Here is a 67,392-nt window from a genome sequence, read left to right as displayed (position 1 = left end):
ATCAAATATCCACCTTTGTTGTTATTACATTTATTTACAATGCCCATTATTCTTAATATGAATATTTCTTTTAAAAAAAATTGTTGGAACTATAATAATTTTTACCAATATTCTACCAAAATTTAGGAAGTTCTAAATAGAAGCTAAAATTGATTCTTATAAGATAAGTTTGTTTACAAAAAATATTGGAATTATATATATATATATATATATATATATATATGAGTCTTTATAAAAAAATAAAATAAAATAAGAAATATTATAAATAGAACTAGTAGCAAATCTATATTACACTTTATTTTTTTTATAATAAATTCTTTGAATATATAATTCAAAGTTGGAAATTATTGAAATAATCCACATATCACTCAATTTATAATCATCTCATTAATTATATTATAAAAAACCAATAATTAACATATTTTTTAATTTTTTAAAATAAATAAAGAAAAATCTTTTATTGTCGTAGAACACCAAAAGATTACAACTGACCTAGTTGTATGAGTCTAGGGTAGGGGACTCACTTAATAGATCTTAGAACTAATGACTTAATATCATATATGCAACCATCTATGCCTTCAGGTGGCCAAAGACGCCTCCCTATTTGGATCATGGATCTATTGCCCATCCTTATTTCTTAGCTATAAAGGTTGGAAAACAAATTCTACTATTACATTGGATAATGCCTACCATAGATGACCTTTTACTATAGAAGCAAAAATTCCATGACAGCACCATTGCTTTTCAAATCAAAGTACAAGTTTTATATTGCTAGATAGTTTAAATTTATAGTGTTTACATATTATTGACCACTTAATCCAACTATAGTTAAGGATTCTAAGCCATACCATCTAAAGTAGTTTAGTTTAGTGCCCCCTAACATCATTAAAAATAAGGTCATTCCGTTCTTTCTATAATGTCTACATTGTAATGGTTCTAAGCTATAACCATATAAAGATGAATTGAATAAATTTTTAGAGGATCCTATCTGAAAAAAGCTCTTGATCCTAAGAAAGAAGTTGCCAAAGGCCTTGCATTGTTGTATTTTATGAAGTCTTGCTTGAGAATGCATCAAGCAATTGGGTATGGAAGGTAAAGTAAATTTGTAATAATAAGTCCTAACAACTCTAATAGAATCATATATAAATTATAATTAAAGCTTAATAAACATAATCAAATATTGATCAAGCCTAATTAAATTTTCAAATAAATTATAAAAAAAATACAAAGAAATCCTAACGAGCTTTTAAAGAAATTAAAAAGAAATAATAAAAAAAATCTTAAAGAAACCAAAAGAAATATAAAAGAAATAAAAAAATAATTCTTAAAAAAATTTAAAAGAAATAAAAAAGAAATAAAAAAGAAATCTAGAAGAATCTTAAAAAAACTTTAAGAAATTCTAAATCCTAAACCAAATCCTAATCAAATCTTAAATCCTAAACCAAACCCTAATCAATTCCTAAATCCTAAATCAAATCCTAGTTAATTCAAATCAATCCTAATATAGTTTAGAACCTCAATATCTATTGACTAAACCATTTATTTTACTTAAAAATTTATGAACCTCTCAACCTCTTATTTAACAATAAGCACAATAAATTTGAAGAGAATTCAACTTACAAAATGGAAGAGAAACGTCATAATCTACTTAGGTGTCAACTAACCTCTATTATTCACCTTAATATTGATCTTCCAACAATAATAATTTTTAATTAAACTCTTAACTTATTCTTAAATTTTGCATAAGTATTGAAAGTCAAGTCAACTATTAGTTTCAACAAAAATCACTTCAATCAAATTGGAAAATTGTTGAAAATCTTAGATAACCTTATTATACCTAAAAATCCAATTTCTAAGACCCTAATCCACTTAAACTTCAATAACCTCCAATCCAACCATCTAATTAAGCTCAAATTTACAACATATATTTGATACAACTATACTCACAACTCTACAAAATTTCACTTATAGATCTGCTATAAAACTTACAAAATTATCCAAATTGTAAACCTTATTTTATTTCACAAAATCTAGAGTCACCCAAAACAACCTTGACTTTGCAAAGTTTGTATAAAGTAATTAAAAACTTAAATCACTTGAAATCAAAGCTTTAAGAAATCTTATGAAGACTTCTCTCAAATCCCACTCTTTAATTTTCTAAAGAATTTCAGAATTGTTGTAGATATATGGTTTTGTGCCTTAGGGTCTGATTTCTATCCTAATTAGTAATTGGTCCTTTTGAGGTATCAATCCAACCTATCATAGGAATTTTTAAGCACGACCCTATCTTTATCTTTATCATAATATCAATCATATCAATTATTTATCTCATCAACTTTATTATTACTAATTTATGGCCTTTTTAAGATAGTAAAAGAGTTTCTACAACCTAAAAGGAAAATTTGATAGCTAGCTTTTATCTACTAGCTATTATGATAAGTAAATAATATAAGAGACTTTCATAAAGCCTTTCATAATTGTCTTAAGTTCTTATTGAATCGAGATGGTTGAATATTAATTAATTTTTTTTTTTTATATATATTTTCATCATATAGCCGAGTTACAACACGATAGTGCTCTTCTATTACAAACCAACAAGTTAATGATATGTACATTCTATTACCAAGCTTCTTGGACAAAAATGTATTTTTAAAATTGATGGAAGGCAGATTCTTCTACTTATAATAAACAAATTAGGCAACAAGTAGTCAATACACCCATTTTACACATTTATTGCTATAGCTTGGTGCCAAAGTAATCAAAGTAATTTTAATTCTTTGCTAGTATATTATTTCATCTAGATTCTTTTTTATATTAGATGATATAAGGACAAGAAGATGCCAAGCCATTTTTTCACAATTGGATAAGAAATAATGTGTTTATTTCAAAGTAATACTTGGCTCAGTTTTGTAGTGTATTATATAAAGAAGATAGAGCCATTTGGAGATAGCCATTGAATTTTTTTAGAATCCCAACATAGTTGTGCAACTTTGCAATAAAATATAAAAACATGATTTTATTTTTGTCTCTTTTAAGTTTATATCATTTGAACCTAATTGTAAAAACCTCACACCAAGTGGCTAAAGCCTGTAGATTCTTATTACAGCCATTGTGAAATAAGGAGAATAGAGAATCAGGGTGTGGCTGAAAAAATGAAGGAAATGTATAGTGGAGTTCCATAAGCCAATAATTATCTTTCTTGAATCTGCTAGAATACTACCAAAAGAAAGGTATCTTTTAATAAAAAGTCTTCCATCTATTTATTCCTACATATTAAGATAGATTCTTATAAAAGGACTAAGTGTCAGTGACTTATCAACCAGAGCATAGTAGCAACTCAAACTCTGATTTCTTCTACTTTGAATTTTAAGGATGAAGCAACTTTTTGTCTGAAGAGAAATTTGGAGTCAATCCTTATATCACTTGTACAAATTAATTTCTACTTTATGGAGTTATAATGCTCTAAGCTTCAAAAATCTATAACCAATGAGAGAGAAGGTTGGTGACCACTACAAGAATTCACTAAGAACCTCTTCAAAAACTTTAGAACTAACATATTGTACATCTTTAATAAAAAAATCTCTATGAAGATTGAGCCCATGTCTAAGCTTTGAATCCCTTTTTAACTTAGAAATGAAGAAGTATAAAGTATTCAAAACTAAAAATCTCTTCTCAAATTTGAATCTAAATTTGAGTCTAAATTAAGTCTAAATTTGAGAAGAGCATGAAGATTAAATGTACTAAATTTGTATTTTTTAAGGATCCATTTAACCATTAAAAAGACTAAAGCATCAATAAGATTAACTATATCAATGCTTCTCTTATTCCTAAGTTGACAACATTAGAACTAAAACATCTTTGTACAAGATTGTTGAAGGTTTTCAAACTATATGTAACTTTTGACTTTGAGTCTTGCTTTAAACAACCAAGCTTTAGTTCTTTTCTAAATTATAAGAAAAAAAGATGGAAGATAAAAAGATCTTATCAACTATTACTTTTTTTAGTAAAATTTATCTTAGTAATATTCTAATATTTTAATTTGCAATCAATTTGAGATGTTAGAAAGTCATCAACTTCTAAAGATGATAGATCATACCAAAAGAAGTGCTTAGAAGCTTATTCATATTTCCATGTGATATCGAAGTTGGTTGCCCAAAGAGGCCAAGGAAATTTAGCTTGCTAGTAATAATACAACTTGAGAAAATCAAACATAGGTTTAGAGCCACAACAGAACAATTTTAGAACTTGCACTAGGTTCTTTATAAGTTCTTTTTTTCTACTCAAAGTGAAAGAGGTGTCATCTATAAATTGAATAATAATTTTTTATTTTTCTTTGATTGAAAGAGAGATTATTTTAGCTAATCTTTCTTTTACTCTTTTTTTTTAACTATGCAGTTAAAAATCTCATCTACAATAAAGAATAAATAACAAGCTAATAGAAAAACTTGACACACTTCTCTTATAATGATAAAAAAATAAGATAAAAAACTATTTACTTTTATTCTTGTAGATACATCAATGAATAGTACTTTTATTATGGTCACAAATTGTTAGAAGAAGCCAAATTTTTTCAATGCTTAAAAAAAAAAAAACCAATCCACTATATCATAAGCCTTTAAAAAATCCAACTTGAAGAAGATAAGAGGTTGTTTTGAATGAGCTACCTATTCCATTTTCTCATAAGGATATTATCTAGGATAAATTTTATAGGTAGAAAGATTGATTAATTAAAAGAAATATTTTCTATAAAGATTGATTTGAGGTATATTTGAAATATCTTAACAGAAAGTTTATAAGTAATGTTAAAGAGGATAATAGGGCACCAATTTATCAAATGAATCTATATGCTACTTTTAAATAATAAAGATATGAAGCCACATGTATCTTTTGCTAAAAAGTGTTGATTCCTAACAGTTGTCTAAATCATCTCAAAATAGTTTATTTTGATGAGATTTCAAAAAAAATTATAAAATTCAATAATGATCTAATTTGGGCCCAATGCCTTATTCAAAGACATTTCTTAAATAATACTATTGATTTTTTTTATTGTAATAGGCTTACAAAAGGCCACAATTATACTAGAGAATAGCCTTGTACTTACATAGCCTAAGTTGGAGGTTGATGCTTAGGCAACCTCTATTAATGGAGCTGCTCCCAAATAGAGATTAGTGTAAAACTTGGCACACATTGTTTCTAATCTATTCTAGTCCATAATGCAAAATCTTACTATTGTTGGCTAAAGCTTTAATGGCTAAAGTTGTAGTCATTTCTTTACTTGTGTCAAACAACTCTTTCAAACTAACATCATCTACAACTTTTTACTTAATTCTATTTTTGATCCTATATCTTTTAACCTTTTGATTCTCAAATTTTTGCAATTTTTCTACCATAGTCTTGAGTCGTTCTTATATTGTAGCATTCAAAGAATCAGATTAGAGATCCTCAATGATTTGAATCATATGTGTATGCCAATAGGTTTATTTGCAATGAAACTATTATATTTTTTATATATAATAGCTATAATAGAATTTGATGGTTCTTCTCAACTTTCAAATAAAATTTTCACTAAAGAGCGCAAATCAAATCTAGGACATTCTAGCCTTAATAATTTTATCTTTTTTAAATTAAAAATTTATTTTTTAAAAAAAGATTGATAGATTAGTGAGACTAGTTGGATAGTGCAGCATATTGAGAAGTGGTCAAGATGCAAAGTCATTGCATTAACATGCTTCTTGATCAAACTATTACTTATATCATTGAATCTGTATATATATATATATATATATATAGAAATACAATTCAATCTCACTATAAATCATGTTCCACCTTGTCAATAATTGTCTCATAAAAAGCAGACTCAACTAGAGGATGAAAATACATCTTTGACTTAGATGGCATTCAAAAGTACAAAGAAGTTAGTCTTTTCTTCTTTTAGCAATAGTTTTTTATAAAAAAAGACTTATTTGTAAGCTTAATAACAAATTTTTAATGACCATATAAAATCTAATAATAATCATAAGATAAGAAGGCCTCTAATTTTTCACAAAAGGCATAGTAGGTAGCCAAGGAAGTTGATGCATAAAGATTGAATATAAATAAATTACCTTTGTGCATAGCTCTTAGCTAAATCTACATTGGCTGACTACATCAAAAGTGCCTTAAGTCAACTATCATGTATTTAAGGTTGGATGCTATCTATAAATACATCCTTCTTTTATTGGTCTTAGCATAAGTATATTTGCACCTACAATCTATGATTGCTTTCTTTCTATAGAATCTAGCTTATGGCCAAATTGCAACATTAAGACAAAATAACTTATCTTCTTAGAAATGATGCTCTTAAAGACAAAAAATATTGGACTCATATAAAAATGATTAGTAGTAATATTTAACAATGTATACTTTTGCAAGGTCATTTAAATCTTACATGTTTTAAATAAAAAAATTAATTCTTATTATATCAATAGAAGAGAAGAAAGAGTTATGTGCTCCATAGGCTTGCACTAACACTCCTATGCAGTGTTCTTTGCCCTTATAAGAATGCTTCTCTATGACGGCACTAAACTTCGTTATTTTTTATTGACACCTCATTTTCTATTCGATTAGACATTGTAATTATGGTATAAAGAATCCTTGATTGGTCTCTAAAATATTCATACCATTGAGCTAATGATAAAATTAAGTGTGAAGGTGCTCTAGGATTTTTTTTGTAGTTCTAATTCATGTTTGTGATATAGAAGCCCCATGATAAGGAGTGAGATTATCATTTGTATTGATATGGAGGATTACAAGAAATACAATTGACATATTTGCAAGGCTAGTTGAATATCAAAATAACCATTTGAAAGCTATTTTATTCAAATCAATGTTGAGTTGCTATACTAAATCCATTGTATTGATGGAAGCATCTACAAGAAGCTACCCTTATTGAGTAGGCAGAGGCATTAAAGATGCTACAAATTAGTTAGTATTGACCTAGAGGATTGAAAGAACATTATTCTTATCATCTTTTTTATCAAAAGTACTTAGTTGAATTAAAAAATATAGCATTTGATTATCTTATCCTTTAAGATAAAGAAGACATCATTTAGTAGAAGTAGAAGTATCCACGACCATATATATAAGGAGAAGGAATTTAAATCCAAGCTTTTATGTTTGACTCTTAAAAAGACTTTGGCATGAGTGTCAAGGATATTAAAAGATTTTCAAAGATACTAGGTATAGACATCCTTATAATCACATATTCTCCTATCATTGGGCATGAAGTTTTTATTTGTCATTATAGACAAGATTGATTTTTAGAACAATGCTTAGAATAAGGATTTCTTGCTTACATTCATTCTGTTGGTATTCATTGGCTCTGTTGGATATAGATGATTAAACATATAATAGAACATGGATATGATATGTATATTATTAGTATATAGAGATATGTAGGTAGAGTCATTTTTGGAATTTTTTTGGAATTGAAGTTAGGATGGTGGTTCATATGGGATCCACTATAGAATCTTCTAAAAAAACTTAAGATAGTTATTATGGTAGGATCCAATTTTAAAATATTTTAAAAGAGTGGTTATCTTGATAGAATCTACTATTAGGAATATTTTAGAAAATTCCAAGATAGTTGAATAAAGTATAAATAGAATTGGCTGAGGCCATTTGGGCATTTAGTCACATATGGCTTCAAACTCTTTCTCTTAGTAAAGTTTGGTTTTCTTGTTCCATTCTATTTGGTTCTATTTGGTTTTATTTGGTTCTATTTTCTTCTATTCAGTCATATCTTTTAAGTTCCATTTTGTTTAGTTACTTTCAATTTTTTTTTTAAATAATTGGTCTTAAGTTATGTCAAGATCTTTGTTGTTATAGATTTGATAAGATTTTACATCTTCGAGAATCTAATCCTGTTTCATTGGTATCAAAGCAAGTGTTAGTCTGTTCTTTGCTAGAATGTTGATAGATATTGTTTAGTTAGAAGTTAATTGTTGTGATAACATTGGATATTGTTTTTGGAGCTACAACAAGCTATCTTAAGAAGTCAATTGGAAGGAGAGAAGGCATTATAACAGCAAAGTTCAACAAGGAAATTGTAACTTGGGAGATATGGGGGAGCAATCTCAAATAGAGACTTAGGTATAATATGTCTTAGGCTAGATAGGTACTTTGTAAGGATGAATAGAAGCTTCTAAAATAAGAGAGTTAACATTTGCTAGTTTAAAATTGAACAAGCCTGATACATACCTAGAAACCTCAAAGAAAGAAGATATATGCCAATCGCTCTTCAACATAGGACAATACCTCTAATTATTTGGAACAAATATGAGCAAAGGAATTTTATACGCCTCCAAATATTTGAAAGGTGCAATAGTCATTTGGTGGATTAGGATTGCAAAGAGGGTTGATACTTTAGATTTTAGAAATTGTGGTATATGACCTATAGTACGCAATTCTATGCTAGTAGCCAATATTGTGGCATAACAACCAACACTAATGGAGATTAATGCTTTGCAAGGACCATTGACACTATAAAGATGACCAATATTGGTGAAAAAAAAAATTGTACTTTTACTATTGGAAGCTAAACCATGAGCTTAAAGACTATTCAAAATATCAAAGTTCAAGCACGAGTAAATCACAATGGATTCACAATCATTAGGACCACTAAGTTAATGAAGAAGTGAAGTAAGAAAACTAGGCTCCCTAGTAAAGGCACTAAGGGCCAGTGTTCGGTATAGTTATTATTTTTTAGAGACAAATGACATAGCTTTGGATAACTATTAGAAGAGCCGACTAATATGTCCAACGGGTTGACTAAGAGGACATCTATATTGAGTGCTTATAGATTACGGTTCTACAAAAAATTACATCTCAATTACAATTTCCAACTAGCTTGGAATTAAAAAAAAGGTGATCAAAAGAAGAAGTATATGCCTAGTAAATGATCAAGAAAATGTATTGATCAAGATAAGTGAAGAAAAAATCCTAACGATAAATGACACCTATGCCTTGAGAAAGAAGTTTAAATTAACAAAGCTAAGATATGATGTTATCTTTGGTATGCCATGGCTAGATGTAGAAAATAAAATCAAGGAGTCTAGGTTTGTTGGATGCAAATATCCTACCTTGATTCAATTGGAATTAGGATCAGAAGTTTTTGGGTGGTTGTTGTATACAAATTAAGTATTTGAAAGAAATCCTTGCTAAGATTCTAATCCAAAACTAATGAGGCCCCAACTTACGACATAATTAAATCAATCCATTTGGTTTAGATATGAGAAGGTTGCTTACCTCCGACAAAATAAGCTATGATTGCATGTTTTTGCAAATGAACTATTTCTTGTTTTATAACTTCTTGGTTAACTTGAACTAACAGTATAGTTGTGTACAAATGAAACCTTGTATTGCTGCACATATATCTTCTGACAGAGTCTTGCCAGCTATTGGGATGGTAGGATGAATCTTTGCATGCTTCTCCATATTCATTACAGCTGCAACCAATTTTGGTTCCATTGCTCTTATATTGCAGCAACTTTAAGCAAAGTTGAGTGAGGCCTCTGATTTAGTCAACTCTACCGAGGCATAGGCCAACTTTGCCTTGACAAAATCCACACAAGAAAGTAATCATGCCATTATGTGACAATAAATTGCATGTACACACATTAATCCTAATTCTAAAAATTACTTAATTCTAAATCATTGCCCTACTCTATCTTGTACCATAACCTTTGTAATATAGAGATTTGTGGTAAAAATGCACCATAAGTGCATACACAAGGCAGAATTGAACAAAAATCATACTTAGATGCAATAGACATGTGGTCTGCCACCAAGATTAGCAACCCAAACAAGCTGAGACCTTTGTAGCTTCATTGTATCCTCACCATAATTGACATATTTGGATTTGAACTTAAGAACATCCAAATATAATGACAATTTAAGTTAATCAATGCAACCATCAATTTGTTCAATTATTTATATAGTTCACCTACAGTACATTGTAGTTTTTCTGATTTCAGTTTTAAGAAAATAGAAATGTTAGCATCACTTTAAGATTATCCAAGCAGTGAAGAGACAATAGAATGTTCCACTATTGCTCAATGTACTTCTGGGACAATAATATCATATTTGATAACTTCCTTTCACATCTCTATTCCTACTCTTCAGTACTGTACACAAGCTTACCAGCACATGATATACACATTTTAATCATGAAGTCATGTCACTCTAGAAACTTCTCAGGTTGCTTAACATCTGTCTGTGTTTTAGTTTCACACATCTTCTTGAGAGTAACTGAGTATAATCTCCACCTTTTGAAAAACAACAGTCTAGAAAAAACCTTGTCACTAATAAATAGTCACCATACAAAGCATGAAGTCTTCACCATGCATCAATAACATGTTAATCCTGAAAAGATAATCCCATTTTAGCAGCAAGAGAAATAATGAGGAATTTTAACACATGATTTTGTGAACTACAGCAAGTCTGTTCAACAGAAGGACAAGATTTTGATGTGTTTATAATTTGTTAGTCTATTTGAACACAACATTTGGCTGTTATAATGAATTTAACAAATCATGAATAACATATACTTGCTTCTTCAATATAAAATTGTCATGTGTTTTTTCATGGCAAAGAAGGATCTAAGGTTTGTGGACACAAACTTTGCTAATATGCTTTGAAATGGTGATTCTGAAACCTCTACTGTATATTGGACCAGGTTGTTGAAAAAAAATAAAAAATAAAAAAAATAAAAAAAAATTGGACAAGACATATTGATAGACTGCAAAAAAAATCTTAAAATTCAATGAAAATAAATTTAAATATATAAAACAATCACACAGTTTTGAGTCAATCAGACATAGTTGAATGTAGTTCACACTGTCTAAATGAGAATTTTCCCATTTAGGAGGGTGATACACTACTCTTCTTTCTACACTAGAAAAAAAAAATATATATATGTATATATATATATAGTTCTCCCTGTTAATTAATATAATCTATTACAAAAAAAATAAAAAAAAATAAAAAATTAGAGGTTATTGATTATCAGATATGGTGCATTAAAGATATGATGGAAATTTTCCTTAATAGGGTCCTATAATCAAGGTTGTTGGCTTCCATTGTGATGACCATGTGACCTTGCCTCAGCCAATCATGTATGATTATTTACCTCTATTAATCAATAAAATTAAATGAAAATCAATAAATTATTAGCAATCAATGATTATTAGTTATGCACTGTAGAAAGAAATTATTGATCTAAATGCCTGGTGGTCCGCCCTTCGCACTACTGCTTTAGGTGGCCTCAAATATGAGTATGTTGAAAGTGATTTAGTTTTTTGAAATCGCAGCCAATATAGTCATATAATGTTTTTCGAAATTATTGGTGAAGATGAAGTTTCTGGTTGGGAGATATTTTCCCATTACAGAGACACAACAATGCTTTATGCACTGCAACCTTGCTTTGGTGGCGAAGCAAACACAGCTTGGCTTCTCTTTTGCAAGAGCTCCTGGCACGTCCAAGCGAAGAAGAAATGGTTGTGCGCTAGAGTTTTTCGAGCTTTATGGGCTAGAAATCTTCTCAGGATCTGCGGTAGGAAGAGAGCTTCACGGTGCCTTACTCGTGGGCCGAGTTGGGCAAGAGCTGCATCATTCCTGATTGGTCCTGTGCTCGTGTCACCTGCTTCACTCGCATCGAAGTTGATCCCCTTCAGAAACTGCTTAAGACCCCATTTTTCTAATCTCTCAACTCTTTCGGATTCATTTTGTTCTCTTAAGCTAATTCTAGATCTGGAGGTAGCAGGAAACGAATCGGACCTGGTGCTGTGGAGTCCATATTCTTGATAAACCCAGCTCTACATGAACGTGTCGGTATGCTGAAGAATGCTACTTCCGCTATTGAGCAACATTGGCGGGTGTAACTAAGAGTCCAACCCCGAGCCGACAGCATGCTATTCCACGAAAAATAGCTTATTTTTTCTGTTACCTCTTCTAGCCACTCTTCCCCGCGGTTTGTGTTGCTTCGTCCTTGCCACGTTCAAACCTCGGTTGCATCCAATGTTCCCTTGATGTGTAATTTGTTCTAACTTATAACATGGTCCCTATGCATTTATAATCATAGCAAATTTGATATTTAGGATTTTAGTCGGCGCAATGTAAAACGTTTTACACTGTGAGAATGCTCTACGCCTTTGCACTCCAAAAAAAACATAGCATGTTTGGAATCTGTGGAGACAACGAAGTCAAGGTTAACGTTCGCTTGATGCGGTTACAAGGGTCTCCTTCCAGTCACATGAGCAGCCCTTTCTCACACGCTGCAATTCATTCCTGCACTCCTCTCTGCAGCAAATTTGTCCGCAGACAGGGTACCTGCGACCTGTCTCTCTTTTCTGATACCAACTGCATCAGCGGACCGATGTCGCACAAAACGGCGAAAATCGCTCGATTCAAATGATTCTCAACATTCTGGATGCTAGCGTCCAAATTACATCTTTCAGGAGATCCTTGTTGGCACGATTACTGAGGGGCAGTTTCCCAACGGGGGTGACGTACTTGTCTGTGTCAATGCCCTTCCATGCGTGGTCGCATCCATCTCCGCAAACCTTAGAAGCCTCTGTCCGAATAATTCACAATCCGTAAAACTTCTGCACTGAATAGAATTTCCTGAACATACTGGGCAACCACCAGTGTTCGATTTTCTTCTGCTCCTAGCGGTTTCATCTCTGATTGTCTCGAGCATCGAGTGGCAAGGGCTGGTTGTCCGGAGTTCCATTGCTCACCCTCGCCAGATGTTTTGCGCTCTCTTGCTTCTCTTGCTTCGCAGTTGTCCTGGGACGTAGATAAGATTCGTGTCTGAAGCGCAACAACGACAATTGCTAGTGCTAGTGCAGGTTTCCTTGCCCAGCGCATCTCTTTTTCAACGGAGGCTGTTGTTCAAACCAGCTAGAATCGGCGTGGTGTTCTGCTGAGGATGTCGTCGGTCGCGCTGATTAAAGCGTGAATGCAAGTGTTGGAGGATTCCAGCGTGAAGTCATGGACGTGGTCTAAAGTGGTAAGGTGATAACAACTCTGCTTGGATGCTGGGCATGATGAGTAGCTACAGTGGAGTGCACATGGCGGTGAGGATTTGCAAGGAGGATTGATTTGTAGATTCACAGTATCATGTAGTGGGCTATGGAGAAGTTTCACTTGGGCCTTCATGGGGTTTCTTTTTTTTGGCTTCTAATTGGTCAAGGTTGTAGGCGATAGAGGGTGTCTGAGTTGTGATTGAAAGCTTTGGTGGTTGCGACAAGAAGCAGGGGTGGGTCGTTTTCATGTTGTGGGCTATGGAGTAACTGCACATATGACGATTCAAACCTTCATCTTTCTGGAAGAAAATTCTCATGTTTTAAAACTGGCTTGTGTAGAATTGCTCCTGCAAGAGGTATTCAAGCTTTTGCAGTGGCATGTTTTTGTCATCCATGAAGATTAGGATTTGAGAAAGTAATAAGTAGTCAAATGTTTTCTAGCTTGGTAGACGATTATGATTAACTAGGCAATGGATGGGATTAAGATTGATATACATGGAAAAATAAAACTATCAAAGGAGAATATGGGAAAAAGGTATTAGAAAACAAAAAATTAAAATGTAATCACGTTGAAATTATGCAACCATACTATATATTTATAAAATCAGAAAATTAGAAGCTGCAACTGCAATTTCGTAGGTTTCAGAAGCTAGAATTATGAGCTGGAAATTAGGGTTAACATTAGGGGTTTTAGAAGGTAGAATTCGATGATGGTAATGTTCATTGAAATCTTAGAATATTAACATCTGTTGAATAAAATTAAGTTTACTGAAGTAGAGTTAGATTCACAAGTGAATTGTGGATTTGACCTACTCATTAAGTATACACAAAGATGCATCAACTTTAAGATTTATTCTGTAATTGAATGTGAATTGTTATACTTTTTGAATATGAGTATTTTTTAAAAAGGTAAATGTTATACAATTTATAACAACTTTCTAATTACAGAACTTAAAGATATAATGTACATTTTACACATGTTAGATGTTATAATTTTTACTTGATTATATGGCTACCTGATTTTTGATAGATGTGATTATAGACGATGTAAATGTTATGACCCAAAGTATCAATATTGTTTTGTAATTACCAAAAAAGTTTAATTAGATCTTGTAATATTTAAAATGATGCTTAGTATAGCAATGGAAGTAAAAGAGTATTGTTGTTGTATACTACAGTTTAGAATGAGACAAGTTTGATATAATTATTTCACATAGATTGTTATAAATGAGTGTATTTTGTTACATTCTAGTTTGTCTTATATTTAAATGGATTTTTTATTTAATATATTTTTTTGTACTTATTATAGGTATTAAAATTACAATTATTTAAAAGATCATCTGTTTGAATCAATTGTGTGGCTTTGAGTTTTTATTATTGGTGTTTTAACTTTAAGAATATTACTTGAATAGGAATAAAGATTATGATAAGAAGCTTGAGGATAGTAAAATAAATAACAGTAAATAGATATAATTTCTTATGTTATATTTATTAAAATATTTAATTTCTATAGAAGTTTTTTGGATCCAATTATATCTATATACTTCAAAAATACAATAATAATTATGTTCAAAGTTGGCATTGGAACAAAAATGTTATAAGACATTAGAGATAATTTAAGATAATGCAATTTATACTTGAAGAAGCAAAGCGTTTCTTTTAAGACAAAAGAGATATTACATAAAAATCAATTTACAAATCCTTGTAAGAATCTTGATAAGATTATGGAGGTATTTCAATGCATATTCATTTATAGTAGTAATAATTTGAATATGGGATAGGTTGTCTCAATCTTCAAAATGTTATAATTGAAATGAAGATTTTCAAGAGATACTTGACTTTCTTCAAATTAATATTTAAATATAGAGTATATAGTATGATGATCTTTAAAAAAACTCTTAATACTTAGTAATACATTTGTAAGTATTACAACACATTATAAATGTCATTAGGTATTGGATTCTATAAAACTTATCAAATAAATTAATTACTTTTATTAGAACTTGTCTTTAAGAGGATAATATAACAAAGAATTATATTATTTACATAATTAAAAGCAAGTAAGAGTAGGTAGAATGAGGAAGAACATTTTATGTAGATAATATCTTCTTTAAAGTTTTTTTCATGTAGATAAGATCTTTAAATTCCTACAAATGTGTCATATGGCTATTGAAACTTATCCTAAAAGTTTTTTATTTTAAGAAATTGACTTGGAAGCAACTTACAACTTAATGCTTGAACCATAAGACTTGTAGTCCTTAAAAAAATATCTACAATGTCTTTTTAATAACTAGTATACATAGAAACAAGAATGAGGACACCTTCAATCTTATAAATAACTTTATTATGTTCTAATCTTAATTCAAGTCTCTATAGTCTTTCTATATTTAATAATAGCTATTCTAGTTCTTTTCTATCTTATTTCTAACTCTTCTTTCTTTACTTCATATCTTCTTTGATGATAAATAAGTATTTTATTTTTTTATACTTTTATCTAAATTTATATCCTAAACAATTGTATCTTCTTTATTATTCATATATGATTGTAAAGGTGGTTTTAAACTTTTTGCAATATAACCATATAAAATCATTCTATTAAAGATCATTATAGCTAAAAGGTCTAGTAAAATACCAAAGTAGTTCTTTACATCACATTCACTTTGGCCTTTTCTAAATCCAATATATACATATTTTAAATAATTTATTAGTTACATGAATTATTAGTTTGATTTTTATTAAAAGTTTTAAAATATCTTCTTTTAGTATTAAAATATATTTTAAATATGTATGTATATATATATATATATATATATATGTATTTATTTATTTTATAAATTACTATAAATTATACTTTTAACTACAAAAAAATTGAATTTAAAATACCATTAAAAGTATATTAGACATCAAAGAATTATATTACCATAGTTTTTTTTTAGAATAAAAAGCTTCTAAAATTCTTTAATAAAGTAATTTCAAATCTATTATTTTTAAAGATTTTAATAAGAAACGCAATTTAACTTTATATTTAGTATACAATAGATTATAGTGGTATTAGCAATACCATGTATATGTATATATATATATATATATATATATAATTTATAAACTTTGATATTAAATAATTACTATTAAGATAATTTTATAAAAATTGATATAAACATATAACACTTTTAAAATTATTTTATATATCATTAGAAGTTATTAAAAGTTAAAATAAAATGATAAAATGAAGTAGTTTATTTTTTATATAATTGTTGTATTGTTTTTTCTTTGGATGAAGAGAAATAATTTTTTTCATGTGAATTATAAGATTATATATATATATATATATATATATATATGTGTGTGTGTGTGTGTGTGTGTGTGTGTGTGTATATATATATATATATATAATTAGACTATTTTATATAAGGACTTTTTGGCAAAAAATCCTAATTTTTCTAAAATAAGATTCAAAAGTTGCCATACTATAGGGCCAAAATAGTATTCCTTCGTATTATTGGAAAGACACCTTATGATACAATCTACAGTTTCACTACTCATGTTGAGGTGTGTTCATCAAATTCACAATGGTGAAGAAGTTGTAAAGCCTATAGAAATCCTCTATAGGAACAAAATTCAACCTCATGTAAAACCTATGAGATGAGAACATAGATTAAGTTGTCTCAACATGTTGCTTGTTCTGTAAGATGCTAGGTTGTAAAGAGGTGAATCTTACAATGCATAAGTAGAAGCAAATAATGAATGTAAAAACTTTTACAATTTTTTTTCACACAATCAATATCATGGTGTACATGAAGTTGCAACATGTCAAGGCATAAGTAGAATACAACCCCTTTCTTAATACCTTGAAGAAGTAATTCTTCAATCAAGTAAATTTCAAAAACAACCTCACAACTCATTTTGACATCAAGAACACATTCATTTTTATAGTTAATTAGAATATAATAGACATGATTATTGATAATATGTTATTCAATGCCAATAATGAGGAATCAGCATCATTATGTAAATAGAGATTGTTGATTTTCAAGTTGTTTGAAGATGCAAACATTGACTAGGTTGAGCTTGATAGAGAGTAGGATCTAAATTGCAAAGCATATAAGGTGAAGATCAAATCTTTATGTCTATTCTATCTCATGATTGGCTTTGTCTTGTGTAGAGCTTCATTCCAAATGACAATACATCTCATAGATATCACCAAGACCATATCACACTTCAACTGCTTCAATGGATGTAATGAAAATTGAGTGGCTTCATTTAAGAATGTGATTTGTGTTCTAAGCTTATAAGATATTACAAAGCTCTTCCACATCCATTAGGCATTTTTACTCACTCTTGTTATCAACTCAAAGTAATGCACCTCATATTTTGACTTTTGAGTTTGATTTGAGAATCAATCTAAGCTACACAACCTCTACTTCTATGACATTCATCTTTTCAATTTTAAGACAATCAAAATAATTTTTATTGTAGATTTGAAACTTTAAGATATTGTTGCTTCAAAATGGAGGATACAACTTATTGGAATTAGAATGGATGGTGACCAGAGGATGACATGGCAACTTTCTAGCATTGTGATGAAGATGGTCAAGGTGATTGATGATGGGATTGTGATGGTGTAATGTATTGTACATCAACTTGACCTCATACTCTAAGCCAAGTATATCAAGTTGTATGATGACAAGTTTGTCAACATCTTGATGAGCATCATCTCTTATTTTTGTCAATGATTCAATGTCATTAGGACAATAGATTGTACATATCCAAAATTCAAAGACATGTGGTGATCGTCTATAAAAAAATTGCCCAATTATTTTGTGGCAAGGGCATGCGATGATATGCAAATATCTCATACAAAAGCAGCCTACATGTATTCCTTCCTCTTCTTAGTGGATGGTATTGCTTGCATTCAATAATGTTGCAAAAGTAATCTCCATCATCATGACACATTTGCAAGGACTCACTACCTTTTTAAATCAATGGAAAGCCCATCTCAAAAGCTTAATTCAATTGTTGGTCTTACTATGCAAAGTGCAAGGTCGACATAATGTAGAAACTTTGGCTATGGTTTACACTGTGGTCTTATCAACAACATCTCCACCATTATTGCCCAATGTGATTGTAACAACAATGCCAACAACAACAACATTCTAAAAGTCCTGCTTCATAATTATATGGAATATAGATGTCTCCATTGTGCATTTCTATTCATCAACATAGGATGTAGTTGGAAATAGCAAAGTTGAATGCTCAATCAATTAAGGATATTGAAAACAACCAGCAAGTCATGGTACACACCTACCACAAGGAGATTACCTTCAAGGATGTCATTGACAAGTTTTCAAATTTGTAAATAAAATTTCACATTGGATGAATTCATTGCAATGGTCAATTTCTACAACTTCAAAGATTTTGTGATGATTTAGCTTCCATTTTTTTCTAGTACAAGTATTGTCAAATTCAACTTCTCTATGATTGAGTGGAAAAAGGACAAGTATCAACAATGCCCTCACAGACTTCTTGTTCAAGAGTATTTTGCATTTTTGTAGATTTGAAACTTTAAGATATTGTTGCTTCAAAATGGAGGATACAACTTATTGGAATCAGAATGGATGGTGACCAGAGGATGACATGGCAACTTTCTAGCATTGTGATGAAGATGGTCAAGGTGATTGATGATGGGATTGTTTTTTAACAGGAATCAAGGTCAACAGCAAAGAGGGATTTGAGGAAGTGTAGAATTCGACCCTAGGCATGTAATTTGATGTTAACTCATTCAGTGAATAGGTTTCGTTCGAACCATACCATGCTCAATGAGTGTTGTTGGTGCAAGTGCGGGTTCAGATTTAGTTTGTTACAAGAAGCACAATCTAGTCTGGTTTCTTGGGGAGCTTGTTAGTTATTGCGGTTGGTTGGCAAGTCTCTTTATGTACGACTTTGCAAATGTTGAGAAAACTGTTGAGACGAGTAGCCCATCTCTAAGGGGTTGTCCTTGAGTTTCTCGAGACAAGCACTTTAGTATGTCTAAAGTGTGTTTAAGCTTGAAAGACCATCAATACAGGAATTTCAGCTCGGTGATGTACACACGGACGGGAGTTCACATTAGTTTTCACAAGTGCAATCTGAATCCAGTGCGCAGGCGGTTGTAAAAGCTACTTATATCATGTTATCGTTTTCAAGTAATAGCAGCACTAGAAAGCCACATCTCCACCAGGCCATGGCAGTATCCATTTTTTCAAATTACTCCAACTTCTCACTTCAAAGTGGCAAAATAATATCCCTAATAGAAAAGTGGTCGTTGGTGAAGAATTGGCCACCGCAGCGACTCACCAATGACTGTAATCCCACTATTGTAACATGCAATAACTTTTTGCAAATTTCCACAGTCAAATTGTCTCCATGGCAACTACCAACCAATACGATGAACCCTGCAGCGAAATTCTTCAGTGTGAGCATTTTCACTCTCTTTGGTACACATGTGAACAGTGCCCGGAGGAGTGCGTGAGACAACACATCCAACTTTTGGGTCAAAGCAGAATTGTTTCAGAGAAACACGCCACCCGTGGGCAAGCCTGTCTGCAAAGTGAGACACATACATCCAATTATCGCAAAGGGACTGCGGAGTGCTTGCGACGGCCTGCAGTCGGAAGCAATACAAACGGCGTGCAGTAGCGGGAAAGATTGTGTCAGTCACTTCAGAACGTGGGGCCACCGTTGGTTTGTTGATCCGCTGGGCTCTTCCTGGTCTCTGCTCCTGGGTGTCTCCCTCGCGCTGCTGTTTTTGAGTTTTTGAGACCTTTTGGGTAGCTTTGCTGGCTTAGTGAGGAGTAAAAGAAAAGAAGGGGCTGGAGCAAGAGCATGTCGCACAGGTCATGTCATTCCATAGAATAAACCTCATCCCTGCATTGGTTCGGAGCCCAGTGCAGAGAATCCAGTGTCTGTTAATCTGTACATGGGCAGTGTGGGGGACCAGTTGAATTGGCCAATTTGGGTAAGTGGGAGCGGAGAAGGTGAATCAGCTGGTGTTTCTGATTGCACGAGTTTTCGACGAGGAGAATTCAGAGATCAGGATGAGAGTGACGAGGAATCGGTCTGTGAAGTGAGGGTTTTTCTAGCAGCTGGGAGATATTGGCTGGTATTACCGCAAGGGACTTTTTGGATGGAAGAGGGATTGGATTGAGTAATTGAGGTGACTATGACGCGTAGCCCGGGATGCGAGTGCGAGGGGTTTGTGTTGTAGGAATTAAGTGTAAATTTTGATTTGACTACCTCGTCAGCTAGGATATTGGTGGAAGATTTGGTGTCGAAGTGCTTGTTGGGAGATGGCGACGTAGTTGGATTTGGTCATGGAGGCAGTGGAAAGGAGAAGGGGGAGGATGAAACTCTGTGGTGGAGATTGTGAAGTAGCGAAGAAAAAGTTGACTCAATTTTGTAATCTTGATAGGTTTCAAAGAAAATTGTGAAGTTGGCATTAGGGCAAGTGATGCTGCCAGACAACAGGATGTCTACCCCGATTGCCCGGTGTTCATTCTGTCAAGATCATTGGTTCGGAGTTGTACGAACAAACGAATTTCGAAATGTGTCGGTGCGTCATTCAGTCAATAAATGTAATTTTCGTAGAAGTAGCAATGTTTATGTGATACCCAATTCATCTTCTTTGCGACCCAGAGCATCAGGGCCCCCGCCCTTCAATCCCTTGCAGTATCAGTCATACTCGGTTCCTTCGCTTAATTGGCGTAACAAGGGTGTCCGGAAGTTGGAGGGGTACATGTACAAGAAACCGGAGACTGTTCAGAGGGGCAAGCCTGCAGAGTTCTCAGAATCGACGGTTGCATCTCTTTTCTCCGAGCATGCTGGTACGCATCTTTACAAGGGTCTTGTCCCTATATTTTGTCACTGTTGATCTATAGAGCTCTGCCGTTATTCATGCTGCTGTGCTGCCAGGACTTGCAATGATTTATAACTCGTGAATCTGATGACATTGTGTACAGGATTGCCGCCTAGACCACGAAGAATAATACTCGTGCGTCATGGTGAAAGCTTAGGAAATGTTGATGAAAGTGCTTACACACGAATTCCTGACTCAAAGATCTGTCTGACGGAGAAGGGATGGAAACAAGCAGTGAAGTGCGGGAAGGATATACGGGAGCTCATCGAGGGAGACCAAAGTGATGACTGGAAAGCTTACTTTTATGTGTCACCTTACAAGCGCACGTTGCAAACGTTACGTGGAATTGGAATGGCTTTCGAGCGAGAGCGCATAGCAGGTGTAAGGGAAGAGCCTCGTTTGCGAGAGCAGGATTTCGGTGAGTGTTGTAGGTGGCCATTATCTCTAAGTCTTTTGTTGAACCTGCTGTTGCTTCCTGTCCCTCTTATGGTTGGAATGCACTGAACAGTATAAAGTAATGTTGCTTTCGTGCAGGCAACTTCCAGGACAGGGAGCGAATGAGGGTTGAGAAAGCTATCCGTCTTCGTTATGGACGATTTTTCTACCGATTTCCGAATGGTGAATCCGCTGCAGATGTTTATGATCGCATCACAGGCAATTTCAAACACTCAATCTAACTGTAGATTTCTTTCCTCATTTTGTTCAGGGACGATGTCTCAGTGCAGTGATTGATTTTGTTGAATTAAGTCTGGACGATGTGGTTTGTTTCTGCTTTATCAGATGCAATCCATGTGCATGATTGATATCTCTTTTCTGGGACAAAAAAGCTGGCATTGCTAATATTCTGGTTCAATGGATGTTTGTTGAAAATTGTGCAGGGTTTCGAGAAACTTTGAGAGCAGATATTGATGTTGGTCGATTTCAGCGGCCAGAGTCACGCTCCAAGAACATGAACCTGGTCATTGTGTCGCACGGCCTGACACTTCGAGTGTTTTTGATGCGTTGGTACAAGTGGACCGTGGAGCAATTTGAGGGTCTCTACAACTTTGGAAACACGGAGATGCTGGTTATGGAGCTTGGACCTGGAGGCAGGTAAGCTGTTTAACGAAGTTGTCCTTTCAGTAACCTGCTCCAATCTTAGTCACATGAGTACTACTGAATCCTGCTGGAACAGACATAGGTCTTGAATTACTGCTATTGTACCAGTCGTTAGAACGTGTGGATGGATCTTTTGTATCTAGTATGGACAACTAGAGTATTTTTAGATTCTTACAATAAAATGAAAAAAAGCATTGCATAGCTATCGGAACCGTCAATGTGGAATTTCTGAACGCAGATACAGCTTGACAATGCATCATTCAGCAGATGAGCTCAGAGCCTTCGGCATGACTGATGATATGATAGAGGACCAAGAATGGTGGGTTCTCTTGCATGATGACAATATTACCTACAGTTTGCACATGGGTTTATGGATTTACTTTATTCTTAGGCTGCTTGAAAGATGGTTTCTCATTATCTCCTCGTCTTCTCTCTGTTGTAGAGAACGGTTCCAAGATGTGGTAAAAGTGTGGTGAAATGTTCCGAAGTCCATGCTCCTAGCTTGACATGAGTTCTGATTCATCTGTGGTACAGGCAGAAGTTAGCACGACCAGGGGAGTTAAATAACAATTGGGACACTATGGAGCCGTCATTTTTCCACCACTTCGATGCAGCTGCTGAAGGCCTGGACTTGGATGCTATTCCGGATGACATTATCCGGAACCCACCAATGAATGGCTCCTCTCAATCAAATAGTTTCAAATACTACAAAGAGTAACTGTTTTAGGTCTATCATTGATTGCTTCCAATCTCTAGTGAATTTTCTTAAATGAAGATAGAGCAGTGCTTGGTGGAGGACAAAGGATCTGAAACTCCCTGCCTTTTCGACATAGAGCCAGTCGTGCTCCGTGTATTCGATCTAAGAACATGCATGGCAGAACTTGGGTAAGTGACAACTTCATACCCAACAGAGTTTTAAGATGGAGCAGTTGGGCACTGGGTCAGCAGACCACAACGAAAAGATTTGACCAGCTTATAATCATTACAGATTATAAGCCATATTGAAGTGAAGAGAGCATACTCTGGAAGTACCACTGGCTTGGCAGCAGTTGCATATTATTCAATTGAAAGTGGTGTGTAGAATAGTGCTTTGATCGGAGGATGAAAGACGGATCGTAATGGTTTATCAAGTGGAATCATAATATTCATAAAGCAGGAACTCTGCCATTGTTTGATTGAAAATCAGCAGGTGCTATGAAAAAGTATCCCCGTGTTTTTTAATTCTTCATAATGAGCTGCTGGATAGCATTATTAGCTGTTTCGGATACGACAAAGAAATCAGTAATCACATGAGTTGTAAGGTAGAATGCGGCATGTATGGTTGGAACTTGGTTATTCATTTTGGAGAAAATCTTAAATCTACATTTATGCTATATTTATATAGTTTTTTTTAAAAAAAATTATGTGTTGCGTTCTTAATGAATATTATAATTTATTAATAGTTGTATCCATGATTATACTATGCAATATCATAGTTTTTTTTCAATACGTAAATAACCTCAACATGTATGTATATCTGACATGTTTATTCATAATTAATCAAATTATTAATATGTCTGTTCATACAAATTTCTATAAATGTGTAAAGATTTCATTTTTTTAATAAGTAAAATAAATTGTGACTACATGTGATTGACAATTTAGACAATGAAAGTGTTAATTAATAAGTGATTGCTATTGATGATTTTGTTTTGAAAGTATTCTAACATATTTTTGATACAATTAAAAAGTTTTATTATGATTTAAAGTTTTTAATTTTTTAATTTTTTTGTTTGTAGAAGTTAAGAGAGTGTACTTTCATACTATTAATTTTAGACAATAGGTTACATATTCTTCAAATCATGCTCAAGACTCAAAGACAATGAAGAGAATATCAATTGTTTGAGATGGGGTTGTATTCTATATTTTAGAATTTTTTAACTTCATTATGCTTAATTTGTTCTCTCAAATCCATAGTTTTATAAAGTTTTTAAATTTTGGACTTTTTAAAAGGATATTTTCAAATTCTTTCCTTTGTTCTATACCAATAGTATTTTATATTTAATTAAATAGACCAATATTATTAAGTTCTATTCTATTGACTAACATGACTTCTTAAAAATCTTTGTGAATTTTTATTTATAAATTGTTCAAATCTAAGCTCTAACAAATAAAGGCTATTGGATCTTTATGTCTCAAATCAAATAGATTGAACTAACTAAATCAATTTTTAAAGGTTTAAAGAAGGCCGTAGTTATTTGAAAGGCTAGTAGAATCATAGTTAATAGAAGAAAATAGTGCCCTCCTTCCACATTCTTTGAACTACTCTACATTCCCAAAACTTGTAAAATATGTATTATTTTATTTTTAGAATAGAAAACATTCAATTTCTATTATTCTACAACTTAAATTTTGGCATTATGCATTGATAGCTATTTCTTTGAGCTACACATATCATATTAAGATAAATTATTTTATAGCCATTATCTTATCTTATAAAGGTTGCCATCTAATAGAAAAGTAGTAGAAAAGTACTCTATTTTATATTGTGGTTAGAATAGAGGGTAGAAGGATGTAATCTTTAAGTAATTTCTTTACATTCTTATTAATATAAGTACCTAAGTTACAAAATCAAGGTCCAAAGTAGTCTTTAAAGATCCTAATTTTAGTTGAATAGGGGCCCAAAATAGATTAATGGAGATGTTTTATTATCTTTTGGGACTTGCTATTCTATAACTCTAATATTGAAGAAGACAAGATGGTTTTGGAGTTTTTGCCTAAAATATTGTAGAATAAAATGATATTAGTCACATGTAGGTTTTTTCATATATATATATATATATTTCTTCTACTATTAAGTAGTTGTTAAAAAAACAAATAAAAATCTCACACATACAAAGAAATATATATAAAACAAAGTTGTATTATGAATATTTGAACAATATGTATAAGTTATTGTAATTCTACAAAGCTAAGCACTAGTGCTAGTAAACACTTTGAAAATTATTCAAAAAATATCCAAAGTGTCCACCACATAGGATATATAGTGAGCTATGGAAGGCATTGTACTCTTGTTCTCTCTCTCTCTCTCTTTTTCTTTCACTCGCACTTATTCTCATTGCTATAGAAAAGAAGAGAAGAGAATTCAAAAAAATTTAAGAAATCAGATTACTTTAAATTATCAAAGACCAAAAAGTCTAGATTGTATATGATTTGTATGTTGTATTATTCCAAAAGTAATTGAGTTTTTTGACTTTACATCTACTTGATTTGACAAATACTAATATAATAAAGATAAAAGGCATGGACTCCAAAAATACATGAATCTATGAAATGAGGTTGTCCTTTAAACCAAAACAAATAGTGGAGAATAAAATAAATAAATTTTTAGGGGCCTTGTATCTTAAATATTTGGTCACAAGTTTTTAAATTTTAGAAACTATTTATCAAACTTTTGAGCCATTTGTAAAAATAGACTTTGATTTTATTATCCAATAAATGTTTGAAATTTTTATTATTATTAATTGGATTTGGATTGTTTGTATCTCAGTGAGGTTTAAAGATTAGATTATTCTAGAATTATTGCTTTAAGGACTCATTATATTAAAATAGAGCTTAAGAAAGTTTTTAGATCTAAAAGATTACGTCCATATTTTTAGATGTATTTCCTATTAATGTATTAAGATATTGTTGCTTATATTTTGGACAATTTCTAGCCCAACAAGAATTAAATTGTAAGGCATTGATATTTTTGCATGGCTTTAAGTGAGCTAGTTCAAACCATGATAAAATAGATCATAGAAACTAAAGTAATATAATTAACTACTAATAGTCTATTTTATAGGTGTAATTAAATTGGATGCCAAAATTTTGGTTTTTATTGAATCTTTTAAGTAGAAACTTAATGTTAATTTCAGATGTGGTTTTTAATTGTTTCTTTTTATTCTTTCTTGATTAGTCCATTTGAAGTAATATTTGATAGTTCAAAGAGGTTTAGAAGACAGAGAGCATTATATGGCTTAGAAAATTTATTGATTAATTGTGAGTTCTAAGGCTTGATTAAAGGCTAAGATAAATACAAGACAAAATATTCAAAGGTCTTTCAAGATTTTAAGAAAATATTAGAGTTATTAGCATACTAATTGATGATAACTTAGGTTATTACTTGATAAAGAGAGATGCATTTGATTCTAACATAATAAACTAATTTTGTGAAGTTAAAGTTTACAAGATCATCTATAATAAGAAATAAATAAGATGCTAATGAATAATCTTCTCTATTCTCTTGTTGAATAGAAAAGGTTTTTGAAAAGATAATAATTATATTTATTAAGATTCTAACTCTTGAAAATAAAAACAAATCTTATTGTAATAAAATTAAGTCTTAGTTTCATAAATTATATAATCTTACATTAAAATTTCCAAAGTATGCATTTGTAGGTCTTAATTAAGTCTAACTTTAAAATCAAAAAATTTAATGGATTAGTCTAATAAGTTGTTTTGTTTTTTAGAATTATATTGTTAAGTATGTGTCAAAAGAATAGAGAGTTGGTTTGATGTTAGTGTACTAAATTTGCCAAAATTGATTGAATCCCCACTTATAGGACTTCAACAATGTTTTTAAAAATAATATTCAATAAAATAATAGATGTATAATTTCTATAAAATTTAAGCAATCAAATATAAAAATATTAATTATAAAATTAAAATATTAGTTTATTTTATTTTAAAATAAATTAGATGTTAATTTAATTCAAATTATGTCCAAGATTCTTTTTTATTTCTATTTGTTAAAATGTTATGTTTTAATATTATAATTTTTTTATTTGTCTAATTTTGGTATATTATATATATATATATATATATATATATATATATCTATATGTGTGTGTGTGTGTGTGTAAATTTAAAAATAGAATTATAAATCCATGTATAAATTTTTACTTCTACCTCATTTTTTTAAACCTTCTCCTACTCCCTTAAACTCTTATTCTTCTTTGCAAATTTTAGTTTCCTTTGTAATTATACGTTTGTTGCATTAACTGGTTTAGGAAACATCTTACTATCAAATAAAAAATTATTTCAAAATCCCATGTTGGGACTTAATATTCATATTACAAAAGAATAAGATGAAGATTAAAATAAAAACAGGTATTTTATCAACAGAAATTGGTGTAAAATGGTTATATTTTATTAACAGGAATTGGGATAAAATGGTTATATTTTATTAACTATTCACAGTCATTCGAAATCAAAAACAACTTTAAAACCCCACTCATCATTTTCAATTCTCTTTTCTTTTATTGAACTCTCCCTTGGGTGCACTAAATGTTTTCATTGTGCGATATTTTACATGTAGTTCTTGCGCAACAACTCAACAATAAAAAAGAAGCATGGAAGAAATTTGCAAAAAAACAAACAAACGAACAACATGAACAAATCCTTCCATCCATTAGATCAATTCTTTGTCAAATCAATACAGAATTTTATTTCTGTCAAATCAATACAGAATATCAATCGAAACAATGATCTCCAACCTAAACAAGACATTAAGTGAAGTTCTTAATAGCTATTTATGTGCTCAAAGGTTAAGGATCCACCACGACAGCAGAGAATGTACACAGAAAACATGTGTGACAAAACATGAAAATATGATCAAATGAAGAGGGAGTAAAAGCAGTTCGAAGAAGGGTACAGTGTGTGTGTGTGTGTGTACCGACATGAGAATCTCAACAAAACTGTGGCTTGCGATGAAGGCCATTGGGGACTTCTGACACCCACCTCGCGAGACTGACTGCAGTGGTACTTGCTGCTTCTCTGAATCTCCGGCACTGCAGTTGGTTAGGGTTGGTTGTTGTGTGATGTTGTTTTTGGTGTTGTTGAGGTTGTGCTGCTGTTGCTAGTGGCGGCGATGGAGCAGGGAGCCTAATCGCTTCGGTTGCGCACTCCGCTGCTGAAGCGTCTTGTGGGTCTGGAGTAGAATGCTCTTAAAACTGCAGCCAGATCAAAAAGGTCTCTTCATCTGGGAGTTAGACTCAACTCTCTGTAGCAGCAACTGGAGTTGTTTTTGCCGTAGTTTTTTCTTTTTGAATTTTGCAGCTTGAAAATGAGGTGGCAGGACACTGCTCTAGAAATGCCTCTCCTGTCTGCGTTTCCTATGTTCAAGAACGCCAACCTCGAGCAGCTCTTCTTTCTTGAGTCGTTTGAAACCTAGAATATTGTCTTCGTTATCCTTGGCGAATTTGACCCACGTAGCAAAGATTGTAGGCTGGGGATTGTGAGTCGTCACCACAATAATCTTGGTTTCGGACCTTGCAAAGGGTGCATTCTGTTTCAGAGTACTATTGCCGGTGCCGTCAGGATGTCTGCATTTTACCGAAACAGTTCTTGTGCAACGCCAGCGAGGGTGATGAGCCCAGCAGCCGCAGTTAACGGAGATGATGAAGAAATCGCTTACCAGCTGCAATTAGAAGCTTTGGCTGAGTCTTTGGCACCGAACCACAAAGCGTCGACTCCTTTGCAGGCATCTTATTCGTCTTCTTCGACTAGAAACTCCAGCGAACAGCAATCCGGTGCCGATTTCCTTAATTTCCTGGTTGTACTAGTATCGACGTTGAGTTGTTCAGAGTTTCAATGTGAACTTGCTCTCAAGAACATCTGAATTTTCTTACATCCTTGTTGTAGCTGTACAGGATCCATGGTTTCACCGAGTAACATCACCGGGTCGAACGGGAAGCCCTTTTCTGTTTTTGGCCCCAATGTGAGACCTACTGTAGGTATAGATGTGAAATCGACACAAGATGGTTTACAATGCAGCACATCTGGCTCAAGCAGTGTCTACACGGAAGCCGTCGTGGAGATCGAGTGCAGTATTTGTGCCGAGATTCGACCGCACACCTCATTCATTAGCACGAACGGTGAGCTCCGAAGGGTTCTGGTTTCAGCAAGGAATATTTTCTTTCTCGCCTTGATTGTAATAATCGAATTGTATAGTTTCTGGAGTCACGACATGTTAGACAGTTAAACGAAAAAGAGTACTGCGATCATTCATGTAACTGGAAAGTCACTTTTGATTTGCTCAGCGAAGTGATGATGTTTTGCAGGGTGTGATCACGATTATTGCTCCGATTGTATCACACAGCATGCGGAAGTGAAGATCTCAGACGGGAACTCTCACATAGAATGTCCTCATCAAAACTGCTGTCACTGTTACGACATGCAGCAGTGCCGGCTTCTGCTGTCCCAAAAGAGTTTCGAGATTCTTGAAACCAGACAAATGGAAGCTGCTATCCCCTCTTCGCTAAAGTTGTACTGCCCCTTCAAAGATTGTTCGGCATTTATGGAGAAGTCCGAAGATCTACCCAGGGAGAAATTCGTCGAGTGCTGGTCGTGCCACCGTGGATTCTGTTTGGAATGCAACATTCCGTGGCACGCAAACCAGACTTGTGGTGAGTACCGGGCAGATGCTGAGAATAGACACCGCTCAGGAGACGAGAAATTGCGAGATCTCGTCAAGCGGAAACACTGGCAGATTTGTACAGAATGCAAGCGAGTTATCGAACTAAAGTATGGATGCTTCCATATGACTTGCTTGTAAGCGATTCCATCCTAAATTCTACACATGAGCCCTATACCAACTTGTATGTTTGCAGCTCCAATCCTCTTTTCTCTGTTGCAGATACACACTGGGGACTTGCATAATTCTTAATGCACAATTTACATGATACTTTTTTTTTATTGTATATCCATGTAATAGCCCGCTGCTTTGTCGGTTCGCAGATGCGGCAATGAGTTTTGCTACTCTTGTGGAGCTAAATGGAGGAACAAGCGTCAAACTTGTATGTGTAAACTGTGGGACGAGAACTTCATCATCAGGCAGAGCAAGCCAAGATGATATTTAGATCATAGATCTTTTTCTGCTATTGGAAATTCCTCGGCAGAATGTGTATGTATCTGTAATTTGGTTTGAGAGAACTCTTGTTTGGCAGAGTTGGAAGACGGTTTTATGTCAGATGGATTTACTGTAAATTTCTACAGGATATATTTAGAGACCCGGAAACTTTTGTAGTATTACACTCTTTGTTTACCTTTTTGCTTTTCTGTCATTTCATTTCATTTCACTTCTTGCTTTTGGTTTTTGGTTCTTTTTTCCAACATTTGTTAATACAGACGTTTAAGTTTTGTTACTTGAGTGCTTCGTTTGAAGCTCCGGTTTGAAGAGTCAAGCTTGGAAACTTGTCCTTGAAGTCAGTTGAATATGCCTTGTAGTGTTCGAATCATCTAGAGTTAGATATTTGTTTGATTCAGAAAAGCTTCCTATTCTCATCAAAAAGTCTCATTAGCAAAACTAAACCTTTCAAAACAAGAAGTTGCCCCAGATTGGGTACGCATGTGTAGATCTAATTGCAACCTTAGCACTCCCTCTCCATACATCAAAGACAGAATCAGTAGCACTAAAAACTTGTCTCTCAAAAATACATCATAGAGGCTGAACGTGACACCTGCCAACAACACGGGTTTCAAATATCAATAACGATTTTAGAGAAAAAAAACAAAAAAACAAAAAGAAAAAGAAACTACACAAAGTAACAGCTCGGTGTGCGAATTCTTACTTCACTTTCTGATGTCTAAACATTCTACATGTGTTGTACATTCAAGAGGTCAAATCGCATTGGAAGTAGTTTTAAAAGAGAGCATACCCAAGTAGGCCACGGCCTGACCACCTCTTGGGCGTGACTGTCAAATATACACGTCCACCTAGCCTAAGCACAATTACCGGCAGACCTCGCCCCTCGTTGGTGAGACCCTCCTGTGCAAGCCGGGATAGGAGATTTTCCCCTCCGTCCACACTTCCAAATCTCACTAGCTGGTCTCCAATCAAGATGCCGTCCATCGCTGCTGGCGAGCCTTGGGTAACATCATCAAAAACTGCAAAAGGAAGACTGGATTCGTATGAATCCTCATCCATCGGGGAAGGCGATTCTGCGGTTGTACTTTCAGTCCCTGGTGCTATTTCCATGGGTGATGCTCCTGATGATGGCCGCACCACCTCAGCCTCTGAGGTTCACGTTTGTGAAGTCAGTCTATGTGGAAGACGAGCAACAGAACATCTTAAAACTCCAGGAGTGTTTGTTGAGAGATGGAGTAAAACGCAATCTCAAATTTGCCAGCAATTCAACGCATGTATTAACTCACAAATTGATCGGTAGCCTCTCACTATTCTTTACTTTTCTTTTCATTTGCAAACAAGTATCAGCATACACCGTTGCAACAAGATATTCCGTCTATAACATCCAAATAGTCCTTCGCAGCTAAACAATCACATTGATCATCATATAATCAACGGATAGTGTGAGCTGTTAGACCTGGAAGCTTATCTGACTGTGATGACCCTCTCGTGAAGCCTCCAGAATGTAAGATAACCAGATTTTTTTCGATCGCGTCCGAGATCTCCTTATGATCATTGCGAAGCGCTGTACAGCGGCTTGGAATTAAGATAGCAGCAATAACAACCAGAAGGGTAAATTCTACCAACTAAAGCTTCTTTCATTAATGTACAAAAAACAAGGCGTCACTTCCTCATGCCAAAATCTCCCCAAAGAAGACACCAAAGGAGAAGGAAGCTTCACCTGATAGCCGCTGCCGATCGGATCTTACCGCAGGTAAGTTAACATCTGCCCATGGAAAGCCCTAATACAAAAATATGTATGTATGTATGTATGTATGTATGTACACTTCACATTACCAACAGTGCATTAATTGAATACATACAGAATTATACTCCAAAACATGAGGATTTTACAAATTTGACCAATGCGTCAATTAGGGAGATTTTTTTTTTTTTTTTTTTTTTTTTTCTCACAGTACTAGTGATGCGCTTAAATCCCCTAGAACCCACAGTGTTTAGAGCCAACTAACGATAAGGAGCACACTTGAGCGTCAACTAGGTTACCCTGCAGACCAGGTCCTCCTGGCCCAGTGAGACGAGCGATAATTGCATCCATCTCTGTCTCCATGGCTTTTCGTTTGTCCATCATAGTGACCGTCTGCGCCTTGCCGTGGGCACCCACCATGATTGTGACCAAATCTGCAGTCACCCAACGACATAAATGTCGCAACAAGTAACCCACGTAGCAAGCGTACAGATGAGACAAGACACGGCACTGCGAAATCACTCAAAACGAAATATTTGCTTTAACATATTTAAAAATTCAAAAATATGTTTAAAATTAAATGCTCCTCGTTGAATTTTCGAATCAAATGAGAAGGATTAAGTGAATGCTAATACCCTGACATGAACAAGCTGGAAGTTCAATTCACTTAAAATTTGTAGTGGCTTGGAAGCGCCTTCAGTCAAACAATACCGCATAATCACAATAAAAGACGATAATTGGAACAAATCCAAGACACTCAAATGGGTGTACTTATGGTCAACAAAGACGAATGTGTAATCCACAAACCTCAGCACGAGAGCCCATTCAGAAGGAAAACAGAGGAGTCCAGGTTGTGACCAGAAAGCAAACAAACTCTCGAGCTATCTACAATTCATGCGCTCTCCACAGAGAAGCAGATGCGTACAACACTGCTGACAACCGCAATTCATAAGCGCGAGACACTCAGAATGTTTGGAAACTCAAAAACACCAGTAATCCCAAATCGCATTCGCAATTACCCTTTCTAAACAAACAACTACGCAGTGGTAGCAGAACCTGCATTCGCATCCATGACGGCACATACACAACGACGTTCCAAACAACATAAATTCGAACCAGTCTCAGAATCCCCAATCGACGCTACAGCTGACTAACAGGCCACAAGAACAACCCGAGCCTAAGCGCCACCTTTACCTGCACTTCAAAACCTGTAATGGCACTCATCCACAGCCGGAACCCAAGCAACAATCCAGGCATAATCTGACGCATTCGAAACTATCACTCATGAGAAGACGACCTCTCGAATACAACACAACCCAACTCCACAAACCATCTAATCTCCAAGCACAGCCTCTTGCGTAACGATCCAGTCATACGAGCGGCACGGAATCGTGAAGCAATCGAACAAAAAGCGCACCCAAGCAAAACCTCACCTGCCGACAATCAGCGCCGTTTCCACACAGATCGAGCTTGGAGGGGTTTGAAATGAACCAGTCACGAGTCTCGGAAGCGGAGGTTGGGGTGAAGAGTCATGCGATGCGAGCTAAAATCCGTGCAAAAGCAACAACGCGCATGGACGACGACGAAGCAGGAATCTGCGCGACGTGGGAACCCTGATGACGTCGGAATACCTTAAACCGTCAACTTGAGGTTTATTTTTGGAAAATTTTTGTTTTGGGTGGAGAAATAAGGGTTTGATTTTCTACAAAAAAAAAAAAAAAAAAAAAAAAAAAATCACAGTGGTTAAATTGATAAAAATGACAATCCTAAAGGCATCTATTTTAGTGATACTTAAAAATATTAAATATTAAATAAATATTCCATTCTATCTAATAAAATACCTTATAAGCAATATTATCTAGCACTTGGCACTAATATTATTAATTGGGTCCTCAACATTCACCACAACTTCAATCATATTATTAATCAGATCTACAATATTGATATTAATGATAATATCAATATCATAAAATTAACAAATTAAGGCATTCATTTGAAACCATATTCAAACATTCAATAATGTTATAAAAATACAACCATGTAGAATCAATCAGATCTACAGCTGGTGTAGATATGATTTGGTTTCGTAAAAACAATAGTCATTTGTAAATTACGATTCATTAAAAGAATTCTAAGATTATGGAATAAAACATTATCACGTTCAGTTTTAAGAGATCATTTCAAATGAATTACAAGCATTATTCATGCTCAAAAACATAACCAAAGCAGAATAAAATAATCCTTTGTGAAATTGCTGTGTATAATGTAGGCCAGAATATGTTTTGTCATGCATTTTTGTAATTGTAGTTACCTCACAAATTCATAGATTTATCCTCTCATCAATACCAGTTACGCGATTACATTCTTTAGAGACATCATATGCAAAATAAAATATTCAACTTTGATCACCAAGCTTAACACACTAACTCAAAACATCAGGGCACCACCCTCCTCAAGGAATACAGACCATAGTAAACGAGTATGTATAATTTTTCAGTTTCGAATGGTTTCAGGGATTCAACATTTTGAAGACCCAGCTTCCGAGGGTTTAAACAAAAATGGTTCACAAGTTGCATATATACAAAGTACAAGTTCACAAAACTCGGATTAAAGAACAGATTTGTAGTCAGTCTGTGAACTTCGGAACGGAGGACACTTGCTCTTTGTACACACCCGTTACAGCTACACCTTGCCCCGACCCTTTCCTTCTCATCACTCTAACACCACTCTGTACCCATTAACAAGTCTTTTCCATGTCTAATTGCATGACTTTTAAATCACACTACCCAGGAGAAACGAAGGGTAGGATCGAAAGTAGGTCGGAACACAGGCACTACTCCCAGAGCTCCAATCTCCAAATATCTAGCACCATCACTTATAAATACACCAGACACCGACACGAATCCACATACGATACGTGCCGATGCGAGAGCTGCAACAGCCCTCACCCCGCGTCTCTCCTGACCATCAATACAATCTGAGTGTAAATCCTACACCATTACACTATTTACTGCTCACAAATGTTTCCCCCGCACTGCACCACAGCCCAACTATCTTCGGCTCGCTCGCACGTTGTTTACGACACAAGAAGTTAATTAATGACAAAAGAGCGAGGGAAGACGTGACTTCTAGTCCTCCAAGAAACAGCCTGATCCATGTTCCTTTCCTTTACTAAAGAAGTCAGCATAGGCCATGATATCCATCAAAGATTCAATTAGACATGTGTGCCATACAGGCAGCACTCCGTCTCTCTGTACACAGCAGGAACTCCAGTCAGACAATCACGGGAGACAACGAACAGGAGCATCGGAAAACAATGGATGGGACCAAATCACGAATGAAGCAGATTCACCGAAATCTTTGCAGAGGTATGAATCCAAAAAAATCATCGAACTAATCTCTCTACACTACGATACCAAGGTGACATATGTTTGAAGTTTAGAACGGGAAAATCACCTCCAGCAGCAACCAGCTTCTCCACGCGTGCGACAATGTGCTTGCCGTATGTGTACTTCTTCAATGCATGTAAGTTAACCCGAATACGACCCAGCAACAGCTCGCGTTGAGATTCATCACAGGTTTCCAACACCTTCTGGACCACGTAGTTTGCAAACATTTGGTCTTTCATCATTGTTTGCATCACATCACTCTACTCATACGCATACCGGAAACAACTGAGGCATTCACCATAACACAAATCAGTTTCCTCCACAGGTACAAATCCAAAACGAAATGCAAATGTTTACTCTGATGATGTAATCAGTTGGCAGCCAATTAACGCAGAGTTTAAAGTAACCTATCACACTATCAACAATAAACTCCATACCTGAAGCGGCTCGTTCTCATCAGTGTGGCCAAGCATTTTATCGATCAATATTTGCCGTTCAACTGGACCACCATACTCCAAGCACTTTTCTACCACGTTTGATGTGAACTTATGCCGACTCATTTGTACAATTTGCCCAGCCAGCTTTGTAATAATCTCACTTCGCTTGTGATTGAGTCCATGCTCAAGCACATGTTGTAACAATCATGAACATCCACAAACAAGTATATTAGCAAAGCTGTGCTCATCACAAAGCATAGCTATGGGAGCCCTCTCACATTACATGAAACTACCCCCAATGCAACTGTAACCACTAATAAACAAAAACAGAAACTACATGTTACATCTCATAAATACTAACCAATCAAATATTTACAAAGTTAATACAAACTCAAATCACTCAAAATCAATTACCAAAGAACTCCTCACAACTTTTTGTTCATACTTTGTTTTTCAATTAATCAAAGAACCCCAAAATTGTCATAGGTGCATGGTTTTGTACCACATGGTTTGATTTTGATTCTAGTTCATATTTGGTCCTCTTCAGGTATCTATTATTGGTTTCTTTAAGTAATTTTTGCTTAAAACTACTCTTAACTCCTTTCTAAAGATGCTTTTATCAACTGTTTTTTATTTTTATTTTTCTCATTTATGGCCCTACAAAGTAAGTAAAAGTCTTTTTTTTCAAAAGGCATCATTAGCATTTAGTAATTTTTACTACTTCCTTATTTATTATCTATATTTCTAAGATAATTTGCTAAAATATTTTCATTTAAGTTCCTATCTACTATAATCTTTTTTTTCCTCTTTCACCTAATGGATATGTTACAATACAACTGTGGTATTATGAGTGTCTCTCTTATCTAGTCTTGGTCATTGTTCCCAAATCTTCAGGTAACCTCGTGTTGTTAGACTTGTTCATTTTGGCACATAACAATATGTGGAGAGACGACTTCCACCTTTGGGATGAAATAAGGTGAGATGATGCTTAATGAGCTCTTGCCAAGGTGTTGAGTCAAGCAACAAACCTCAAATGAAAAGTTTAGCCAAAAGAACAAATGCAAGATCCAATAATTTCATGTTGTCCAACTTTTGTGGCAAGATCATAGAATCCTGGGCCACCTTGGTTTGGCATGTCCATTCCTTATTTTCTAAAATTTTATATTATTTTAAAACATAGTAAAATATATATATATATATATATATATATATATCTTAAATTTTTGAATAAGCTTTCCGTTGTATACTATTCGGCCAGGTTTGGGCTTGTTGTGTCGGTAAGCACATCGTTGCATCGTTATTTTAGTAGCCTTTACTGGATTGGATTGCTCTATTGTTGAATGATGGTGTCACTCGTTGTTACTATTTCTTCATTCATGCAAATGTGTATTCCCTCACAAACTGTGCTTGCTTGGAGTAATTTTTCTTCGTGAAGGATTTCCTGCTTCAGTTGCCGAGATTGTTTATAGCCAGGAGCATTACCTCGCCACATCGGAGCAGTATGCGGAAATATTATAGTGTTGTTGAAAGAGTTGACCTAGGTCAGATTTTCCACAAGTTTACCTTTTGAGATGTTTGCATGCACTTTCTTCATTGCAAGAATATTTGCTAACAATTTCTCCCGTATTTGTCAGTGGCACAGGACTTCCTCGACTAGTCTTCCCGTTTCTGACGTTTCTGTCACAGGTCGGTGCTTGCTTGACAATGTTCTGCACATCACTCATCGGCATCGACATTGGGTCGATAGATGCAACAGTTTTTTTTAGAGGGGTATGTAATCACTCCACAACATGCTTCACTTGTGGTGTACCCTCCACAGTAAACACAAATGAACATTGAGGAGCTCCGTCAGAGTCACATTAGAATAACCTGAGAAGCTATTTCTCTGATCGCTTGGGCACATCACCTTGTCCTCTTCGAATTCCAAATGTCGCAAGACCACAAAGCATCAACATGATGCCTCTCTGAACATCCCATCCCCAAAACTTCTTCTCCACTGCTATAAATGTATATAATGGAGCTTTCCTACTCCTGCTGCCCCAGAAATCGACCACTTGGCTCGAATTTCCAGACAAAATGGTATTCTCCCCAAAACTCGGGGCACATGGCAAAATGATGCACCTGCACAAAGTGTGCCAACAGCTTCCATATCATCCAAGTAAGTGGTAGGTTCCGAGCTCAATAAAGAACTGCAGCACCTCGGATTCAAAAACGCATGAGAAACTCCGTAGCAACCAAGCAGTTCGGAAGCATCAACGTGTACTGTACTTGTTGGGAGTTAAAAGAAAAAAAGAGAAGCGGCTACACACAGGAAAAAGTAGTAGAAAGAAGAGAGAAAAACTGGAAGGAAAGACCCATAACTGTCAGGAATCTTTACACCAAAACATAAAACCAATCAAAGTCCAAACACATGTGTTTTCTGCACCGACGCAAAAACTTTTCAGAAACTTCTGTCTGGCCACAGGCCGCCCCTCCTCCAAAATCGTCGATTCTAAACATCACTCTTCCAAAATTTTGCATTATCTGACTATATTCAGGACCGGATTTCTGGAAAATCGAGAAAATACCCAACGACTTCTCCGCCCAATGTGCTTATAAAACACCACGAAATCCAAAGCCGGCGATGCTGACTCAGATGGGTTTCAAAATTAGGAAAAGGAAGCATGAGCTAACCACCTATCGTCCCCGCCCGCAAAAGCAATCCGCACATGGTTCATCTTCTTCTTCTTCAAACTTCTTCAGCCCTTCCTCATCTCCGCAGCGAGGTGGGCCTGCCTCCCCCAAATTAGGGTTCTCCTACGTCCACGTCAGATACCACGTGGTACGATTCTACTGCCACGATGGCATCTTCCACACCCCTGGTCAGTGTGAAACCTCGCTCATCTTTCTATATATGGCTACAAAAACGTGCCATATAAGCGTGCTCCGTATTCGTATGATAATACGATGGCGTATCCATTGAGAACTCTTCTGTAATCTTCGCGATCCATCGTTCCCGAAAGACGGCTCTCAGTGTGTGCATGGTTGGAAAGAAAAAGTAAAAGTAATAAGTGTTCGTTGTTTTTTCTTTTACAGCAATGTGTACAAAAAAATCCATTATATGTTTATTACATTTATGTGAACGTGGTCGTGTACTGTATGTAATTATTCCTTTTCACTTTTCCAATTTTTTTTTTTTTTTTTTTTTTTTGCTTTGTTTTATTATTGATGCTTTTGTCAAAGCCCTATTCTGGATAAAACACTTAACTTTGTGTTTTTTAATATAAATAAATACATATGTTTGGTCAAAAAATAAACAAGAATGAAAGAAATAATTTGGGTGAAGTTCTAAGTCTTCTAACAAAAATAGCCACTTGCATACTTGGGTCTTTAGTGTGTGTTTCGATTAAGATAGAACTATTGCACCATGACTATCTCATTTGAATATATTCTAGCCAAAAAAGAAAAGCTGCTTTCAAAAAAGTTGAAAACAATAATGGATTTTGATCCCAACATACTATTTATCAATGTGTTCCTGTGCATAGAACCTATAGTAGTGAATCACAATCACTTTGTACTTTTGAAATACTGAATTGGATTTGATTGCTTAAAAATCACATGTTAAATTGTCAATTGTTTATGAGCATATTCTATTAAGGTAAAAACATTAAAGAGAACTTTGATATTAGATATTAATCATTAAGATTTTATTTAATTTTTATCAAGAGGATTGAAAGCTCTTAAAAGTGTAAGGTCTTATCAAAATTTTATGCAAGTCCATCAAGGAATTTCAATTGTTTTACTTTTATATCTATCAAACATATAAAAATAAAAACATACACTATTTTTATTAAAATATTTAATAGGAAAAGTGGATTAAAAAATAATAGTAATACAAAAAAATAATTTTATAATGAGTATTGTTTACTAACAAAATATACATAGATTTTACTAATTAGCCATGAATAAATGTCATCTATGTATAAAAAAAAAGAAATAAAAAAATAAAGGACTTTAAAAACATCTTGCATTCTACTTACAAAAAAACAACTATACTTGTCAAGTAGGACAACTAAAATATTCTTTAAAATTTTGATTTTAATAATTTATTACAAACCATAAAAGACAAACTTTTAGGAATTTGTGGCACATGTGGTACTTAATAGAAATAGCCAAAAGCATTAGACACGTGCACTATAATAGAAAAAATTGACATATTCATTGGCTTTTGAATATTAACGGATTTATTTACATAAAATAAAAATGAGAATATGTCAACAACTCTAGAGGTTGTCTATAAAGGTTGTCTCTAACAATATTTTACAATAATCACCTACTATATTACTTGTGTTATCTTACAAGAGGCTTTTTAAATAATCGTATTCTTCATACCAAGCATAAGATCAAATCTCACATGATTTTTTTTGTTAAATATAACAAATACAACCATTCTTATGTTTTATACTATACTAGAATTTGTATATTATATTTTAAAATTAATCAAAAAATCAAATTTCTATCAATTGTATTATACAACTTGGATATAATATAAAAAGACAAAGAAGTGTTTTGATTGGTTGTGAAGAACGGACACCTATAAATGACATTACTAAATAAAACTAATAAAAAATGAGAGGAAAAGAGTGCAAAAAACGTATCGAATTTTGATACAAAAATACTGAGGTGCATATATATATATATATATATATATATATGAATGAATACTGTATGGTTGTATGGTGAAGGTACAGTATTGATTAAGATGTTAACTTTTTTGTAATATTTAATTTGACCCCCCCCCTCTTGTAAATGCAATAGCGCAAGGTTTACCCATTAGGGCGAAACCATTATTCACGGTCTTAGGCAGCACCCAATCCGTTCATCTTCGGTATTCGGTGCAATCCCAGTACATCCATCCATCCACGGTCACCGAAGCCCTAGCTTTTGCTGAGGTCACCCGCGTTGCCCAACCAACCCGGCCGATGACGTCACATGCTCAGTGAACGGGTACGACCCTAAAAACAAGAAAGTAAAATTAGCTGCACGACCCTTCAATGCGGTGGTTCCGCCTCGTGCATTCGAATCCGGCGCGGTGACACCCACAGCCGCACAACAGAGGAGCGCACCTCATCACGATGGGGAACGCGAAGTTCTCGAGGAATTTAGCACGGGCATGGGGGATCGCGTCGTTGGGATTGAATGGGGAGGGCAGGCCACCAAGCACGTGGGTGTTAGCGCCCCACATTTGCTTTACGTGGCTTGGCCTTTGGTTTGGTTTGCTTGCATCGTCGTCGTCCTCGACCCCTTCCTCCATACGACTTCCCCTTCGCACTTGCTTCCTCGTGGTGGCCGATGAACACTCGCCATCTCCTTTATTAAACGTCTCGCTTCCTTCGTTTCTCCTCAATTTCTTGATCGGGCTCTCTTCTAAACTGAGCTATTAATTTCGCCGCGTGGGACTAATCCGCAAGAGACGACGACGAGGAAGTGCTGAAGCGGGTCGGTGTCTGTTGCCGGTTCGGGGAGAGGAGTGGGATGATTGTTTATTATTCAAGGAGAATGGTGGATTTCGGGGAGTAGTTTGAGAAGGTTGTTTTGGACAGTGAGTGGTGGTGTGAGGAGGTATTGTGTGGAGAGGAGGAGGCGTAGCGTGGTTTAGTTGGCAGCGTGGGGAACGAAGCGGAGGATTGGGATAGTGCAAGAAGATCAGCCGAGGTGGAGGCGTGTAGACGTTGGGAGGGTTTAGAGTACGGAGCGAGAGACGTGGTGGCATGCGTAGTGGATCAGTGCACCAATGTTGGTATGATACGAAGGCCCGCGGCGTTTGATAGCTTTGGTAGGTTCAGCTGAGGAGCAGCGTTGGAGAGCACAGAGTTTGTTTCTATGGGAATCGAGGGTGCTACACAGCCACAAGTGAGACCCATTCCTAGCGCTTCAGGCAGTCATCTTGCGGAGGCACCGGCCATGTCCAGGATGCCTCCGCTTGTAGAAGGGGTTTGTAGTCGGGACAGCAGTAACAACAACATGGACAGAGACACTAGTTTCTTTGCACGACCTGGTGATTGTTTTACCCTTGCCTATTCTGATGTTGTTATGTCTTTCATTCTCATGGTGGTATGCCAGCTAAAGTAATGGTTGCACAGCTAAGTTTAAAGACTATCCTTAGGTTGAATCCCGATTGGTACTTGCATCAGGAAAAAAAATAATAAGATTTAGAATCTGGTTGTTTCATGCACGCTTTTTAATGGCCGTGAATGAAGAAAATGACGAGACCTGATATTAATGCCAGCTAGTCAATGATTCCGCAAATCAACAACCAATTTTCATTGTCGTTTTCTACTCTCGGGGCACACTAGTTAACTTTAGTATGTTAGGAATGTTTTGAGGTGCATCTGAGCGTCAATCCTGAGTTAGTCTATGCGGTTCTTCATAAAATGAAGCCATGTACTTCTCCACAGTTCAAAGATACTACATCGATGACTAAGTTTCTACACGTGTCTCTTTTTTGTGTTGTTTTTTTTTTTTTTTTTTTTTTGGTTGTGTGTAGGCGTTACTCGGTCACCATGGATGAACATGCCTACAATAACAAAAACACTTCCAGCCGACTCAGCTCGAAGCGAGGACAACTCTGTCATGACTGTCGACGATGTGTTTCTCAAAAAAGAAGTTATGCAGAGCAGGTTTGAAGACTCTGCGCTTTCTCAGCAGGCTCGGAAGGTAGCATCAATGAATGTCAACCACTTACGGCAAGCGGCGTCTCATGTCTTTGCAAGGTAATTTCTCACTTTGTTTCGAACAAGCTAGTCTGACTGCTGTAGGCCTGCTTTTCTGCGTACTCCTGTTTCTGAACACAATGCCATGAAGCAGCAATTTCGAGGTAATGAGTAAACGTTTTCTCGTTGGATTCTACAGAGCACCTGGAAGCAGCAAGCAGCCGCCTACAGCACAACTTACTATCTTTTACGCAGGCATGGTTAACGTCTTTGATGATGTACCACTCGACAAGGTGAGCTCAATTCTTAGTTGCTGCTGCACGTAAGCTTTGCTTCTAAGTTTCATACTCATGAGTGCGGATGTGAGAAGATATCAACTGTATTGTTCCTGATATTATTACAGTTGTTCGCAAACATAATGATATGATCTTATTGCAGGCTCAGGCTATTATGCTTTTAGCTGGTACAGACAGTACGTGTTCTTCGAACCACATGAACTTGCCTGGTGCTTCTGTACGCCCTTTTCCTACCCGAATGAGTCAGCCCTCTTCTAGGGTCGGGTCTCCCGCCCCACAAATGACCACCAGTTCTGCTGGGACTGCAGCGCTACCAGGTGCACCAAGAGCAGTCAATCGACAGGCTTTGACTGCAGCAACGACTGGTCTAATTGGTATGCTTCTTGTTTTCCTTTCTGTCACAAATTTTGTTGCGTTTTTTGGAGTGAAATTCTATTGAATGTTTTTTGAAGCTAATTATATATAGGATTTGTGAACCTTGTACCGATTCTGGTCTGTGCTGTCCCTGTATCCTGTGCAGTTGAACTGCCTCAGGCAAGGAAAGCGTCGTTGGCTCGATTTTTGGAGAAGAGAAAAGACAGGTATTCCTTTGTCTTCATAGACCAATTCATCGACTGTTGGTCTTGTGTATAGGCTTAAGAAACTTCTAATCTGCAAGTTATCTACACGTAATTTGCTGAACTTTTAGTGCTTGTTATCTTCCAGGGTACGTAAAGGACCGTATACTGACTCAAGAAACGAAGAGGCTGCGAGAGATGATGAGTCAAGAAGATCAGGTCGTCAAAACTCGCCATGCCCATCGGATCCGAAGGGGAAAATACCAGCACGGTCCCTCTCCCCTCCAGCAACAAAGAACCAGGGCAATGCGCCATTTCCTGGTGGTGCATCGACAAGCTTCAGTGAACTTAACTCTCCACCGCAAACTCCACCAAGGAAAAGCATGTCGGATGACAGAAGCCATGAAACGCTGGAGAAGTCCAAGGAATCTGAAAGTAGGATAGAGGCCATGGTACCTTCTGGAGAGAAGTTGTCGTCCCCATCTAGAAATGGGACAGGCAGTCGGACAGAACCAATGGATGAGCATTCTTCGTAACTTTTTGCGTCTGCTCCTGATTAATTTTTGTAGGCTACGAATTGTTTTCAGGTCTCATAGGACAGTAGTAGCAGCAGCCCAGTCTGCCAGGGAATGATACACGTAAATAGTTGTACATACTTCCCTCAAGTTGAACCGAATGATGTAGCTGAGGATGAGATCGATCAGAGTGGATCGGTCGATTGAGCAGTAAATCGATAAAGTTGGAGCTGCTTAAGAACAATTTAGTGACATCTCATGGGGTACATGAGGTGGTCGTTTGGCCCCTGCGGCCTGTTCACAGGTCTTACATTTCATTTTGACACAACCTTAATTTGGTCAATTTTTTCTTCTGATGATCATTGGGTCGTCGGTATTCAAAATTGTTGTTCGAGTTGCTCTGTTTGACCATAATGGCCGAGTACGAATTCGAGACTTCAATGTGTTCTATGTCCTTTCGACTGGTTGGTGGTAGTCAAATTGAACCATTATTGTAAGGAGGAGTGAAAGTGAACTCCCCGCTGCAGCTGCAACTGTAGTGTGTAATGGAACCCAATCTAGATTAGTATACTGGGACATTACACACTTACGAATTATTATGTTGAGTCGGAATATGTATCTCTATGAGATTAACTTCGGTTCAACCTAATACTAATTCGCCTGCTGTTCAAGTGTGCATTATTCACAGCAATATTTATTACCAAAGCATTCACAGTATTTTCATTTGAAACTGGGATAATGGATGAAGGTTGAAAGCTTAAACTTCTTTTAAGGCAAACTTTATGTTTTGTTTGGACATTTTGCTGTGGATACTTTTCATGTTGATCGGAATCAAAGGATCATTGTGCTTTAGACCAACACCATAATTAACTGTAATGCACAATTTGTTTGTATTGTAAAGATTGTCATAGTTACTTGCTCTCTTTTCTGTGGCCAAATGTATGAATAATGCTTTCACTTATTTAATTGTGTTAAACAATATGTTTTTGCTATTTATGTGAATAATATTGACCAATTTTTATTAATTTTGAAGCTATCAAATTAGTTGGCAATTTTAAATGAGTATTTTTGGTGTTACAAGAACCAAAATTCAATTGCAATAATTTTCTATCAATCAAAAGTTGTAGACATGGTAATAAATTCCAAATATGTATATATATTCACATATGCTACTAGGATAACTCAAAAGCATCATTGAACTTGTTCCAAAACAATTGCTTTAAATCTTAAAGAAGACCAAATCTAACACAATCTAATTTTCTTGGTATTCCCAATATAACAATGTTAGAGTTGGAGTTCTTTCAATTTATAATTCTACAAAATATGTAATTTATCACTATTTTGATGCTTAAAGATTCAATTCTTATAATAAAAGAATTCTATAGATAAAAAAGATTTGTTTAGTTCAAGGTCTACTATTTGAAACCCTTAATAAATTAATCTTTAAACCACTTGGTAGTTTGTTTTTACCTTTGCCTATATATATATATATATATATTAAAATTAACATATTTTATAATTAAAATTTTAATATATTTAGCATAAATATATTTATATTGATATTTAAATTTTAGAAATATTTTATATATGATGTATTGTATAAATTTTAAATAAGTTGACCTTGTTGTAGTTTTAAAAAATTGATTTAAAAATTAATTTTTTTATTAATTATTCTAGAAAACATTCAATATATAAATGATAAATTTTTCTCAATTTTTTTTAATAAAAATAGATAATTGTACATGAAATTTTTTATTGAAAATTATTCAATATTTTTTTATAAAGTTATATATATATATATATATATATATATATATATATATACGCACACATGTAATTTAGCTAAATGCCAATCTTTTTATAAAAAATATTATAATTAAAATATAAGTACAAAAGTAGCAAATGATTTTTTTTAGTTTGATATATCTATCTATCTATCTATCTATCTATCTATCTATCTATATATATATATATATATATGTGTGTGTGTGTGTGTATATATATATATATATATATATATAATTTTTCTTTTAAATTTTAACATGATAGATTATAGTTTTTTTAGTAGATTTAAATTATATATTAATCTTTTTCATGAATTATATATATATATATATATATAATATCTATTTAATATAAGATACTAAGATCTTATTCTTACAAATACTTTTCAAAAAAGCCCAATGGGGATTTAATAAAATCATTATTTTGTGTTTTTTTGTAGATTTAATTTAGTAGTTGAGAATAAATTCTAAAGTGCAACTATAATTTGTTTTTGTTCTCAACTCTTGTTTCTCTTAAACAATTAGTGGAGAGCAAGAATTTTTAAAATCTAATAGAGATTTTTAGGTGAGATATATTTAAAAATAACATAATGCATTCAATTGAATGTTTGTACATGTTAAAAGCTCTTCAAAATGTGGTTAAATGTAATGTATCCTATTAATATTGCAACTATGGATTATGATTGTATTTTTTGTATCACTAAAAACATGATTACAAATTTCATAGCCATAGACCTTTCAATGTCCTAGACATATCTTACAATCTAACAATCTCTTAAATAATCTTTAAGAATTGATTACTTAATTATAAAATCTATTGGAAATATATATATATATATATATATATATATATATATATTCAATCTAATAACTTCTTGATGTAAATATTTCGAATAATTCTTTTTAATTACCAAATCCTTCATCATTTATAGTAAAAAAATATTATTATGTTTTATGTTATTATCTTGTTGTTAACTATGTCTTAAATTAAGTAATTAGAATAATAATAATTAATTATATAAACATAATTATTTATTATTGTAATTTATCTAATAATAATAAATTAAAAAAATATTTTTGTTTTATTTTAATAAAGTTATTTTAAAAAATATTAATAGTTTTTTAAATATTTTAAATATTTATCTATTATTATAGATAAAATAAATCTATATATATATATATATATATATATAATAAGTTCTCATAATTATTAGTAAATGTAGAAATATAATTTTTATCACTATTGATTGAATTAGCATAGAATTACAAAAATCATTGTATATTAGTTTTAAAAAGTTTTAATTAACGAATCTAGATTAATTCCGCAATGTATATATATATATATATATATATATATATATATATATTATGGAATTAATAAATCTTAAGATATATATTAAATATCTTATTAAAGATATTTAATATATATATTTTATATATATATCTTGTGGAATCAACAAATATCTTAAATAGAATATTATCATAAATCCTTATTATTATAAAAAAAATAAATTTATTTTATATTTTTTAAACCAAGAGTTTTTTAATAGCATCTAAAAGTTGTTATTATAATATTGCTATAAGTTTTAAGTTCTTTCTTTTTAATTTTTAAGAGTTGATGCATTCTTTATAATATTACTTAATGGATAATTTTTTATTTCAAAAATTTTAATTAATCTCTCAAACATTATATTTAGATAATCTTTACACTTAAAATCCTACTTTAAAAACAAAATGCTTTAAAAGTCTTATCAAGACCTCATACTTAACAAAGAAGAATTCTCTTTTAGAAGCCTTGATCTTTAGATATAATATAAAATGAAAAGAAATCATTTAAATAACCAAATCATTTTTTAATCACTAATCTAAATTTTTTTGCTCATACTTTGATGCTATCAATCATAGAAAGTATAAAAAGTGGAATTTAAGCTCTTTCAGTGGTAACATCTACCAATTTTTTTTATGGTTTCTTTTTATTTTATTTTTAAAAAAACACCACTTAAGATAAATCCAATAGAAATTCTAAGAAACAATATTTTCCATGCTATGTGAAGAAAATAAAAAAAAAATAAAAAAAATCCACCTCTTCTTTTTCTAATAAGACATTTGAGCTGGTGTTTCTAATTATAAAGCTAACTAAATAAGACTTCTCAATTTCAACCAATTATAGGATTTGAAATTTGTTGTCTCTCACGTTGTCTTCTAAGTGGAAAGATCCTTGTAATATTTGTACAATCAAGACTTTTGTAGTTTTTTAAATGTTATTCTTATGACTTAAATTAATTATATAAAATTGATTAATTAATTGAATAATTATTTTATTGATGCATAAGAATTATGCCTTTTCTTGTCTATGTTATTTTAAACTATAATTAAAAACATGTCGTCTATGTAGTTACTTTACGAAAATAGTTTTACTACATAAAAGAAATTTGAATGACATTATTTTTCTTCTTTTGTTTTTACATGATTCTCTTGGAATATTAAGATTTTTTTCTGTTATAATTTTAATATATTTTTATTGAAAATATAGCATTTGCAAATAACTTCATATTCTAAAATGAATTCTAACAGTAAATTATGTAAGAGATATTTTAGAAATAATAATTTTTTAAGCATATGTATATACCATATATACATTTCATAATACAAACATTTTTCTACAGAATTTCTTTCTATGATCTTAATTATTGAAAAACAAAATCTTAGAAATAACTCTTGTGTGGGGGAACAGCAGTGTTGCGGGGAATTCAACAACCGGGATCAAAGCAACAAAATTCATGTGCCTGTGGTTTCAATCAATCGTGGTACTCGTAGACCGACTGACTGACTGACTAGGAATCGACGAGTCTCGTCTCCAGAAAGCTGTGTCGTCGAAGTGCCTCCCCCTTTGCGCTGTCGCAGACTCCGTAAGCCAGGCCGCAATGATCCCATTATATACAACAATCTAACCAAAATTGTAAACATAAATATTTATATATACATATATATATATATATATATATATATGTTTTTAAATGTAAATGTATATTCTCTGCCTGAATGCCTGAATGCGAACTTCCCAGACGATGTCCTCGTTTCCACAACAGCGCTACAAGTCATATAAGTTTGATGTGTATATAGAATGTGTGATACAATGAATAAAATTGTATCATAAATGTGGTTCTTTCTGATTTTTCTCAACTGCAATAAATTAGATGGGGCGCATGTGTTTTTACATGATAAAAAATTGGCTTGAACTCTTTTCTTTTCTTTTCTTTTTTTAAATTCAAAACGTAATTGGTTAAAGACAATTATGCATAAAGAAGTGTTATAAATGATAGAAAGAGAGGATATTCTTAAAAAAAAAAAAAAAAAAAAAAAAAAAATTGAGAAGAATGATACCTAAAAGATGTGTCGTACAGAAAAAATATATTCCAATAAAAATTAGTGATAGATGCATAAGATGTGGAAATACAAATCACTAAGATATCTTGTGAGGTCTTGGTTATCTCTCCAAAATCAATATGGATTTGAGTAGCTCTAATCTTAGACAAACTCGCCATATTTATTATCTATTGACTGTCTTAGTTCGCTCTTTAATTTTACTAAGATTAATGAATTTTGGAGCATTAAAATATAAGCTTTACAAACAAATAACAATGGTGCTATATGGTTTTTTTTTTATGTGATTCATTAAGGGGATTTAGACAAGGTTATTGGGTGATATTTCAATTGTGATGATATCTTGAATTATCCCATGATATTTAAAAATATCACATGAGAGATGGGTGATTTTGAAATCCAAATATCACAAGAGGGGCTAGTGAAATATCAAAAACTGCCATGCTTGCCTAAATTGTCTTCCTTCTTTAATTCCATACCACACAGCTCTTTGATTTTTTCAAATCACCAAAATATCAAATGATACTTTAGAAACTTGAAGGGGGTATTAAAGTTTGAACGGTGATATTTGGGGAGATGATATTTTGAGTGATTTGTGATATTTGGGTTCCCAAGAACCAAAAACACATGATATTTGGTTGCTCAAAAACATTTAATCACCTCTCCTTATTGCTACATCTTACTCTTTTAATATCCACTATTATTATAAAATTATTAGTTTAAAATTATTATTATTTATTATTATTATTATTATTATATGTGATTTTTGAATTGATAAAAAAAAAGAAAAAAGTCCTAAACATCCGTAAGTGAACAATATATATGGGCAAATAACAGAGAATGGGACCTGCCCAAATGGATGAATTTAGTTTTTCATCCATTCAAAATCCATCGTCCTCCTCCAGTACAACCTCACTACGTGTCTTGTCCACTCCCCTCCTATCCTGGTTCCATAGCACTGGGCACCAATCCCAACATCACACTCAGAATGGCTTAGCTCCGTTAGATCTTCTTCATCGGAACGAACGACCTAGATTTTCCAGACTCTTCTTCTCGCCTTTCGTATCAGTTTCATGTCGGGCTCACGTGGCAATTTTCGGTCTCATTGACTTTGTTCAAACCTCCGACGACGATGCAATCGAAATCTTCGAATGGATCAGGATTCTCGAAGAGCGTGATTCAAGGATACTTGTAGTGCCCACCTTCACCAAGATGCCTGCAATGGCAAGCTCTAGAGAACAATGGCTTCTGTAGAGAAATAAAGACTAAAAAACCCAGAAAGAGAAACGAAAAATATAACAAAATCAGTGCTGTTTATGATGAGATTGGCTATTCGACTTAAGGTTCATATATATATATTTTTTGTTCAAGTTGGAAAATCTAGATAGGAATAAGATCCACAGTAAAGTGACGTGGTGCTGGAAAGATTTTAGTCTCAACAATTTTTATCTATATTAAGTTTTTTCCACCGATCCTGGACCCTCTCATCAATCACAGTTGGGAAAGAGAATATTTTGTTCGGTTGTTACTGGAAAGGAGTAGAAGTGCATCGGTGCCCATTGATAGTGAATAATAATGTGATATGGACCCAGACTGATGGGGATTAGGGTGTATGCGACTGCGAATAGACTGGTACTGTTCGTTACTGTTCGTATTCGACGCATCCGAGAAAGCGTCGCTAACTCGTAGATGGGTGTTGCAGTTGTGCCGCGTCGACGCATTGTGAGTGCTGGTACATTTTCCACCTTGGAGGAGAGAAGTGACGGTGGTGAAATCAGAGCCTAGCAAGGTTTGTCATGAGATCGATAACTCGTCCTGGTGGACTTGATTAGACGCAGTCCAACCGTGATGTTATTTATTGCTAGTGCTTCTTCAAAAAAGCGCTTGTGAATTCAGTGATGTCTGAGGCATCACTACTCTGCGGTGCTCTGCAGGGTTCGAGTCTGGATCTTTCTACGCTGCTCTGAGGCTGGAAAGGGGTCGATGACGCAGAAGAAGAAGAAGAAGGGCCGTATCGATTATTCAGCACAACTCTGCACGAGGCTAATATTGAGGCGTACCGCGACGTCAACGATTCCTGCACCCAGCGCGACTTTTCAAACCAGCCATGTCCGCCTAATTATTTGTGCCTTCAGTCAAGCTCCATGATCGACCCTGGAGGTCGGACCATGCGGATTGAATATTTCGGACTCTAACAGCTGGGAGGGATCCCATCAGATTGTACCGCGTGGTCCGTTCCTGATGCAGCTGCGGCTCTTCGGGCATCAATACTTACACCACGAGGTCTATTTCACAGGCTATATTACTTAACTTGGGGCCGTTCTTGCTACGTACGACAGCTGGTCCATACATTTAAAATGCATTCTGGACGTGGTTCTCGAGGTCCAATGGTCAGGTGTGGTACCAGCACAGGCTCTCATTATTCCATGACAGGATATTCCATGCACTAGCCTTGGTCATTGATTCTATGTTAGCCCGGGATGTACACATCACGGATATATGACGGTCAGAGCACGTTCCGTGCTATGTCGTCGATTTTGGCCAGATGATCCCATCACTCTCCTCGTCTGATTCAATGAAAGGAGGGGGATCGGCAGTTGGTGTAAACTCAGCTGCACTAAGTGGACAAACTACCAATCTGAAACCGACGCTTTGGGGTTAAGCAATATGAGGTTTGATTTTGGGAAAGCATAGGGTCTTGGATGGTTCTTCCTAAGTCTCCTCTGGTTCCAGGCCCAGTTGTTAAGAAGAGGTCAGAGTGGAGCTTCTCCACTGTATCCTGAAGCTAATGTTGTTGTTTTTTTTTTTTTTTTTTTTTTTAAATACTGATGCGTCAATGCTGATGACGTAATTAGACCTATGAAGGATTTCAATGAGTAGCAAACTTACGGTGGGTCAATAACACTTCGGTTAATCGAACAGTGCATAAACAAAAGTGTGAACCTAACTGACTCTACAATATTGCTTACTGTCAACTCACATTTACAAATCAATTGAGCAACCCCTAAAAGTCCGATTTAATAACTAAGAAAAGATTCCCGAACGTCTGAAGGATGGTGCAACTGACGTGACCAGGCCTAAAATTTCTTAGTAGCTCAACTAGCTTCAGGCACATGGCTGATATATACCGTATATCAACTGGTGTAGCCTACGTCACGATCGAGTGCTTCGACCAGATGTGTTTACAAATAATTTCCTGATGCTCAAATTGCCTGGCTAACATTGATAAACTCGTTGAGTAAAAGACGAGCTACGGAGAGAACTGACGTAATGATAAATTGTTGTGTTCTTAGGCGTCAGCTGCGGTCTCACCATCGATCCTAGGCGGTGATCTCCCAGTCCGAGGTCGCTTGTGGGCCTCTTGTTTCATGTCGTGGTCTCTTCTATAGTGAGTTCCAATGCTAGACTTCTCTTCAGAAGCACTTTCTCTGGGTGATGTTAATGAAGATATAGCTGGAGAGTCTGGTTGACTGCAACTGGATGTCCCATGTTGGCAACCTAGGCTAGAGGCTAGAGATGATCCACGATGCTGGACCGCTGAAACTGGTGAGGGTGATCTTGACGATGGCATGCTGCTAGGAGTCGGTGATTTGTCAGGAGAACATTCTTCTACTTCCGCCTTAATAGAGTTTGGGAACCCTATACAAGAAAGAGTAGCATCCGTATCAAACATGGTTATTTTCCAGAATGTTGAGAACGAAACATTCAACTTAAAATTCACGAATTCTTGGTAAGTCACAGGCTAGCTATCTTGCATGTTACCTGTCCTTCCTTTTCTCAACAAATTGAGCAAGCGACGCCTTCCTTGCTTGAGGAAGCTCAACTGCACATTGTAAAAAGGACCACTAAAATCCGCACCCAAACTGTTTAAGCACTAAAACTCTTCATGAAATAGTGAACCACGGATTAGGGATAAGGATCCACACAAAAATACCATTGGCTGTTGGTGCTCGTCGCATAACTCCTGGTATGATGCGACATGTCAGCCCGGCGGTCGAAGGGGTGGGTGCTTGTGGAGCAGTGGACCCTAGCATAGGCGTTACGAGCTGCGGCACGGCTGTGAGAGCAGAAAGTGGACGAGCAGGAGAAAATGCACCACTTCCAGAACGGCTAATGTTGTTACCACTGCCAGCTAAATGCATGATAACTTGAGCCTGCATTAATAGTAATCAAAACACAGAATAAGCCACATACAAAGACATATTTTTCATTTTTTCCTACGAATGATGAGCAAACCTACAATTGAAAGAACTTTCCGCAGCCCACCTTATCAAAGGGTAAATCGTCATGGACGTGCACCATGCCTGCATAAATAACAGTGAGCTGTGCTGTAAGGGGATTCATGTCAGTTTCACCACGCCTGTGATATCCAGAAACAGAGAAGAATTTAATAACAGACAGTGGATCGTAAAAAAGAACTTTGACTTAACCATCCTTCGAGTGGTGGACGATATTGAGTGCAGGGTCTTGCCACTAAATACCTTGCTGGATGGCTAGGTAGGTTTCCTGATTGAGATGAAGGTTCCTGAACTGGTGGCCTCCTTCCAGCCATGGTAGCTCTTCTGCCCCTGTCGTCAAATAGTCCTGGAGACCCTAACCCACTTTGCGTTGAAGGTGAGAGACAATGTATTGTAAGGTGTTCTCGATCAGGGCAGTCCGATGGTTGAGCACCTCGATGTGCTTCATCCATGAACGGTAACGTTCGAGCGCTTGCATTCTGCACACCCCGTGCCGCCTGTTGCTGGCCGATATGCATGGCCACTGCCTTTCGAACCTGCAATGGCTACTGCATCCGCACAAACTTTTCGTATCGGACTAAGGGACCCGCCTGCCAACATATTAAACAATATGATTCATCACTTGACGTCGATTGAACAGGGGGAAGAAGACGGCGAAATTTGATTACAGTAGAGGTAATCCTGCAGAGCTCATACATTGTGCTATTGTATACATGGCACCTCTAAGACTGCGATGTCATTACGGATAAGAGATGGTGCACCACCGACTTACAGGATGACGTGACGGCCTTTCGAGGGCCGGGTTATCCCGCAACATAAGCGGCTGCTGTCCTATCAGGGAGCAATCCTTCGAATCCCTTTCCCTTTCCCTTTTGGAGGAAACCATACCCTTACTAGAGATATCCTCATCTAAATGATATCTCGATGCAATAGGAAGACTGCTCCAAGGATGCTGGCGTGGGCCTATCCACAGAAAGTGTCAAATTTAGAAAACGGTCCTGATCTCAGTTTCCCTCTTCACCATCTGATAAGTAGGATTAAATATATTTACAATCTCTTCACCATAATTCCGTTAGTATGAAACAGCTCGACCAACTTCTCGTGGGAAAAGTTAGTAAGAGCAAGACATAGCACTCTTCAAGAAACTCCATGCACATAGAAATGATATCCCATTATCTATGTCGAATTTTCTACGCGAAATGCATTGCGGTATGGCCCCTGTGACATCTCTAGCATTCTGTAAGACAGGGTCTCGTCAGCAACTATAAATCAATCTGCCACACTAGATACGTGAATGGTGTTGGAGAAGCCCTAGCAGCAAACTTGCACATTCCTCCCACCATGATGGTGTCTAGTCTCACACCGATCGCCTACAAGGGGTAGATACTCAATGCTCTGAATACACCCTAAACTCGAACCGCGGTCAAGAGAACCATCTCCACCAAGTCGGACAAACCCCGACAGTACCAAAAAAAATTGAGCGGAAACACCAGATGGCCCTTGCGTGATGGGGCTAGCGTCTCTATCCGCGGGGTTCTGCCCCTCTTCAACACCCGACAATCTGCTGGACTGCCCCCCGCAACTCTGTGGCTCATCAGCAATGAGTCTTACGAAACGCACCGCGCTCTCGCTCGCCGTAAGACTAGAGCCACCGCCTCTGTCCTCCTAAACCCTAAACCCTAAAACCTGGTCGACCGCCGCAGTACACCGAGCCATAGCGTCGTCGAAACTCTCACCGCAGCCCCAACCCAGCAGAATCCAGCACCTCCTGCTGCTACGCCTCTCCTTTTCCTCTGGGTCTTCTCTGCGGTATGCCTCACCGCCCTCGCTGCACTTCCAAACTCCAGCTCCGCGAAGCACCGTCATGAAGGTAGAGAGCACCCTCTCACAGTCGCAACACTGCTCTCACCTCCAGGACGCGATTGCAACGCGGCCAAGAGGCGAAATACCAGCCCCGCGAGGCAGAATGAATCCACACAGGGTGATTGGGTGCGGGAGCAAGACAGATGGCGAAAACGAGAGTCCAAAACACCGAGTGTACACACTCCACACCCAATCACAATTCTTCCCTCCACTGCACTGCTTTATTCTTGTCTATATGTAAGTATCCTTTTCTGAGTCATAGCGATTCCTAGCAACAAGTGAGAGGATAATTGTTGGAGGGTAGGGGACCAATAGGAAAGAGAACCTTGTAACTTTTCTCTAGAAATATCATCATTTGTGAGAAAGAAGAGGATGATGGAGTTTCATTTATTTCATTTGTAGAAGAATATTAATTATGGATGGTTGATAGGATTGAAGTTATAGAGATAATTTTTACTTCACCAAAGAAAAAAAAAGAAAAAAAAATCTATAACATTGATTTGAATCAAAGTTCATTTAATTCTACAAATTTAAGAAAATTAAAAATAAGTATTTCTTCTGCTTATTTTTGTTGCTCATAATTTTAGAGTAATGAGTATGGCCTAAGAGAAGGTAATCTAGAGGCAGAAGAGTATTAATTGCCAAATAAAAAAGATATTGTGTTTTAAGTTAAAAGTGTTGTTACCAAGCATAGAACAAAATGATTTTGATGCCCTTCAAATGTTTATATGTATAAGAAGTATTACTATATCATAAAAATTTCAGTAATTTCTTTCATAAATTTATTGCACTATGCCTTAAATAAGTTCTTATATTATTCTATTATTCACTCAAGTCATATTGTAATAAAAAAGATCACCAATTAAAAAATGACTGGTGATAATGATATAGAGATATCTTTATTATTATATTGCCCACTCTAATCATAGTATGTTCAAAACATAGTATCTTTTTTATACATAGTTATAAGTGTTGATTTAATTAATGGTACATAAATTCATATGTTGTTGTATTCATACCAAATATAGAATCTTCATTAATTCTCATTAATTTTAATTCAGGAAGTATATGATTTAGATCTAATAAATAATAGTTTTTATTTTTTAAAAAAAATTTGTAAAATAAAACCATAGATAGTTAATGTAGATAAAGCCTTTGAATTGTGCTTTATCTATACTAACTATCTATGGTTTAAAAAATATGAAGTTTGTATAATTATAGAAATATAATTGCATAAGTTTGTATGACGGATAACAACAATTAACAATCAATGGCTACAATAAATTATCCCTTTTCTTTGCCGTGCTTTGTCAAGACTGTAATTTTTATATACTTAACTGTCTTCCCTCTCATCTTCAATTATAGACTTGCAATGTATTTGATATTGTGCTTGGTATTTAAAGAAAGAGAAGAAATTGTCTATTCTAAAGTTACATAAATTAATTATAAAACTAGAAAATTAATTTCTATAAAGTATACACTTATTAATAAAATTATTTATAAAAATATCTTATTTTATAGGAACATTAAGATTCAATATTTACAGTATAGATTTAAAAAAAATTAATTTATTTAGCTCAAAATTAAACTTATAAATTTTTATATGTATTTATCAAATCTAATATAAAAAAGTTTTATTTAAAATAAAACAAAATATTGACTATGAAAATTTGAAACTTCTAATAATAGAAGAAGATAAGCAAATATGTTAGGAAGCTTATTCTTTGTATTATTATAAAAATAGCATAATAAAATTTTATTTAAAATAATATTATAGATTGTAGTTTATTTTGTGACATAATCTAAACTAATTATGTTTTTGTAAGTAAATCCCACCAAAATCTTATAAAGAATAATATTAGATATTAAAAAGCTTGAACATGTTTAAGGTTCTTTACAAGATGACTTTGATTTACTCATGATGTTAAAAGAGGAAATAGAGGTGGGATATCTGACATTTCCAAAAAATTCTAAGAATTGTGATTATTAAATATAAATTAGGTGCTTATTAAAGCCTATATCAATGTAAAACAATTGACTGTATTTACATGGCAATTTGAATAAGTCTTTAGGATTACGTATAATCAACTAAAAATAATATAGGTTTTAATTTAATACTATCAGTAAATATGGTGGATTCAAACTCATTCAAAAGCATGTAAGTATTTTAATTTAAAATTATTAGTAATGAATGAAAATTAATAGTGAGAGATCCAACTTATATGTAGGATTTGTGGTAAGAATTTTATATTACTATTTAGAGTAGATAGATATGATTAAAAAACATGTTATATATATGGAATAAAAAACAACTCTTTAAGATAATTTTGCAAATATTTGTAATTTTTTATTTTATTTTTTATATAGTTATATCTTATTTTATAATATACTTAAAATAAATCTATCTAAATTGATAAATATAAATAATTTAAATTGATTTAAATTATTAATTAATTAATATTTTTAAGCCAAGTAAATATTCTAATATAAAATGTTGTTTTCAAAAGCTTTATTTTCATTAGAATTATAGGATTTATACTGATGGTACTAAATAGAAGAATAAAATTCAAGAGCTAAAATTAAAATTTTAAAAATCAGGCATACAATTAAATTTGATGTCCAATTTTGTAACAGAATAAGTAATTGAAGAGAAAAATTAATAATTTAGATGGATATAAAATAGAAATCTTTCTTTCTTTCTTTCTCTCATAATGTCTTTCAATAAGCATATGTATATATTTTATTTGTATTAATTTTATGTGGCTTATTTTTTAAATATTAATATAACAATAAATATATGCCAAACTTATAGTAAGTAGTGCTTATTGGAAGTGATTATAAAGAATATAGATGAAAAAGAATGATAATAAGATAAAAATTTAATCATTAGATTCTCAATTGTTATCTAAATTACACATTTACATTAGTCTTTTGAGGTTGTAGAAGAATATGTATCTAATTAATACTTAAGACTAAATGAATAAAAAAATTAAGAAACTACATGTATAAAAAATAATTAATAAGAATTCATTAATTTATTTTTAAAACATATTATTTTATTATTGTATTTTTGTATGTTTTAAAAAAATGACAGCAAGCTAACTACCATCTTAATTATAATGAGGTCTATCAATAAAAAGCTTTGGAAGCTATGGCTTTAACCAAATAAAAAATAGTATCATAAGTAAGTATCAAGAACAAGAACTCAAAGAAGATATGTAAATAATTGAGAAATGAATCAAAGAGACATGTATTAAGGTGAAATTGCATCTATAAAGCTTCTAAAAATATTTTTTATAAAATATTATAAAATTTACTTAATTTTACGTACTTCTATTTATTTATATTATCTGAATAATTATAGGTACGTCCATGATAATATCACCCCTTCTAAAGACGAATTCTACAAGGAATAGTAATCACATGTTAAGGAAGTCCAAGATATGACAAATTATATTTGCCACATACTATAATTGTTATTTCTTTTGAAGATAGTTGATAGGTCTTTTCAACCACTAATAGTATTCCATTCCAAAGCAAGAAGACTACCTTGTTATTTGATCACTATTGAGGCCTTCATAACTTCTTTCAAATAAAACATTTATAATACTATTAGGAGTTGTTCCTACTTCCAATAAAATCACCAAACATTGGGAGTCTCTTCTAAGGTCATGATATCAAATACATTATATCTTTTCATCTATTTCAAGAAGAAAAAAATTTTCTTCAAGATCTTCATCTTGATTATGTTATCTTCAATATTGTAATAATTACAATGTTTCATGTGATAAGTTAGCAAATCATAGCACCTAAGTTGAATATGATGGCTATTGGTTTTCTATCTCTTTAGAGCTTTTGTATGGTAACATGATTATATGATAAAAAATAAAAACATGGATGCTATTACAGAAGAGCCTAGTAGGAAGATGTGATAGAAAGACAAGGTTAAATGATAGGAAAGTAATAAAAAAATTTAGTCTTAATACTGTCTTTTAAAGAAGGGGCTTCTATTTGCTTTATAGGGGCATAAATGCCTCAAATCAAAATAAATGAGATAAGTGGTTGATGTCGACATGTTTGGAAGGAAGTTACTAATAGGTTCAAGCAAAAATTACCTCAAATTATCAAATATTGATACGTGCAAAGAACCGGTTGTCAACCTAGATCAAAATCACATCTCGAGAAACAAAACTATGCATCTACAATGGTTCTAGAGTTCTTTAGAAGATTGAAGAGTGGAATTTGAGGATAGACTTGCAAAGAGATTTTTGAGCATTAGTTTTATAAAAATCAAATTAGTATTAAATTTTTGGAAGATTTTCAAAATTAATAATGTTATTTGTTGGATTAGATTTTAAAAAATAAAATTATGCTTACAAAATTGAGGGTTTCTTGAATTCTATGGTGCGTGTATAATTAAATTTTGGACAATATGTTGGTATTTTAGTTTATAGTGTGTGGAAATTTTGAAATCAATCAAACAATTAGATCAAAGTATAAGAAGGTTTTTGTGGATTGGGGTCTCAGAAATTGGAATTTAAGTGTGAATGAATATTTTTAAGATCTTTAGCAATTTGTTGATTGGATTGAAGTGATTTTTTTTTCTATGAAGAATAGACTTGATTTTCCACAATTTAAATGTATTTAAAAGGAAATTCAATGGTTTAAAAAGGAGATATTGGTACTAGAAGTTTGACATTTAGATTGGAATAAGAGGCCAGCCAACACCCAAGCGGAATTTATGTTTGATCTTTAATTTGGTAAGTTCAATCTTCTTCATTTAAATACTATCCAAGATGAAGGATAATTACATTTAAATTGTAGAAAATCAATTCTATTTTTGATAACTATCCTTCATCTTGGTTCTAATAGATGCTATCGATCAAAAATATCAATCTACTTTGCTATATTTATAAGATTCTTAGTTAGCTCCTATGTGCATTTACTAATATCATATCTGCTCTACATGACAAGATATTTTAACCTATTTTGGTGCCGCCTTAAGTCTAAGATTTCTTCAACCTCAAATTTTTCATTATTATTCACTTTTATAGGACAAGATGATACTTTTTGTCTTTTCAATATATCCATTATTTTGTATAGTTCAAGAAGAGATACATAGAATAATAGATGCACCTTCATTGACTCCAATAGGTGTAATTGATAAGCAACTAGATTTATTTATTTATAAATAAAAAAAGATTTAAGCCTATAATAATCCAACTTATCACAAAGACAAATAGTCTTAATAATATGATGAAGTAACCACACCTTATCATTGATATTGAATTGTGATTATTTTTTATAATAAATATCTATGTTGAACTTTTGTCATTCTTGAGCTTTCTTTAACTACACCTTCATTGTTTCATGTAGTTCTAAGAAACAATTTTTCAAATATTTTGCCATAGGATTATCAATTTTTAAAAAATCAAAAGTATCAAGTTGTGGATGATAATCATAATTGGTAAAGAAAGATGTTTGTTGAGTAGAAAAATTATTATATGCAAATTCTACCAATGGCAAAAGAATTGTCTAATAATCTTGATAAAAATTGATGGTACACCTCAAATACTACTTCAAAATTTGATTCACATATTCCATTTGTCTATCAATTTGAGGATGAAAGGTCGAAGATAATATTTGTATCTACCTTCAATGTCTTAAAAAAGATTTTTAAAAATCTTTATATAAATTATATTTTTTTATTTGATATAATATCTTTTGGCAATCCATGATAGCGATAGATGATGGCAAGAAAAAATTTAGCTATTTTTTTACTTGAAATAGATTTTTTTGATAGTAAAAAATATACCATTTTAATAAAATAATATATTATCATAAATATATAATCATATAAACTTGAACTTAAAAGATCCATAATAAAATCTATAGAAATAAAAGACCATGATAGTTTTGATATAGACAATCCTTGGAGAAGTCAATAAGGTTAATGATGAGGAGTTTTTGACAAATATTGTTTAATAAATATTATATGATTATATAATTTTTTTTTTATACCTTTTCACATTTGAAGCCACCAAAAATCTCTAAATATTAGATCTAAAACTTATTATATCCAAAATGTCCTACCATTGAAAAGTTATGATAAGCTTGAAGAACATGTAAATATGCTTTTCCTTTTGGAACATATAGGTGATATTTCAAATAGAGTAGGTTATTCTTGAACTTGAATTTAGAAGTATTATGAGACTAAGAAGAATTATTTTTGATATTATGAACAAGAAGATCAAATGACATACTTAATTGAATTTGCTTGATCAAAGTTGAATTAATAGTTAATATTAATTTTATTACTTAAAGATGAAATTACTTGGATTTCAAGATGATTTTTTTTTGTTGATCAAAAGTTGCATCTTTTTATTTTAATGCAAGTTAAGAATGCTTGGATAATATGTTTGACAAATCTTATTACTTTTTAAGTTGATATATAATCTTGAAATCAAATTTTGATAATAACATGCTCCAATAAGCATAACAATGATTCAACATATGCATTGATATGAAATATTTAAGATTCTTATAATCTGTATACACAATAATTAAACTAAAAGCACTTTCTAGAAAATGAATTCTTTTTTTATAGTATCAAACAATAATTTGGCTTCTTTACTGTATGTAAGTTTATTTTTATAAGTCAAACATATAAATAGATATGCAACTTGAAAAAAAAGTACTTATAATAATTTGTAAAGCTCAAAAAACATAGCACATCTTTTATTGTTCTTAAAATCTTCTAATGTATGATATTTTGAATCTTCTTAGAATCCATCATAAGGACTTTATTAAAAATTATGTATCCTAAGAAGTCAACTTAAGTAGTATGAAATACACACTTTTCCATCTTAGCATATAACGATGCATCTGTAAGTTTTTGTGACATACAACAAACATGAAGTTCATGTTTTTCTATGTACTTAGAATAGATTAGAATGTATTTTAAATATCATACAACAAAATCATCAAGGAAATTATGAAAAATGTCATTTATAAGCTATTAAAAAATATCTAGTATATTTGTGATTCGAAAAGGGATAACATTATATTTGAAATGTCTATAACTAATTCAAAGAGTAGTCTTTTATTCATGTCTTTTTTTAATGCAAACTAAGTTGTGTGCTCTTTGTAGATCTATTTTTGTATAGATCTTTGTTTGATTGAATTTGTGAAGCAGTTCTAAAATCAAAAGTAAAAGGTACCTATTTTTTATGGTGATCTTATTAAATCTTTGGTAGTTTATATACATCTATAAAGATCTATCATTTTTTTTTACAAATCAAATAGGAGCTATTGTTAGGAATTTTAAATGATGTATGAAGTTTTTAGCTAAGTTCTTATCAATGTATTTTTTTAGTGCAACCAACTTATTCTATAATAAATTATAGATTGGTCTAAATGGCAATTAAGTTTTTTCTTGAAGATCAATTAAAAAATCATAAAGTCAATGCTTTAAAAGAATATTTGCATTCTTTTTTAAAAAAATATTCTAAAAAACTTGATATTAACTAAGGATATCATTTGACACCTTTTCACCATAAAAAATGGGCATGGCATATATAGCAAAAGATGGCCCATCTTTTACCGCATGCATAATTTTTTTATACCTATTAATAGAAATTTGGATGTAATAGATTTATGTATTTTTTCTACTTAATTAATAGAATTTTGGATTAAACTACAAGAAAAGTCAAAATTATAAAAAATCCAATCTATTTGAGGATTATACTTTTTTAACCACAATAATCCTAAAATAATTGAGTTGAAAGAAGATCTTATCACATTGGATATTACTATGCTATTATGATTTTTATTTGTTATATCTAAAGAAACAATTTTATAGGTAACATCTTCAAAAAATAACAAACAATCATCAATGACTTCTACGTGTATGGATTTAATTTTCTTGATTAAATATATTTCTTATTTTTTGACAAAGTCTTTATTTATAAAAGAAGTTGAGGCTCTTTAATCTAATAAGATAGAGATTGTATGATTTTTAGGTCTTAAACACACATCTATTGTAAAAAAAAATGATGGATATAAAAAGAAAATATAACTATTATAAGATGTTGTATATGATTTGAGCTACATGATCCCTATTGTAGCTATAAAAACTTATCTTTTGACACATTATCTTTTCTAACAACCATACTATTTGTTTTTAAAAATATCTTGTGATTTTATAATATCTTGTGATAATCTATAATTTTTCGTAAATCTATTTTCACTTCTATCAAATATAGCATTCCTGATTTTTTCTTCCATTTTAAAAAACTTCATAAATCCATAAGTTAAATTAGAGGAGAATGATTTGAAATTTTTAATATTAAATAAAAAAATTATAAAAAAATTAATCTTCTCTTTAAGAAAAAATTATTATTAAAAAAATAAATATTAGTTCAAAGTAAACAATTTACAACCTTTGAAATACAACAATAGAAATGGGATAATCCACTTGTTTTTAAAAACAAGGCAAAAAAAATCAATTAGAACTCTTGTCAATTTGTCAAGAATAAGAACTCAAAAAAGATACATAAATAAGTGAAAAATAAATCAAAAAGATATGAAAAAATAAAAATAAGAAAGTAAATATATTTAATAAGAAATTAGAATGACTCTTATCAAAGGCTGAAAAAACTAGAGATTCTTGAAATTAGACTAGAAGCAAAAAAATATTGACAAGAGTAAAGAAGACTTCACTCTTGCTTCTATATATACTATCTATCAAAGAGCTATGTGACAACATTCTATAAGACCTCCAACACATATTTAATTTGCAAGACATATGTCTTAATTTATAAGTTAAGTTTCTTATATGTATGCCACATTGTTAATTCGTACTATAAGCTACCAATACATGTGACACATGACTAACTTGTTGATTAGGTTTTTAATCTATCAATCACCTATAGACATATAGAAAGATGAAACCATGTCTATGAAGCTTCTAAGAAGTTCGTCCATAAGATATTATTAAATTAACTTACTTTTACCTACTTCTACTTATTCATATTATTTAAGTAACTATAGGTATAACTATGATAATAAGGTATCAAAGATAAGAGATTAAAGAATAAAAATAAATAAGTATAATGTATCTCAATTGAAGATGATATAAAGAGATTGAAAAATTATGTATATTAAAGAAAAAATATGAATGATTATTATCAAAGACATGAAAGCTTTAGATTCTTAAATTAGACTAAAAGCAAGAAAATAATTGATATGAACAAAAAAGGCCTCACTTTTATCTCTATATACATTATTTCATTAAGACCTATAACATATGTCAAACTTATAAGCTATATGTATAACTTGTATAAAATATGTCTAACTTTCAAGATAAGTTTTCTACATATACACCACATGGCCAACTTGTGCTACAAGTAGTTAACATGTGCATCATGTGGCTAACTATTTGGCTTAGTTTTCAACCTATCAATTACTTACAAATACATATAAAGTCAAATTTGTGCCTATAAAGCTTTTAAAAAATTCATCAATAAGATATTATATAATTTACTTATTTTTATTTTTGTATAATTCTTCTTATTCAAGTAATTATTAGTGTTGATCATGTCCATTGACAAGAAGTTTGTAATTGATTCGAGAAAGCATGAAGCTTCTTGTTGTAGAGATCTTTGTTGTTTATGTATATCTTAGTTAGATTTTATCCTCCTCTTTGAACATACTTTACTTTGGATTTGTATAACTCAATGTAAAATCAATACAATAATATGAAATCTTTTGCAATAGATTATATATTTTATTTCTTTTTTAAAATTTAAATTTCAAAGTGATTGATGACTTAAACCATTTATAATAAGCAAATCATTTAAGCTAATTTTTAATCACTATCTTTTTTTTACAATCCTATCTTCACTAACTCTTTTGTGCATATTTCTTAAATCAAACATTACAATACTTTAAAACTTGGTTTATAAATTTTTAAACTAATAAAAAACAATAATCTAAGTTTTATATAACTATAACTTTCGTAAACATTAAGTTATGACCTTTCAAAGTTATTGCCCTTGACTTGCAATCTCACTAGATCTTTTTTGCTTTGGTACTTTGTTTCTCCTTGATCTAATTAGTTTTTGTCCTTTAACTTTGCATTCATGTGGATACACTTGTCTTAAATAATGTCCCAAAATCTTGATCTAATCAAAGACTCCAATCAATTACAATAGGCATTTTTCCAAGTTCCAAAATCTGCCCCCTTTATTAATCAAAGCCAAAGATACAATAACCATCAAAAACATAACAATATGCTTCTTCTTCCTCTCTTAAGTTACCTTCATCTCTTTAAATATTCTAATATATCTCTAAGATGAGAATCCACCACATGTGGTTCTTTTTATCCTTATTCTTATCTAAAAAATGACCAAAAAAACTCTAAGATGAAAATCCATTACATGCAATTTATTTTATCTTTATCCTCATCTTTTAACCTTCTTGATTATCAATTATATGGCCGGTCTTCTACTAACAAAAAAAGAAGTATATGAACTAAAACAAATACATAAACTAAAATAAAAAATAAGTATATAAACTAAAATAAGTTTGTAAATTAAAACAACAAACCACCAACAACAACCTAATTGTATACTTAAAGTAGGCTAAATATACATAAATACCTACTGTTTAACTATTAAAAAATTCACATCACAACACTATGATATAAGATCTTGTACTAGACAAGATCTATTTATTTAAAATCAAGCATTGGGCCAATGTATCTTAGTAAAAATAAGGAAGAATTAACCTTGTTTATATAAAATAGGCATGGATTGAGACCTTTCCTATTCTTATCCTCCTCAAATTAGATAGGTATAAAACAAGACCTTGCCAACTTAATATATAGGCCTCAACATGATCTGATTTGAATATGATATATGTAAAGTAGTTTAATTCAACAAAAAATATATTTTATTTTTTAAAGTTAAGATTTAGAAATCTGAATTAAATCATTATATTTAATATATATATATATATATATATAATCTTTTGATTTAATTAATTTGGCATGTATGATTTATAGATGATATATATATATATATATATATATATACATATATATAATATTATAAATAATATATAAAATTTATTTTAAATTTATGTATTATAGTATTAAAATATATTAAATTTAATAAAAATTAGATTTAATATATAAAAATATTAAATATTAAATTTCTATTTTTTATATTTAATATATATATATATATATATATATATTATTCTTCTTAGTCAATCTTCTAAAAACTAACAACAATAAATAATCCATCAAAATTTTAAGAATAATTTTCTCATGCTGCATAATTAATATATATTAATTTATAATAGTTAATTATTTTTCTTAATCTTTATTAAAGATAATTATAAAAGGTAATCAATAAAGACCTTATAGTTACTAAGATAAAAGAAAGTAACTTAGATCATAGGACCTTTTTAAGGATGGTTTCTATCTTGCTTGTAATATTCTACTTTTGATGATTCATAAAATTTCATAATTAAGATTTTTTTCTACATAGTATTGATGTCAAAAAAAATTAATATCTATATATATATATATATATATATATATATATATCTTATTTTAATCATAAATTATTCAATTTAATTAATTATATAAGGTAAAAATAATAATTTTAAATTTATTTGTAAAAAAATTAATAAATATTATATTCGTTTAAAATTTTACAAAATTCATTAAATTCAATAGAATTTTCTAAATATATATATATATATATAATATATAATATTAATATATGTATACATAAAAATATAAGTACATGTATATATATATATATATAATTTATTTATTATTTATTATTTATTATCATATAATTTAATAAATATTATTTTAATATCATCTTTATTTTTTTAATAATATGTTTATTATTTTTAATCAAATTTTACTAAAATATATTTATATGATAATTTTTAAAATTTTAATAATTTTATTTTTTTTGAATATTTTATTTAAATTATGTTATAATATATACATATATATTTCTATATGTCTATATGAAGTAAATATGTTTTTGTTTTGAAACCTTTGTATTTAAATGTAAACCGTATAATTATTTTAAAAATATATAGTATAAATAAATGAAATAGAAATATTTTAAATAGTATCTTTTAGTAGTTAGTTCATTTTTGAATATTTTCAAGGATTATTTTATATGACTTTTTAGTATTTATTTCTTGTTAATTTAATTTTTCTTTTGGAATTATTTGAATTATCCATCTTAGATTCATACAGAATATTAGAATAGATAGACAAAGTAGCATTTATCTAATTACTAAGCTTTTCTAAAAGAGATGTTAAATGCAGTGATAAAAAAGAATCTCTACTTCTTGCTACTTTATTAATGCTCTTATTAGATTTTTTCATTATTGTTTTTTTAATAATTTATATTAAATTCTATCATAGACATGTCAAGGATTTCTATATCAACATATTTTTTTAAATATTGCTCTTTTTATCATCTTTAGAATCTCTAATTCTATCTTGACAAGAATAAA

At 32.7% G+C, this 67,392-nt stretch overlaps 7 protein-coding genes and 1 long non-coding RNA gene across 22 annotated transcripts; 3 read left to right on the top strand and 5 right to left on the bottom strand.

Annotated features, from left to right (window-relative positions):
- The first annotated feature begins 20,379 nt into the window (after nucleotides 1-20,379).
- Nucleotides 20,380-23,258, top strand: LOC112293964 (phosphoglycerate mutase-like protein AT74H). 5 transcript variants are annotated; one of them, XR_016507183.1, is made up of 6 exons: nucleotides 20,380-20,923; nucleotides 21,059-21,373; nucleotides 21,490-21,609; nucleotides 21,834-22,043; nucleotides 22,292-22,372; nucleotides 22,588-22,656. XR_016507183.1 is itself a non-coding variant. In XM_024543999.3 (6 exons), coding segments are annotated over exons 1-6 (1,098 nt in total). In that variant the 5' UTR covers nucleotides 20,380-20,550; the 3' UTR covers nucleotides 22,593-23,258. The 5 variants fall into 5 exon arrangements, 4 of the variants coding, with proteins under 4 accessions (XP_024399767.1, XP_024399765.1, XP_024399766.1 ...); XM_024543999.3 differs by having other exon boundaries at nucleotides 21,834-22,047; nucleotides 22,298-22,372; nucleotides 22,592-23,258; XM_024543997.3 differs by having other exon boundaries at nucleotides 21,834-22,047; nucleotides 22,298-22,372; nucleotides 22,588-23,258.
- Nucleotides 23,259-27,877: 4,619 nt separating this feature from the next.
- Nucleotides 27,878-30,105, top strand: LOC112293922 (E3 ubiquitin-protein ligase RSL1). Its single transcript, XM_024543905.3, has 4 exons — nucleotides 27,878-28,604; nucleotides 28,725-28,949; nucleotides 29,136-29,625; nucleotides 29,812-30,105. The coding sequence occupies exons 1-4, from the start codon at nucleotides 28,394-28,396 to the stop codon at nucleotides 29,924-29,926; spliced, it is 1,041 nt and encodes a 346-aa protein (XP_024399673.1). The 5' UTR covers nucleotides 27,878-28,393; the 3' UTR covers nucleotides 29,927-30,105.
- A 220-nt stretch (nucleotides 30,106-30,325) lies between these two features.
- Nucleotides 30,326-31,534, bottom strand: LOC141044338 (putative 26S proteasome regulatory subunit p27). Its single transcript, XM_024543912.3, has 3 exons — nucleotides 31,398-31,534; nucleotides 30,732-31,089; nucleotides 30,326-30,533 (listed from the first exon to the last, which is right to left on the bottom strand). The coding sequence occupies exons 2-3, from the start codon at nucleotides 31,049-31,051 to the stop codon at nucleotides 30,512-30,514; spliced, it is 342 nt and encodes a 113-aa protein (XP_024399680.1). The 5' UTR covers nucleotides 31,052-31,089; nucleotides 31,398-31,534; the 3' UTR covers nucleotides 30,326-30,511.
- Nucleotides 31,535-31,854: 320 nt separating this feature from the next.
- On the bottom strand, nucleotides 31,855-33,191 carry LOC112293923 (uncharacterized). Of its 4 annotated transcripts, XM_024543909.3 has the most exons (3): nucleotides 32,880-33,015; nucleotides 32,321-32,379; nucleotides 31,855-32,119 (listed from the first exon to the last, which is right to left on the bottom strand). In XM_024543909.3, the coding sequence occupies exon 3, from the start codon at nucleotides 32,103-32,105 to the stop codon at nucleotides 31,920-31,922; it is 186 nt and encodes a 61-aa protein (XP_024399677.2). In that variant the 5' UTR covers nucleotides 32,106-32,119; nucleotides 32,321-32,379; nucleotides 32,880-33,015; the 3' UTR covers nucleotides 31,855-31,919. The 4 variants fall into 4 exon arrangements, with proteins under 4 accessions (XP_024399677.2, XP_073395930.1, XP_073395932.1 ...); XM_073539829.2 differs by lacking the exons at nucleotides 32,321-32,379; nucleotides 32,880-33,015 and adding an exon at nucleotides 33,119-33,191; XM_073539831.2 differs by lacking the exon at nucleotides 32,321-32,379 and having other exon boundaries at nucleotides 32,880-33,019.
- A 1,041-nt stretch (nucleotides 33,192-34,232) lies between these two features.
- On the bottom strand, nucleotides 34,233-38,694 carry LOC112293353 (pumilio homolog 2). 6 transcript variants are annotated; one of them, XR_012219207.2, is made up of 5 exons: nucleotides 38,079-38,684; nucleotides 37,381-37,632; nucleotides 35,512-37,220; nucleotides 35,142-35,359; nucleotides 34,233-34,936 (listed from the first exon to the last, which is right to left on the bottom strand). XR_012219207.2 is itself a non-coding variant. In XM_073539560.2 (3 exons), exons 2-3 carry the CDS (start codon nucleotides 35,323-35,325, stop codon nucleotides 34,896-34,898), a joined length of 225 nt encoding a protein of 74 aa, XP_073395661.1. In that variant the 5' UTR covers nucleotides 35,326-35,359; nucleotides 35,512-38,694; the 3' UTR covers nucleotides 34,233-34,895. The 6 variants fall into 6 exon arrangements, 1 of the variants encoding a protein (XP_073395661.1); XR_012219206.2 differs by having other exon boundaries at nucleotides 35,512-36,952; nucleotides 37,075-37,632; nucleotides 38,079-38,552; XR_012219209.2 differs by having other exon boundaries at nucleotides 35,512-37,700; nucleotides 38,079-38,688.
- A 2,213-nt stretch (nucleotides 38,695-40,907) lies between these two features.
- On the top strand, nucleotides 40,908-43,954 carry LOC112293660 (uncharacterized). The gene is made up of 6 exons (XM_024543344.3): nucleotides 40,908-41,548; nucleotides 42,038-42,263; nucleotides 42,403-42,496; nucleotides 42,642-42,873; nucleotides 43,020-43,080; nucleotides 43,205-43,954. The coding sequence occupies exons 1-6, from the start codon at nucleotides 41,374-41,376 to the stop codon at nucleotides 43,590-43,592; spliced, it is 1,176 nt and encodes a 391-aa protein (XP_024399112.1). The 5' UTR covers nucleotides 40,908-41,373; the 3' UTR covers nucleotides 43,593-43,954.
- Nucleotides 43,955-51,629: 7,675 nt separating this feature from the next.
- Nucleotides 51,630-53,891, bottom strand: LOC112293764 (protein TIFY 6B). 2 transcript variants are annotated; one of them, XM_024543578.3, is made up of 6 exons: nucleotides 53,750-53,891; nucleotides 53,221-53,567; nucleotides 53,006-53,099; nucleotides 52,674-52,893; nucleotides 52,502-52,562; nucleotides 51,630-52,378 (listed from the first exon to the last, which is right to left on the bottom strand). In XM_024543578.3, the coding sequence occupies exons 2-6, from the start codon at nucleotides 53,493-53,495 to the stop codon at nucleotides 52,360-52,362; spliced, it is 669 nt and encodes a 222-aa protein (XP_024399346.1). In that variant the 5' UTR covers nucleotides 53,496-53,567; nucleotides 53,750-53,891; the 3' UTR covers nucleotides 51,630-52,359. The 2 variants fall into 2 exon arrangements, with proteins under 2 accessions (XP_024399346.1, XP_024399343.1); XM_024543575.3 differs by lacking the exon at nucleotides 52,502-52,562.
- Nucleotides 53,800-54,987, bottom strand: LOC149987668 (uncharacterized). Of its 2 annotated transcripts, none has more exons than XR_016507181.1 (2): nucleotides 54,598-54,987; nucleotides 53,800-53,940 (listed from the first exon to the last, which is right to left on the bottom strand). It is a non-coding gene; the product is annotated as an uncharacterized LOC149987668 (long non-coding RNA). The 2 variants fall into 2 exon arrangements; XR_016507182.1 differs by having other exon boundaries at nucleotides 53,802-53,940; nucleotides 54,445-54,707.
- Between the last annotated feature and the right edge of the window lie 12,405 nt (nucleotides 54,988-67,392).

The sequence above is a fragment of the Physcomitrium patens genome, chromosome 16, assembly GCF_059467195.1.
Source record: "Physcomitrium patens ecotype Gransden chromosome 16, ASM5946719v1, whole genome shotgun sequence".
NCBI lineage: Eukaryota > Viridiplantae > Streptophyta > Bryopsida > Funariales > Funariaceae > Physcomitrium > Physcomitrium patens.
This window is presented reverse-complemented; position numbering and strand designations above follow the sequence as displayed.

Coding starts and splice junctions, on each gene's coding strand:
- LOC112293764 (XM_024543575.3), bottom strand. CDS start 53,495: ATGCATATCGGCCAGCAACAGGCGGCACGGGGTGTGCAGAATGCAAGC. Junction 53,100..53,220: donor CTACCTAGCCATCCAGCAAG/GTATTTAGTGGC, acceptor TGGATATCACAG/GCGTGGTGAAACTGACATGA. Junction 52,894..53,005: donor ACGATTTACCCTTTGATAAG/GTGGGCTGCGGA, acceptor CTATTAATGCAG/GCTCAAGTTATCATGCATTT.
- LOC112293922 (XM_024543905.3), top strand. CDS start 28,394: ATGTCTGCATTTTACCGAAACAGTTCTTGTGCAACGCCAGCGAGGGTG. Junction 28,950..29,135: donor CTCATTCATTAGCACGAACG/GTGAGCTCCGAA, acceptor GATGTTTTGCAG/GGTGTGATCACGATTATTGC. Junction 29,626..29,811: donor TGCTTCCATATGACTTGCTT/GTAAGCGATTCC, acceptor GTCGGTTCGCAG/ATGCGGCAATGAGTTTTGCT.
- LOC112293964 (XM_024543996.3), top strand. CDS start 20,551: ATGCTGCCAGACAACAGGATGTCTACCCCGATTGCCCGGTGTTCATTC. Junction 20,924..21,058: donor TCTTTTCTCCGAGCATGCTG/GTACGCATCTTT, acceptor CATTGTGTACAG/GATTGCCGCCTAGACCACGA. Junction 22,048..22,291: donor GAGCTTGGACCTGGAGGCAG/GTAAGCTGTTTA, acceptor TTCTGAACGCAG/ATACAGCTTGACAATGCATC.
- LOC112293353 (XM_073539560.2), bottom strand. CDS start 35,325: ATGCAAACAATGATGAAAGACCAAATGTTTGCAAACTACGTGGTCCAG. Junction 34,937..35,141: donor GAAGCTGGTTGCTGCTGGAG/GTGATTTTCCCG, acceptor TGCTGTGTACAG/AGAGACGGAGTGCTGCCTGT.
- LOC141044338 (XM_024543912.3), bottom strand. CDS start 31,051: ATGGAAATAGCACCAGGGACTGAAAGTACAACCGCAGAATCGCCTTCC. Junction 30,534..30,731: donor TCAGGCCGTGGCCTACTTGG/GTATGCTCTCTT, acceptor TGTTGTTGGCAG/GTGTCACGTTCAGCCTCTAT.
- LOC112293660 (XM_024543344.3), top strand. CDS start 41,374: ATGGGAATCGAGGGTGCTACACAGCCACAAGTGAGACCCATTCCTAGC. Junction 42,264..42,402: donor GCGTCTCATGTCTTTGCAAG/GTAATTTCTCAC, acceptor TGGATTCTACAG/AGCACCTGGAAGCAGCAAGC. Junction 42,874..43,019: donor AGCAACGACTGGTCTAATTG/GTATGCTTCTTG, acceptor TATCCTGTGCAG/TTGAACTGCCTCAGGCAAGG.
- LOC112293923 (XM_073539829.2), bottom strand. CDS start 32,105: ATGGTGGGTGCCCACGGCAAGGCGCAGACGGTCACTATGATGGACAAA.